Here is a 72089-nt window from a genome sequence, read left to right as displayed (position 1 = left end):
TTGCTTTAGTGTGTTGCAGTCTAGGAGGTAACAAGTCCGGGGCCGACAATGCCGAGGGCCCCCTGGCACTGGAAAGAAAGAAAAGAAGAAAAAAAAAAAACAGAAAAATTAAAATGGAAAAAATTGTGTAATTGGTCATCCAGGTGAAATCTTACACTATATTAAAATAATCACAGCTGGTTATCGAATTCATTCTAAGTCAACGAAATGTAAATCATTTAGTCAATTTCAGCTGTCATTCGATGCTAAGTACAGTACGGCTATTTTGTCACAAACGAAATCAAACTTAACATGTGGAGTTAAACATCACAGAAATGTTGTATGTAACTGAGCTCTAAAAGATTTACATTTATTGTTCGAAGTGATACATAGTAATTAGATGTCAATCGTAGCGGCTATCTCCAATCAGTCACTACTCCGAGAGTCTTCTAGAGTCAACGTTTAATACACTCCAAGACAAAAAAAAAAAAAAGAAGAAAACGAAGCACCGCGAAGGAATTATCCTAATGAGACGGAAGTCGGTAGAAATAATGTACATGTGTAGACAAACGAATGAATTCAGTTTCAGAGGAACTGGATGATTTATTCAAGACAAAGGCTTCACAAATTGAACAGGTCAGTAACGTGTTGGTCCACCTCTGGCCCTTACGCAAGAATTTATTCGGCCTAGCTTTACTGTATGGTTAAATGATGATGGCGTCCTCTTGGGTAAAATATTCCGGAGGTAAAATAGGTCCCCATTCGGACCTCCGGGAGGGGACTACTCAAGTGGACGTCGTTATCAGGAGAAAGAAAACAGTCATTCTACGGACCGGAGCGTGGAATGTCAGATCCCTTTATCGGGCAGGTAGGTTTGAAAATTTAAAAAGGGAAATGGATAGGTAAAAGTTAGATATAGTTGGAATCAGTGAAGTTTGGTGGCAGGAGGAACAAGACTTTTGGTCAGGTGAATACAGGATTATAAATACAAAATCAAATAGGGGTAATGCTGGAATAGGTTTAATAATGAATAAAAAAATAGGATTCCGGGTAAGCTACTACAAACAGCATAGTGAACGCATTATTGTGGCCAAGATAGACACGAAGCCCACGCCTACTACAGTAGTACAAGTTTATATGCCAACTAGCTCTGCAGATGATGAAGAAATTGATAAAATGTTTGATGAGGTAAAAGAAATTATTCAGGTAGTGAAGAGAGACAAAAATTTAGTAGTCATGGGTGACTGGAATTCGAGAGTAGGAAAAGGGAGAGAAGAAACATAGTAGGTGAATATGGATTGGGGGTAAGAAACGGAAGAGGAAGCCGTCTGGTAGAATTTTGCACAGAGCATAACTTAATCATAGCTAACACTTGGCTCAAGAATCTTGAAAGAAGATTGTATACATGGAAGAATCCTGGAGATTCTAGAAGGTATCAGATAGATTATATAATGGTAAGACAGAGATTTAGGAACCAGGTTTTAAACTGTAAGACATTTCTAGGGGCAGATGTGGACTCTGACCACAATCTATTGGTTAGGAACTGTAGATTAAAACTGAAGAAACTGCAAAAAGGTGGTAATTTAAGGAGACGGCACCTGGATAAACTGACTAAACCAGAGGTTGTACAGAGTTTCAGGGAGAGCATAAGGAAACAATTGTGACGAATGGGGGAAAGAAATACAGTAAAAGAAGAATGGGTATCTTGAGGGATGAAACAGTGAAGGCAGCAGAGGATCAAGTAGGTAAAAAGACGAGGGCTAGTAGAAATCCTTGGGTAACAGAAGAAATATTGAATTTAATTGATGAAAGGAGAAAATATAAAAATGCAGTAAATGAAGCAGGCAAAAAGGAATAAAAACGTCTCAAAAATGAGATCGACAGGAAGTGCAAAATGGCTAAACTGGGGTGGCTAGAGGACAAATGTAAGGCTGTAGAGGCTTGTCTCACTGGGGGTAAGATAGATACTGCCTACAGGAAAATTAAAGAGACCTTTGCAGAAAAGAGAACCACTTGTATGAATATCAAGAGCTCAGATGGAAACCCAGTTCTAAGCATAGAAGGAACAGCAGAAAGGTGGAAGGAGTATGTAGAGGATCTATACAAGGGCGATGTACTTGAGGACAAGATTATGGAAATGGACGAGCATGTAGATGAAGATGAAATGGGAGATACGATACTGCGTGAAGAGTTTACAAAGCACTGAAAGACCTGAGTCGAAACAAGGCCCTGGGAGTAGACAACATTCCATTAGAACTACTGACGGCCTTGGGAGAGCCAGTCCTGACGAAACTCTACCATCTGCTGAGCAAGATGTATGAGACAGGCGAAATACCCTCTGACTTCAAGATGAATATAATAATTCCAATCCCAAAGAAAGCAGGTGTTGACAGATGTCAAAATTACCGAAGTATTAGTTTAATAAGTCACAGCTGCAAAATACAAGCGCGAATTCTTTATAGACGAATGGAAAAACTGGTAGAAGCCGACCTCGGGGAAGATCAGATTGGATTCCGTAGAAATATTGGAACACATGAGGCAATACTGACTCTACGACTTATCTTAGAAGGTAGATTAAGGTAAAGCAAACCTACGTTTCAAGCATTTGTAGACTTAGAGAAATCTTTCGACAATGTTGACTGGAATACTCTCTTTCAGATTCTAAAGGTGGCAGGGGTAAAATACAGTGAGCGAACGGCCACTTACAATTTGTACAGAAACCAGATGGCAGTTATAAGAGTCGAGGGGCACGAAAGGGAAGCAGTGGTTGGGAAGGGAGTGAGACAGGGTTGTAGCCTCTCCCCGATGTTATTCAATCTGTATATTGAGCAAGCAGTAAAGGAAACAAAAGAAAAATTCGGAGTAGGTATTAAAATCCATGGAGAAGAAATAAAAACTTTGAGGTTCGCCGATGACATTGTAATTCTGTCAGAGATAGCAAACGACCTGGAAGAGCAACTGAACGGAATGGACAGTGTCTTGAAAGGGGGATATAAGATAAACATCAACAAAAGCAAAACGAGGATAATGGAATGTAGTCGAATTAAGTCGGGTGATGCTGAGGGAATTAGATTAGGAGATGAGACGCTTAAAGTAGTAAAGTAGTTTTGCTATTTGGGGAGCAAATAACTCCAGATGGTCGAAGTAGAGAGGATATAAAATGTAGACTGGCAATGGCAAGGAAAGCGTTTCTGAAGAAGAGAAATTTGTTAACATCGGGTATAGATTTAAGTGTCTGGTAGTCGTTTGTGAAAGTATTTGTATGGAATGTAGCCATGTATGGAAGTGAAACATGGACGATAAACACTTTGGACAAGAAGAGAATAGAAGCTTTCGAGATGTGGTGCTGCAGAAGAATGCGGAAGATTAGATGGGTAGATTACATAACTAATGAGGAGGTATTGAATAGAATTTGGGAGAAGAGGAGTTCGTGCACAACTTGACAAGAAGAAGGGACCGGTTGGTAGGACTTGTTCTGAGACATCGAGGGACCACAAATTTAGCATTGGAGGGCTGCCGTGAAGGGTAAAAATCGTAGAGGGAGACCAAGAGATGAATACACTAAGCAGATTCAGAAGGATGTAGGTTGCAGTAAGTACTGGGAGAGGCTTGCACAGGATAGAGTAGCATGGAGAGCTGCATCAAACCAGTCTCAGGACTGAAGACAACAACAACAACACCAGCTTTGATTAATAGAGCTGTTTGATATCTTCCTGGGAAATATAGTGCCGAATCCTGTCCAACTGCCGCGTGAAATCGTCAAGATCCCGAGCTGGTTGGAGGCCCTTCCCATAATGCTCCGAACATTCTCAACTGGGGAGGGATGCGGTGACCTCACCGGCCGAGGTAGAATTTGACAAGCACAACGACGAGCAGGAGAAACTCTCGCCTCGTGGGGTTGATCGTTATCTTGCTGAAAAGTAAGCCCAGGCTGGCTTGGCACGAAGGGCAATAAAACGGGGCGTAGATTATTGTCGATGTAGCACTGTGCTGTAAGGGCGTCGCAGATGACAACCAAAAGATTCTTGATACGGAACGAAACGCTACCGCAGACCGCCACCACTCCTGGTGGTCGGGCCGTATGGCGGCATGCACTCAGGTTGCTATCCGACTACTGTTCAGGTTACTTCCAAACGCAACTTAGGCCTAGAATCTCACTGACTGGAGTATAACCGTCTCCAGCGATGAGTCCCGTTTGGAACTGAGCCCCGATGACCAGCGAAGACGTACCTGGAAACGCCGCAGCCAGTGGTGGGAGGTCAACCTGATTGTCGCTCGCCATAATGTCCAAGAACCGGGAACGATGGTCTGGGATGCCATTTCTTTTCGTAGCGGGACTCCTTCCGTTGTCATTCACGGCACACTTACAGCACAGCGGTATGTCGGCGATACTCTACGTCCCGTTTTATTGCCCTTCATGGCAAGCCATCTTGGGCTTTCATATCAGCAACATACATTATAACGCTCGCCCACTCACAACATGAGTTTCTGCCGCTTGCCTTTGCGCATCACCTCTACCCATTTCCGCATTATTCGGACAAGTTCTTCCTGGTGTGTGGGTTTCTTTTTCCTTTTTTTTTCTTAGTGTGTATTCGTTCTGCCAGATCAGGGGGTAAGTGGCGAATGAGGTCATGTACAAATTATGAGTTGTGTCGTGTGAAGTAACACTCGTCGGCACAGTGGTGGGTTCTAAGACGTACTCCTTGAAGAGGCTGAGTTGATACTGTAACACATACAAAACATTAGCTCACTTTGTTACGTCTCGGACAAGACGAAGTACTTAACGTTGAGACAATACATCGCACAGAAATGTCATGAGTATCGCTTTGCCGGCCGCGGTGGCCGAGCGGTTCTAGGCACTTCAGTCCGGAACCGCGCGACTGCAACGGTCGCAGGTTAAAATCCAGATTCGGGCATGGATGTGTGTGATGTTCTTAGGTTAGTTAGGTTTAAGTAGTTCTCAGTTCTAGGGGACTGATGACCTCAGATTTTAAGTCCCATAGCGCTTAGAGCCATTTGAACCATTTAAACTAAGATATCGCTTTATACAGTACAAGATAACAGTCTGTTCTCTCGTAGTAAAAGTTTCTTACAAAATCTGCTGCATAGAGTGTCTAACACAACTCTCGCACTGTTGACCGTAGAGGAACGATACTCTCGTCTTGGGGGACGATTGCGGAATTTGGCGAGCGGCGGGGCTCAGGCGTAAGTAAGTGTACCGTGTGGCACTACTGAGGGCGTGCCTGCGCCACCGTCTCCCATTGGTCGTCGCTTCTGAGAGCGTTTATTGCTCTCTCGTGGTGAAGTCGCGAGGTACCAACCTTGCCACGATACTTTATTCTTCGGAGGACACCACAGTAACCACTGTTACAAATAAGGTATCGTCGAAGGGAAACACGGAAGTGAAGAGTTGGGAGTGTAGTGACAGCCCCATAGTACAGAACGTCATTTGATCGCCAAAGTTGACAGCAAATATTAATGACTCGAATTCGAGTTACTTCTATCGATTCAATTCTAGGGAGACGACATGCCAATAAAACGTAGGCGCACTGTGCTGATACTGAGTATGTGAACTGCACTGGCACAACGATGAAATCTTGCCCACTTCATTTAATTATACGTCCACTGGAGGTTCGAGTCCTCTCTCGGGCATGGGTGTGTGTGTTGTTCTTAGCATAAGTTAAAGTAGTGTGTAAGATTAGGGACCGATGACCTCAGCAGTTTGGTCCCTTAGAAATTCACATACATTTGAACATTTTTTTAATTATACGTAAGTACACAACAACAATTTTAAATTGCATCTGATAAGACACCTGTAATTTAAAGGGCTAATTCGTTTCCTGACAAAAATAAGAGTTTATTGATTGAAATGCATCTATAGTCGCCAGAAATTCTTACCAAAAATGTGTTATTTCTTATGATATGGGCGTGTAAAATGTTTGTCTCATAATATCACGGTGACATGGTCGATCTATCGAAAAATGTCTGTACGAGTGAATACAGAGTACATTTGTTACTGAAATTTTGCAAGAGAATGTGTAATTTGCTTAAGATGCCTTAAATAAATTCTCTGTACTTTTCCGAACAAGAAAAACTATTCTTCAAGAAATTGTACCGAACAAAGCCCCAAACTTAGAGGAATTCAAAAGTGTCTGCTCACATGACGACGCCCGCATGTCACGCAGGCAGCTGTTGACACAGAATTTTTTTTCTTATTTGTTTCTTTATCATGACTTTTTGTTCTACGGTGTTTTAGTGACACAACATTATTAAACTAAACTAAAATTAAATCTCCCGGAAAAGGCCGCAAAGGTCCAACGGTACCGACCGGCCGCCGTGTCATCCTCGGCCCACAAGCGTCACTGGGTGCGGATATGGCAGGGCACGTGGCCAGCACACCGCTACTTCTCAATCAAGTAGCTCCTCAGTTTGCCTCACAAGGGCTGAGTGCACCTCGCTTGCCAACAGCGCTCTGCAGACCGGATGGTCACCCATCCAAGTGCTACCCCAGCCCGACAGCGCTTAAATTCCGTGTTACCACTGCGGCACAGTACAAACCGAATCCATTTTTAGTTACACTACGCCATCGGCACTTACAGCGACATAACTTGTCCGTGACAGATTGTTGTCAAAAAAAAAAAAAAAAAAAAAAAAAGAAAGGAATCCACAGGAAAGAAACATTCCTCGCCTGTAATCCTCCCTTCCCGTGCTTTACAAAACAGAAAGTGCTCGTGCATTTAATTTTCATAACAGTAGCGTACAAAAACGAGAAGCTGGAAAGACTTGCGATATCAGTAATGTCATCAAGTTGAAGGGCGAATTTTGGGCTATAATGAAGGCGTAGTAGCAATAGATTTTTCACGTTGAGGCGTTACTTTCGTTTTGCCTCAGGTTACAGTAGGAAGCGATTATGTTTTCTGTATCGAGATATAAGTTTTTTCTTTGATTGCTAGCAGCTTCAATACTTCGCTAGGCGAAAGGAATATTTGACGCATTTGTTTATTTCTTTTTATCATTTCACAAAGAGGTCACACGCCGTTTATGTGTATACTCCTTATTCCATCCTGTATGAGTGTGCATGGGGATGAATTCGCCGATTAAACCAGAATAAATTCTATTTCTTTCTTACACTTTCGCGATGTTGGAAAGTGAATCCAGTACATAACCAGTATCGTGCATCTGCCTGATAATTGTGCGTTTCTGCTTGCACGATTTCTTGCTGATACGCTTTAAAAGTGATTTTGCATGCCTTAATATGAATTTTTGATACAAAAGTAAGTGTATTTTGTAGCATTTTTACTGTAGTTGGTGTTCGACCACATGGACAGTCACAGGCATAGAACAATAGATACCGTACCCCCCCTTGCCATGCTAAATCTGAAGTTAACTGTGTTCATTGCATAGTGCTTTCACTTGACACAGACAGCGGGGTATAAGTTATTGTAAATTCTACAAAATTTTTAGTAACATTTTGCCCAGAATCTTTTCTTCGGTTGAGGATTTCTACCTTCAGCAGTGGCTTACCTTAAATTTCTAGTAGTGTGATTCATGCATGATGATACGTTAGTTTTAAGGAATGAATGACGATTATCCCGCTACAGATGGTGTGGCCCACTTATGTATATTTTTGTGTTATGAGACCATGATGAAATTATTCGAGTAGTGTTTTCCTTTTGTAATTGTTCTACTCGTGAGAGGTTTAACGCTCATTCAGACATAAGTTTTGTAACTGAAGAGAAATTCTAATGTGTCGTGTTCTAAAATATTTTCATTAGAGTAGAAAATAAATGTATTAAATGAGAGTCAGCATTTCAATTAAGAAATGTTCCCCCAGTCTCCTGATAAATGAAGTGGATAAGATATATCTTATTCAGTTCAACTAAACCTGGCAAGCCTTTCAGTTCGATCTTCCAAATGTAATGAAAGACAGAAATAATCTGCAATTTGAATTTAGATGGGCTACCAGCTGCTAGAGTGACAGCTTTGAGTTCACCACCACATCACGTGTTATCTTAGAGAAACTCTCACCAGTTTCCGTTGCTCACATTTCTAAAGTAATTAATTTGTTTACCAAGTTAATAAAATAAGGGTCACAATATAGGCACCATTTCTGATGGGCCAGCCAGGACGCAAATTCGAGTATAATTCTCTAAGGTAATGCGTTTAGATGGTCACACAGGTTCAATAGTAACAATATAAACTAAAAATGTATAAAGAACCAGTATACAGCCAACGAGTAGTCCCATAGCAACGTCAGTGGCTATTGCATCAATTGGGCGAGCCACGGAATCATCTGCGAGTGATATCGAATTCAGACTCTCGCCAGACCTACTTCCACGAATGATTTCACACAGTTTGACGACTGCGGGAAGAAGTAATTCCTCACCGGATAATGGGTGGTGATTTGTATTTTGCTATTAAGTAAAATACCTCTAGGGATGCTCTTAGGTCTTTCTGAGGAACTGATGCTGTTTTTTTTTAATAACCACACGTTTCCTTTTAGTCCTTATTCATGTCGCTTAAAAAACTCGATGGGTTTGTTTACGTTGCCTGGATGTTCGGTCCGCAGGTGTCTCTTTAAGCTTCATGGGCTGCAAAATATCGTTGGCTAAAACCTCCCGACAAAGAACAAATTATGGTCGTTCCTCACTATTCAAAAGAGTGCTGGTAAAGCCTAATGTCATATAATCAACTCGATATTTACGCACTGTCGTTTTGCGTTTAGAATTAACGTTGCTGGTAGGAACAGATGCAGACGCGAAAGAAGAATGTATTTTGACTGAATTCGAATATTTTTCCTTGTTAGAACTGCACACTTTCGAAAGAGGAGAGACACTCGTTGAATCACTTCCATAAAGTCTCATGTTGCCATTGCGAATCAGCCACTTGCCCACGGTAAAGCCGGAACTTCTGTGGCTTTATTTTAAAACCGGTTGAGTATTCTCATTCAACACGCATTAGAATTCAGCTTCTAGCTAACTCACCATCTTCGAACTGACTCCGGAAGCCGGGCTGAAATGGAGTAGGCAGTCAAAATGGCTGCGATTAACCGTCTATTCTTGTAGTCACCGCTGCCACATTGCCAAACAGCTTATTTTCATTAGTGGTTGTTGAATGTTTGGTAACCAGCTGATCCTATGGGTGATCTGTGACGGAGTCTGTGGGGTGGAATACTACTCGCTACTTTTCTAAGTATTCCTGCTGACTGGATCTACTGGTCATTTCTTGTGAAATAAGACAGCAAATCAACGGCAGGAGAGCTTCCTAAGTTAGTTCACAGAAATGAGGAACTGACGCTTTTCTACCGGAAGATTTTTTCTTACGTAATATGGAAATTAATTATTTCAATGAGAGCCGATGCCCACTCTATTACTTTCTGCGCCCCCCCCCCCTCCACCTCCCCCATCTCTCCCTAAGACGGAGCGCAACCTGGCACCCCGCTTTGAGGACGACTGCTCTAACGGACATGGGTACTCTCCTCAGACTTGTACAACTCTTCGATCAGCGCGACTGAGTGCAGTGGATGGTCGACCTGGGCACGTGCTCGCTCTTTCGTCACGTGGGTGTGTGTCGATGTCATTTGAAGCCTCCGGCAGTTTCTATCTTAATAGCCCTTGTAGTATGCGATTTTCGTTCAGCCACAAACTTTGAGAACAGAGTAAGGTCCGATTCCACCCTTCTGCTTTGATCAATAACGTCGTATTACACATAAAGACGATAGTTTGCCTTTGTTACTAAGACAAGCACAGATAACAATAACAAATCGATTACATGCTACAAAATGGGAACCATAGGATATACCACTATAATCGAAAATAAACATAATAAACATGCGAAATATGTTAATCAGCTAATAACGCGAAATTAACGGGACAGCCACGGGAATGAGGAGGTTTTGGGCGGGAACATTCTTTAAAAAAAAGCAAACAAGACATCGAAAAATAGGACGCACGAAATCGTCCGGAATAAACGGAACGAAAATATATGGAAAATACGAAACTGATATCGAATAATTCACTTGAATTATACAGCTCAAAGGAGGGCTGTTAAACGAGTTAATCCCTTCGACAAAACAACAAAGAAGTCGAAAATTTACATACAGGAATTCATATAGAAGAAACCACACATAAAAATATTATAATGGAACGTGTGTAGCTCAAACGAAGCCAGCGATACCGGAATCCTCAAACCAATCCATGAGAAGCAATTCGTAATTTTCGTTACAGTTATATAACTGAAACGCATGTATTGATACCAACAATGTAGATCTGAAAATGATAATAATGGATAACGTGATTTAAAACCATCAGCGAAAGTTAATTTCCCTACCAGGAACAAAATACAAAATTAGATGAAATAAAAAATATATATATTTGAAAGTATTTACCAACTACAAACCTATCTAGGTTCGCCACCAAATGTACTACAAACTGATACACATGAACATTCTAACAGACAAATGCATACATAAGCATGTTGAAAGACGCACAAACACACACACACAAACAAGCAACCTCCCTCTCACACATACTCTCTCTCTCACTCTCTCTCTCTCTCTCTCTCTCTCTCTCCCTCTCGCTCTCTCTCTCTCTCTCTCTCTCTCTCTCTCTCTCTCTCTCTCTCACACACACACACACACACACACACACACACACACACATACACACACGCCACGAACAACTACATCTCACAAACACCCTTCATGTAATGTCGACACACACACACCAACCCAGAAATTTAGATGCACAACAACATACACAAATGAAAACAAAATTTTACGCAAACACAAACTGTCGCAAATTAAAAGAAGACATAAACGACAAAAACAAAGAATATCAACACATACAAACCAAAGAAACGCCATCCCCCAGGATGAAAATATGTACGTAAAAAAACAGAAAAAAGAGATCTCCTGTGAAACACAATCCAAAGCCATCCTTCTCCTCGTCCCCCAGCGCAAACCCCATGAAATCCTGGCTAACCTGCCTTGGCCTATACATTTTACTAACCGATCTTATACAAGCCTGAAAAGGACTGGAATTGTCAGGCACGCTTCTCCTCCAACATATAGGTCAGGTTGTAGAGTAGAAATGCTCTTTTTCTCCCTACTAACGACGAATTGGATACTCCCTCAATATCTCTCTATGGTATTTCTACAAGACCCCGATTCACAGTCTTTGAATTCCAAGGCGCGGTTTACGGGGTGATGATCATAACCACGACACCTCAAGATTTGTAGAAGGACAAGCAATCGGATATACTGTAATAGTAGTGCCCTGCTCTAATTATTCTTTAATTAATTTACATAAACCTGGTTTGTACGTCGACTACCAACGAGAAAAATCACATCTGAACACCCAACCCCCGAAACAACAGCGTCCCATACCGAAATTTTGACAGGCCACTCCTCCTTCCATGTTTTCTCTTACCAAACGGACTTTTAAAAATTTAGACACAAACGGTCGGACCCTCTAGAGATCCCCTATATTGTAACCCTGAACGAACTTCCATAGAAAAAGAAGAGAAGTCAAGGACACATCTTCAACTTACACCTATTTCATGAACAAACAACCACATTGGATATTTGTACGACCGACAATAAGTCAGTAGCACAATGTCATGCAAGCCTAACATAGATTTCTCTAATTAGGAACCTCGGCGAATGGATCTCCAGATGTTATCGCACGTCATATCCACGTGTCACGGTCCTTGCTCCGAGTCGCATAGTCTCTGGACAGCTTCATTAATTCACCACAATGGCGACACCTGACGTGTTCGGCGAGGAGGCCAGCAGACTGAAATCTAATATGATAGCAGAGGTCATCGCCCCTGGAAACGTCTAAGGATCGGCAGCTTATTCCTATAGGGGGTTATTCACCTACAAAAGAACGACGAATACGCAGCATTCAATCTTAATAACTAATAGTGTCGAAACAGGCAATAGCAGCTCGAAAACAAAACACAAAAAAGGAAGAATTATGCAAATTAAAAATACTCACTGAAATGAAGACAAGATTGTACAAAATGAAACTGTTTTTAAACAAATAAACGTAGAAAGACAGCTCCAACGAAAAAAATGCATACAGACAAACGAGAAACACAAACAATCCTATTTCAAATAGGAGATGTGCTCAGAAAAACTGACAATACAAAACCGACGAAACCATAAATATGTGGAAGAAAAAATGAAAAATTAAGGAACTCTTAAAAACTCGAAGGAAGTCCCAAAACAAACCGGATATGAGACAGCGAAAGAATCGAACGCAATTCAAAAGGAGAAAATATATGAAAGCAAACGACAAACAATCTACAATATGAAGAGCGAACGTATTGAAAAGGAAAGCTTACAAGTGAAAAAAGAAAAATAAATAGGTAACATGTTTCCACGAAAGACTACACAGTATTTCTACAAACAAAATCACAGACAGAAACATCCACTACAGCAGAGCGTCCCCACTTACTTCAGAATGCAAACTTGAAATTGAACGGGCATAGACGACTTCACACATTTTAACACATTTACGTCACGATTCAAAGCTAACAAGTGGAATCGCATCTTACGGTAGACTCAAGGGAATACAACGACAGCAAACACAGAGCTGCGAAAGAGTGACTTTCTATAAACAACGAAAAAAAAATTCGTACACATCGAATCAAAAGGAAAGTGCGAACTTATACAGCTGACACAAAGAAAGCGATACCGAACACACTTCGATGAAGCAACGACAAAATCGAATAATAATGCTCACAATTTTTATCGAAATAAAACAAAGGAATGAAAAAAAAACAAAGAAGTTCAATCGCTATGTACGCTAAACCTATAGACGTGGAAGGAAAACAAAGATAACAGGTACCTCAGCCGCGCGGAGCGGCCGCGCGGTTTGAGGCGTCATGTCACGGACTGCCGGAGGTTCGAGTCCTCCCTCAGACATGGGTGAGTGTGTTGTTCTTAGCATAGGTTAGTTTCAATTAGTTTAAGCAGTGTGTAAGTCTAGGGACCGATGACCTAAGCAGTTTGGTCCGTTAGGAATTAACACACATTTGAACATTTTGAACAGGTACCTCACTCCACCCACAACCCCCAAAAAAGTGAAAAGGACAATTATGCAACCACCGAGTGAGGTGGCGCAGTGATAGCACACTGGATTGACATTCAGCAGGACGACGGTTCAATCCCGCGTCCGGCCATCCTGATTTAGGTTTTACGTGATTTCCCTAAATCGCTCCATGCAAACGCCGGGAAGATTCCTTTCAAAGGGCACGGTCCCCGTCCTTCCCTAATCCGATGAGACCGATGACCTCACTGGCTGGTCTCTTCCCTCAAACAACCCGAACCCCAATTACGCAACCGAATTTATCTGGAACAAGCGGAGAAAAAAAATCACACAAATGAAATCGATTTTTCGCGTTTCCTAAACAGCTCAAACGAGAAAAGAAATACCATACACACCCCAGTAACGCGGAACATACCACCACAGCTTTCGCTGGAATTAAATAGTCAAATAAATAGATCGACATGACGCCACCCTCCTTTCACTCCCCCCATCCCTTCTAAAATGCGACAAATTGCAGTGACAAATACCAATAACTTAACTAAAAAATACTAAAATCATAAAATTGTAATCGAAATCTTCGCTTGACCTCATAGCTCAAACGAATACAGCGATACCAACCTTCCCTTCCCTCGACCCCCACCCCCTCCACAAACACACATACGCTTACCAAAGACACAGAAAACATAAAAAAGCTACAAAATACAGAAAGAAATTGCCATCGCGGAATTTGCTACAAGTATCTACCCCAAACGAAGACAACGATATCAGAAGTACTCACCGCAAACCAGTCACAGAAGCGAAAAACTACCCACACAGATTCGTTCGGAATAAACGGAAAAAAGGGCAATAAACAACCAGTTGGAATCGAAAATTTCGCTTGTCCCACATAGCTTAAACGAGGTTAGGGATATCAGACGTAGCTCCACAATGTAACGAAGAAATTGAGCACGCTACTTCTTAGAAAACAAAGCAAACGAAAACATGGGGAAATGATAATAGTAACGCACTCTAATTCTAAATATATCATTCGAAGACAACGATAACAGGTACTCTCACACTCCTGAGAAAAAGGAGAAAAACACATAAAAGAATATCTCTAAAGTAAACCAAAAAATATCGAACAATTACAATCGGACTCTTCTCCTGACTTATACAGTTTAAACGAAAACATTGATACCATAGACGTCCCCAGAAAACGACGCATTAATCAAAAAAAGAACACGAATAAACTCTTCCATAGCAAACATAAAGAAAATACATATAGAAAGTAAAATCGTAATACAAACGGAAATTGACAAGTCATTAACCGTAATGAAAAAAATACTAATCAATAAAAACGAAAGACAGTTCCACTAAACTAAATCATTACTACAAAACAACAACCCAAAAGAAAGCAATCGCTACAAGAGTGATCTTTCAGTAACAACAACACGACATGTACTAGAACAATTGATATCATATACGCAGCGCCTCGACAAAGTCACTTTTTTCCTGAAAAACCTCACCAGATTACAAAAACAGTCAAATAATTGTATGAAACAACAACATTATATTTACAAGCACTACATATATACGCTACTTATAGCTCTACCCACAATTTAAAATATACTCTCAAACTGATATTAGATTTAATATCGTAGTTTACAAACAACATACATTACACGGGAAACTAGTACAAGCAAAGATAACATTTAATAGCAGATCACACGCATCCTTCACAACGTAAACTGATGATTTCATACAGGACGACATTGGTCGACGAGGACGGATGGAATAGGGCCTTGTTCTTGACTTCAAGATTTACCAGTTTCATTCTTCTTCATCACGAACCGACACAGAGAAACGTACATAAAAAAAAAATCTGGTTGACTCCTTTGCGAAATCAAATAATCCTGAACATAGCTGTAATGTCGAATATCTCCATGTGTATTAACTACACATGTTTGTGAGACGTTATGCAATTGTTTTGAGAATTTTGTTTTGATTGTCACAGATTAGCGGAACTAGCGTCTGTGGTGATGGCTTACCTTCGGACTGCCGTAGTCGCTGCGTGCTCTGACTGCGTCTCTCGCTTTTCCAGGGATTTTACTGGCTGGGACGGACGCATCAGTATTGTTCGCTAGCCGCCTGGCCTCAGACTGTTGCTCAGAAACGGTGTGGGCCTCTGCCGGGACCCCCACTATTGTTGGGAACTGCGTCACGTCTCGATATGGTTCGTACCGTAAGCTCAGGGGGATATGCGGAAATAAATCACAGCGCAATTAATGAAACTATCCAGGAAGAATAAGAGGAGAGTAATTATCCTGGAACGACCAGGGCAATGTCACCCTCAATTACGTGCCCTGGAAAGAAAGAAAATAGGAAAATATAGAGGAAAATTGGAAAGGGGAGTAAAAGTGGAAAAATTAGTAAAATCGGCGAAGAGGATTCTTTCACTATTCTGAAATAATCAACTATTGTTTTGCTAATCATTTTGAAGTAAATACATGCGGATCATTTAGCTCCTTTGACCAGCTCAAAGACCAGACTGCATTAGGACTCGAACGTTAGTTAATGGAATCTATAGAGAGAAAGGGAGTAACTGTTCCGGTGAAGACAGTGATGGGGCATCCGTCATGAGTGGCGTATGCACTAGTGTGCCAAAAACAGTCAAGTCACAGTTTAGAGTTAGTCCTTCATGCACTTTAGAGGCCAACACCGAAACCTGCAGATGTCAGACATTCAGATCGATACCATACGTTTTATGTCGATAAAGTATCAACCAAAACACTGATTTAATTAGTGCTGTGTGCTGTCGTCCAGTAGCACATGCGTAAACGGTAATTAAAAGTGGAGCACAGGAAAAGCGTATTTGTAAGTGACTGTACTGTACATCTCTCGTCGGTGACAGTAAGACCGTTCAAAACCCACTGATGACAATTTTTTTTAATTGTTTACGAGTGAAACTGTTATGTGAAGATTTTCATGACATGTAAAAGGACCTTTCCGAGTTTTTAGATACGTTCTCTTGGCAATCTGCTTTCGCTTCTTTATTTATGTACTTATTACAGATCTTATTATTTTGTTTATTATTAATTACCACTTTTGATGTGACTTTCGCACTTGGATCCAACTGAATCTTTATTTTTCTGTTCTAATTGTATATTCTGTGAAACTACAACTCCACTCTATAGATTTCCTACTTTTAAAGAAACAAACTGAAAGGAGACTGCCAAGAGAACATTGCCTTAAACTCCAAACACTCATAAACGCGTCGTCCCATATCGTACTTTTACGCATAGTACAATAAAAAAGATCCATCTTCATCGGGGTTCATATGTGAATCCAACGCTCTAGCAACTTCCCCACGAAAGTAATGTGTACCTACTACTCACAGGTATGCTTTTCATGTACTCCGTAATTCTGCTGTTACTTTTAATTAATGTTTACAACCGTTCTGCTGGACAACAGTACATAGTACGAACTAAATCGGAGTTTTGGTTTATACTGTATCGACATACGTCGTGTCTGACATCTGGAGGTTTGAGTATAAGAGGCTGATTGAGAAACAGCCGTGTACTTCCAAACAGCTGAGAGCTTCTACAAACCGTTTGGCCACATACAGTGTACAAATTTAAAAACTAGTTCCGTGGGTACTTCCAAGGTAACACCAGAAGCATCAAGCCCAATGCGTTGGGCTGATACGTAAGAAACAATCTATACAGTCAAAATCATTGACGTTTTCAAGTTTCTAACGGACATTCTTAGATATTATAAATATGAATGTATGTATGTGTGTATCTTCCGCATCTCCTCTAACACTACTAGACCGATTTCAATCAAACTTTGTACACGTATTCCTTACTGCCGGGGGAAAGGGTAAGAACCACCCACCTATCATTATTCAGGAGGCATGACGTCATAAACAATGAGATGCGTAAAAAACTGCCGCATCATGGATGAAATTTTAATACATTTATTCTTTACTATTAAGATACTCGTACAGTCGAGTCAACTGAAGGAAATTCCTAACACCTAGCAGCGCTTTTGGCAAGTTTCAAATGCGAAGCGCAAACAATTGTAGGTGAAAAGAGTAGCCGTCTATAGAACTATGAAGAGCCAATGCCACAGATATGTTTGTAAAATCACGCTGTAGACACGAGAAGCATCTGCACGCAGCGAACAGATTGTTTCATGATATCAAAGGTGTTTTCGCGAACAAATGGAAATGAAATCTGTTCGATATTACACTACAAACACAGTCTGTTTTTGTTTCGGTACTAATACAAAACTGTCAAAATGAGTACCCTGCCAATGGTGGATTTGTTAGGTAGTAATTCATAAGAGTAAAAAATGAAACGAATGTAATGCTGCAGTATGACTTAAAAACGTATTACTTCCCTTTAAGATTCAATGTAAACGACTAAAAAAAGAATTAATGTACCTCCTAAGGCTCTGCATTCCCAGACTACGGGCGTTACCACCTCGTAGGAACGTCCCTGTCAGAAATAAAGGGACGATGATTGGGGTTTAACGTTTCGTCGTCTAAGAGGACATTATGGACGTACCGCAAATTCGGATACGTGAATGATAGGTGAGGAAATCGCGCCGTTTCATCTTCACCGGAACCATCCCGGCATTTGCCTCGAGAGGTTTAGGGGAACCCACATCATTCTTTCCTCCCCGATTCTGCGCAGAACCTCCTCATTCCCTACCTCATCAATCCACCTAATTTCGAACATGCGTCTGTAGCACTACATTTCAAATGCTTCGATTCTCTTCTGTTCCGGTTTTCCCACAGTCAGTGTTTCACTACAATACAACGCTGTGCTCCAAACGTACATTCTCATAAACTTTTTCACCAAATTAAAGCCTATGTTTGATACTAGTACATTTCACTTAGCCAGTAATGCCCTTTTCACCAGTTCTGTTTTGCTTTTGATGTCCTCCTTGCTCCGTCTGTCACTCGTTACTTCGCTGCAGAATTCCTCAACTTCATCCACTTTGTGACCTTCAGTCGTGATATTAAGTTTCTCGCTGTTCTCGTTTCTGGCACTTCTCATTACAGTCATTTTTATTTAATTTGAATCCATATTGACCCACCACGTTCGCCGAGAGCGCTAAATGCGCTGCTTTCTGGACTCGGGTAGGCGGGCCGGTCCTGGGATTAACGGCGGGTTAACGACGTCGGCCAGTGTGCCGGCCGGCCTGGATGTGGATTTAGGTGGTTTTCCACATCCCCCTAGGTGAATACCGGGGTGGTCCCTACGTCCTGCCTCAGTTACAAGGCTTGCAGACATCTGAACGCATTGTCACTTTTCCATGGATTACACTAGTCACAGACAGTTGGGGTACTCTCATTCCACACCGGGGGGTATGGGGTGATGACATGAAGGGCATCAAGCCATCCCTTAAACTAACCTTGAGTAACTGCGGGAAAAAGCACAAGCGATAGATAGACTCTCAATCCTTATTCTGTACTCGTTAGACAGTTCATTCCATTCAACAGCTCATATAATTCTTCTTCATTTTAGGGAAAATAGCAATATCAGCGCATCTTTATACTGATATCCTTTCACCTTGAATTTTAATTTCACTCCTGAACTTTCCTTTTATTTCCATAATTGCTTCTTCGAAATATCGAATGAACAGAACGGGCGAAGGACTACACCGCTATTGTAGCCATTTCATAAAATATTTAAAAAATTCCTACGTTCTACAACTACAATGGTTATCCCGTTTGGAAATACTATCAGTAGGAGAAAGATGGCCGGCCGCTGTTGCTGAGCGGTTCTAGGCGATTCAGTCCCGAACGGCGCTGCTGCTACGGTCGCAGTTTCGACTCCTGCCTCGGGCACGGATGTGTGGGATGTCCATAAGTGAGTTAGGTTTAAGTAGTTCTAAGTCTAGGGGACTGACGACATCAGATGTCCCATAGTGGTTAGAGCTATTTTAACCATTTGGAGAAAGATGGCGCAAATGGTTGCAGATTTGTTTCGCTGGCTAGAGAGAGAGAGACAGACGGACAGAAAATCTGATACAACTTAACGCAGAACTCAAAACAGTGGGCCGTGTAGCGCACAAGCACGCATTTGCAATGATGATGGAAGCTGAAGAAATAAATTAAAAATTGTGCTATGGCCGTGACATGAACCCGGGTCTCCTTGTGCCAGCCATTACAACACCACGGCGTTATAGTTAATACAGTTACATGGACTACCCTAGTCTAGTGCCCTCCCTTACACGAAGCTCAGTTCACATGTTCAGCTTATTTTCCCCTTCTTAGATTTTTACTATTACCGAGGCTCTCCAGAATTGGAATAGCACCCTAGAATTGGACGTAATGGGTAAAAAAGAATCTATCCGAATGGGACGGATATCGGTAGATGTGATTTACACTTTCAGAGAAACAAATGATTACAATTTTAGCAAGGTCGGATGAGTTATTCAGGAGAAGGGGTTTCACAGTTGGAGCAAGCCAACAACGTGTGATCAAATAGTTCAGATGGCTCCAAGCACTATGGGACTTAACGTCTGAGGTCATTAGTCCCCTAGGCTTAGAACTATTTAAACCTAACTAAGCTAAGGAGATCACAAACAACCATGGCCGAGGCAGGATACGAACCTGCGACCGCAGCAGCAGCGCGGTTCCGGACTGAAAACGTGTGATGAAACTCAGTTTCGTATCAAAGCAGTTATACAGCTTGGCATTGATTGAATAATTGCTGGATGTCCTTTACGTGCGAAATTCTGTCCAATTGACGTGTTAAATCGGGAAAATCAAGAGGTGGTTGGTGGGCCCCGCCCGTAATCCTGCGAACGTTATCAATTAGGGAGACATCTGGAGAACTTGCCGGCCTGTAATCTCATTGGCTGGAGGAGAAGTGTCTTCAGTGACGAGTCCCGCTTCTGAGCCCTGATGAACAGCGAGGCGCCTCGGACTGCGGTTGGACACCACCCTGACTGTCGCCAGCCATACGCCCAGACAGCAGGGAGTGGTGGTGTGGGATACCATTTCACCTCACTGCAGGACCCCTTTGACTGTAATCTGCGGCACATTTACAGCACAGTGGCACGTCAACGTAATTCTACGCCCTGTTTTGTTGCCCTTCATGGCAACCCATACTAGTCTCACAGGAAGATAACGGCCGCCCACAAACGGCAAGAGTTCCTACTGCTTGTGTTAGTGCGTGCCAAGCCCCACCTTGGTCAGCAAGGTTGCCGGAACTCTTCACAAGTGAGAACATTTGGAGCATTATGGGTAGGACCATCTAACAACCTCGGGACTTTAATGATCTAACGCGCCCAGTCGGACGGATTTTGGCACGATATCCCTCAGGAAGAAGTCCAACAACTTTATCAATTTATACCAAGCTGAATAACTGCTTGCATAAGAGCCAGAGATGCACTAACGCGTCACTGACTCACACAATTTCTGAAGCTCTTTCTGTTGAATAAATCATCCAGTTTCTGTGACATTGCAATGATTTGTTTGTCTGTATATGCACATGACATCTATCTATATCCGTCCTACTCGGACAATTCTATCATAGAGCGTCGTTCTTACTTGTTATCATTTTTTGTCATAGTGTGTACAATGCTACATATGTTTCACTTTTTACGAGATTATTTAAATTATTTTAGTTTCTGACATAAGCTTTTTATCCTGATTGTAAATTGTCTCAATAATGAGACACCGATTCCCATAATAAATCAATTGGTTTGTGCGTAAATAAAATGTACCTTGTGTACCGTGTAGTACATGTTATGCTCAGCAGACGGGGACAATTAACTGTTCGATGTGCAAATAAATTAGGAAAAATGTTAGGATCATGTCTCACTTCACCAGAATATTGAAAACACACTACTGGCCATTAAAATTGCTACACCAAGAAGAAATGCAGATGATAAACGGACAAATATATTATACTAGAACTGACATGTGATTACATTTTCACGCAATTTGGGTGCATAGATCCTGAGAAATCAGTACCCAGAACATCCACCTCTGGCCGTAATAACGGCCTTGATAAGCCTGGGCATTGAGTCAAACACAGCTTGGATGGCGTGTACAGGTACAACTGCCCGTGCAGCTTCAACACAATAGCACAGTTCATCAAGAGTAGTAACTGGCGTACTGTGACGAGCCAGTTGCTTGACCACCATTGACCAGACGTTTTCAATTGATGAGAGATCTGGAGAATGTGCTGGGCAGGGCAGCAGTCGAACATTTTCTGTATACAGAAAGGCCCGTACATGACCTGCAACATGCGGTCGTGCATTATCCTGCTGAAATGTAGGGTTTCGCAGGGATCGAATAAAGGGTAGAGCCACGGGTCGTAACACATCTGAAGTGTAAGGTCCACTGTTCAAAGTGACCGAGATGTGTAACCAATTGGCGCCCCATACCACCACGCCGGGTGATACGCCAATATCCAATGTGCGTTCACCGCGATGTCGCCAAATACGGATGCGACCATCATGATGCTGTAAACAGAACCTGGATTCATCCGAAAAAATGACGTTTTGCCATACGTGCACCCTGGTTCGTCGTTGAGTACACCATCGCAGGCGCTCCTGTCTGTGATGCAGCGTCAAGGGTAACCGCAGCCATGGTCTCTGAGCTGATAGTCGATGCTGCTGCAAATGTCGTCGAACTATTCGTGCAGATGGTTGTTGTCTTGCAAACGTCCCCATCTGTTGACTCAGGGTTCGAGAAGTGGCTGCACGATCCGTTACAGCCATGCGGATAAGATGCCTGTCATCTTCTCTGATAGTGATACGAGGCCGTTGGGATCCAGCACTGCGTTCCGTGTTACCCTCCTGAACCCACCGATTCCATATTCTGCTAACAGTCATTGGATCTCGACCAACGCGAGCAGCAATGTAACGATATGACAAACCGCAATCGCGATAGGCTACAATCCGACCTTTATCAAAGTCGGAAACGTGATGGTACGCATTTCTCCTCCTTACACGAGGTATCACAACAACGTTTCACCAGGCAACGCCGGTCAGCTGGTGTTTGTGTATGAGAAATCGGTTGGAAACATTCCTCATGTCAGCACGTTGCAGGTGTCGCCACCGCCGCCAACCTTGTGTGAATGCTCTGAAAAACTAAGCATTTGCATATCACAGCATCTTCTTTCTGTCGGTTAAATTTCGCGTCTGTAGCACGTCATCTTCAAAAAAAACGGCTCTGAGCACTACGGAACTTAACATCTATGGTCATCAGTCCCCTAGAACTTAGAACTACTTAAACCTAACTAACCTAAGGACAGCACACAACACCCAGTCACCACGAGACATAGAAAATCCCTGACCCCGCCGGGAATCGAACCCGGGAACCCGGGCGCGGGAAGCGAGAACGCTACCGCACTACCACGAGCTGCGGACTACGTCATCTTCGTGGTGCATCAATTTTAATGGCCAGTAGCGTATTATAGCCGGGGCTGTTGAAGCGGCTAGTAGCGAGTCTTCTGGGGCGGAGTTTGTATTTTAAAGTGGCAGCTATTTTGGAGTTCTTATCCTCTGTGATCAACGAGAATACTCCTCTGGTACGGTAAGCTTACAGAGCATTCGAAAGTGAGTTCCCTTGTGCGCCAGTTGAATTCTGCTTAGGTACTTTGTTGTTTCTCTCGGCTTGTCTTGTGAATTAGTGAGCACCGACGTGTTCTAAGAGGCCTCAGAGCAGTGCTTCGAGCCTTCAGTTAGCTGGAGGGTGGAGGTGGTGTTTTATAGAAGTTACTTGACAGAGGGTATTTTCATGCCAGTATATTTCGTTTCTTTGCCGTGCACATTTGAGTGTGGTGCTCTGTGAGATCTTTACCACGTTGAGTTTGAACTGAGTCTCTGTTTTGTTGTGTTATGGCAATTATCAACGGCAACAGTTAATGCTCGGTTGAAGGGGGTGTTTTGAACAGTGGTGGACACATTCCAGTCCAGCGCCCGTTAACGGAATCATTACTCGAAAGGAGTCAGATAGTTAAAGACTTTTTAATGATTGACTTCTGAGTGGTGAGTTGCGTTATCTCGCTCGCCGCATGCCGGCAAAATTGCTTGGATTAAGGCCGCGAACGCCGGGGGGAACTTCGCCTAACGCCAACAAAGCTTCAGAGGAAGGGCTAAAATAGCTCAAGCTACATCCATTTAAACCTGCTTACGCTATTCAAGCCTTAATACATTTCTACAATTTTTACCCCTCCACTAACGCCCTAGACCATCAAACTGACAACTGCTTGATGCCGCCTCACGATATATCCTGTCAATAATACTCTTATTTTACACAAATTGTACAACAAATCTGTTTTTACCCGAGTTAGATTCAATACCTCCGCAATATTTACTCTATCTACCAATCTAATCATCACCATTCTTCTGCAGCACCACTTTCCAAAAGCCACTGTTTTCTTCTCACCTGAACTCTCTAAAGTTCAAATTTCATTTCCGCACAGGGCTTCACTCCAGAAAAATATCTTGAGAAAGATTTTCTAACGTTTACAGTTAAATTTGATGTCAAACAAATGGCTCTCCTCTAGAAATGCTTTCCTTTCTATTGTAAGTTCTCTACTTCAACTATCATCAATTACTTTGTTGTTCCAGTAGCACAACTCATCTACTAATTATAGTGTCTCATTTCCTAATCTAATTCTGACACCACTGACTACTTTAATTCAACTATATTACGTAGCCCTGTAGCCATTGTTATAATTTTGTTGATGTTCATCTCGTAATACTGTTTCAGTGCACTAATAACTCCGTTTAACTGCTCTTCTTAGAGTTTTCGGTCACTAAGCGAATTACAGTGTCATCGGCAAACCTCAAATTGTTTGTCTCTTCTTGCCAAATTTTAATTCCATTTCAAAATTCTTTCTTGGTTTCCTTTATTACTTGCTCAGTGTACAGAACAAATTACATCGAGGATAGATTTTAGCGCTATCTCAGTCCATTCTCAACTTCCAATTCTTACTACCATCTGAGATCAGTCGTAGGGTCTCGTGTGTTCTTACGTTTCTCGGGAATTAAAACTGATCTTCCCCGATACCGGCTTCTAACAGTTTTTTTATTCTTCTCTAAAAATTTCTGTCAGTATTTTTAGCCATGACTTATTAAACACATAGTTTATTAATATTCAAGCCCAAGCCCTGTCTTCTTTCCAATTTGAATTATAACATTATTCTTTAATCCTTAAGGTATTTCGCCTGCTCAAGTCTTGCATACCACGTGGAATAATTTTGTCATGGCTATCTGTCCCAAGTATCTTAATAATTGTCTCAGGTACTCCAAGCTCTTCTGACTTAAGTGTTCCAGTGCTCTGCCTAATTATTCTCTGAGAAGTGAGCATCATATCTTCCCATTTTATCTTCTTCTGCTTTCTGTCCCTTTCCTTGAATATTGCCTTGAATTTCATTACACTGGTATAGCCCTTCAATAATTAAATTGTCCCTTCTGTTCGTAACTGTCTTGCCGCCTTTCCTCTCGATATTCTGCAGGAGCTTCTCTTTTCTCCAAGTCTTTTTAGTTTTCCTATGGACGGTATCTGTTTTTCAACCTGTCATGCATGCTTTTATAGCCTTCCATTTGTTCTCCTGATATTTCTGTGTAGCCATTTTGCACTGTCTATCAATATCATTCTTTTACGCGTCTGTATTGCTTTTCGCCTTCTTCATACTTTTATGTTAAACCCTCGGTAGCTTGATTCCATATCTCGTGCGTTATCCAAGGATTTCTATTGGGCTTTGTGTTTTTGCCTTTTTGATCCTCTGATGCCTTTACTATTTCATCTCTCAAAGCTATCCATTCTTCTTTAATGTCTCCTTTTCATGTGGGCCAGACAATCGCCACCTAAGGCAATGTTTGAAGCTTTCAACAACTTGTGGTTCCGCCATTTTATTCAGATCCCATCTTTTCCAACTTCCCTCGCAAGGTCCACGATCCACGTTGGTGTATTTGATCACATCGGTGTTCAATAAGCCCAGCCGCCGAGACAGCCGAGAACGCTAAAGCACACGCTTCCGGAACACGGGAGGCGACACTATCCCGGACTGAATCTGCGTCGACGATTAAGGACGAGGCCTCGGTAGCCGACCGGCCTGGATGTGGTTTCCAGGCAGTTTTCCTCATCGAACTAGGTTATTACCGGGCTGGTATCCATGCCCTGCCTCATATGCACACAACGTAAACATTTACAAAACGCTGTCACACTTAAACATGGGAGATACAGCAGACTTAGACAGGTGGGGATCCACAGATTCCTTGGTGGGAGGAGTGGTAGCGTGTGGTATACCATCCGGTCACCAGATGCCACAAACACTGGACGACTTTCCTGTCACTTATGATGAAGCCAAAACAACACCCAGCCCCAGAGCGGAGAAAATCTCCAACCCGGCCGGGAATCAAACCCGGATACGCTGCACGGCAGTTAGACACGCTGACCACTCAGGTAAGGAGACGGACAGTGCATTAATGCGGAACTGACTTACGCTGGAGAACAAATTAGTTCCATTTGTGGCCACCAGGTGAAGATGTCGCGAGGTACGCAGTATGGCGGTATGACGTTCAGCCCGTCATTTGACAGGCCGAAACGTGAGTGAAGAGTACGACTATCGAGAAGAGAGACCTTGCGCTGTTAGTGAAACTGTTTTATGTGAACGGCAGCAATTACGGTGCTGCATTGAGAGTATTGTCGACTGTAACTTCTGAGGATAGGCTCGATGTCATTAAATGGTTTAATGAAGATGATGATGAAGCTTGAAAACGTGGGTGGTCTTGATGTGGCACCTGGAAGAGAAAGGTGCCCTATCGTGGTATAAGTTAGTGACAACATTGCTCTGGCTCTAACTGACCATGCAGCATGTGCCCTGGATAGTGGTAATATTCAAGCAGTGTCATGAGAATTGTCCATTCCACGGTCAACAGTACGGAAATTTTTACGGTCTGTTTTACTGTGGTACGCGTACAAGACAGTGTAGCTACTGAAACCTCATGATCCACAGCAACGTTGTGAATTTGCTCTTCGGTTTCTGGCACGGATCGAAATTTACGGCATGTGACCGGGCAATATTCTAAGGAGCTACGAGGAATATTTTACACTGCAGGGCGCCAAATTTGGAGTACCGTTAAACCGCGAGTTGTGCACAAAAACCCATTGCACTCGCCATATGTGACTGTGGAGTGTGGATTCACAAGAACCTTACTCTCAGTCGGTTCTTCCTTGAAGAAAACACACCCAGGGGGCCCAACAGGTGTACTATGAAGTCTGCACTTATCGATACCTCCTTGTAGAGCATGTGATTCCTGCTTTGGGAGAGCGCTACTCTGTGGAAACTACTGTTTTCAAGCAAGATGGGACAGCGCATCATGCCGCTCGCCAACTGGAGGATTTTCAGAATGCTACTTTCCAGCCGGCCGCTGTGACCGAGTAGTTCTAAGCGCTTCAATCCGGAACCTCGCTGCTGCTACGGCCGCAGGTTCCAATCCTACCTCGGGCATGGATGTGTGAGATGTCCTTAGGTTAGTTAGGTTGAAGTAGTTCTAAGTCTAGGGGACTGATGACCTCAGATGTTAAGTCCCATAAAGTTTAGAGGCATTTGAAGCTACTTTCCACGACCGTGATATCTCCAGAGCTTTTCCAGATACATGGCCTACAAGATCATCTGATTTGAAGCCATGTCACTTTTGGCTCTGGGAATATCTAAAAGATCACGTTTGCTAGACTCATGTTCGATCCCTACGTAATGAGAAGGCCAATATACAGGAACGCATTGCTCAGGCTCCACTAGAACTGCTTCGAACCCAGGTTTCGGCCTTTAATGCCATTTTCAAGTAATTGAGTTTATGTCATTAACATATATTACAGGACATCAAGCACAAAATTGGCCATAAATTAAGAAAAATATTGGCTCCCCACGAAATATCAGATGTAGAATCAGCATCTACATCCTCACCTACATGGTTACTCTGCAATTCACACTTATGTGCCTGGCAGGGGGTTCGTCGAACCATTTTCATACTACTTCTCTACCATTTCACTCTCGAATGGCGCGTGGGATAGAGGAACACCTAGATATTTCTCTTATTTTATTATAATGATCATTTCTCCCTACGTAGGTGGGTGTCAACAAAGTATTTTCGCATTCGGAAGAGAAAGTTGGCAATTGAAAATTCGTAATAGATCTCGCCGCAAAGAAAACCGCCTTTGTTTCAGTGACTGCCACCCCAACTCGCGTATCATATCAGTGAAACTCTCACACCTAATGTGCGATAACATAAAACGAGCTGCCCCTCTATGCAATTTTTCGATGTCCTCCGTCAATCCTACCTGGTAAGGATCTCACACCGCGCAGCAATATTCCAGCAGAGGACGGACAAGTGTAATGTAGGCTGTCTCTTTAGTGGATTTGTCGCATCTTCTAAGTCTTCTACCAACAAAGCGCAGTCTTTGTTTCTCAATCCTCAAAATATTATTTATGTGGTTTTTCCAATGTAAGTTGCTCGTAATTGTAATTCCTAGGTATATAGTGAAATTGACAGCCCTTACATTTGTGCGATTTATCGTATACCCAAACTTTATCGGATTTCTTTTAGCATCCATATGGATGTTCTCGCTCTTTTCTTTGTTCAGTGCCAGTTGCCACTTTCCGCACTATACAGAAATTCTCTCTAGATCATTTTGTAATTGGAATTGATCATCTGATGATTTTACTAGAAGGTAAATTACAGCGTCATCTGCAAACAATCTAAGGGGGCTGCTCAGATTATCACCTAGATCATTCATGTAAATCAGGAACAGCAGGGGGCCTATGACACTACCTTGCGGAACGCCAGATATCACTTCTGTTCCACTCGATGATTTACCGTCCATCCCTACGACCTGTGACCTCTCTGAGAGGAAATCACAAATCCAGTCACACAACTGAGACGATACTCCATATGCAAGCAATTTGATTAATGGTCGCTTGTGAGGAATGGTATCAAAAGCCTTCTGGAAATCTAGGAATATGGAATCGATCTGAAATCCCTTGTCTATAGCACTCATTACTTCATGGGAATAAAGAGCTAGCTGTGTTGCACAAGAACGATATTTCCTGAATCCGTGTTTGTTATGTATCAATAAGTCATTTTCTTCAAGGTGATTCATAATGTTCGAGTACAGTATATGCTCCAAAATCCTACAGCAAATTGAGGTCAGTGATATGGGTCTGTAATTCAATGAATTACTCCTATTTCCTTTCTTGAATATTGGTGTGACCTGTGCTACTTTCCAATCTTTAAGAACAGATCTTTCGTCAAGTGAGCGGTTGTATATGGTTGCTAAGAAAGGCGCTATTGCGCCTGCATACTCTGAAAGGAACGTGATTGGTATACCATCTGGACCTGAAGACTTGCCTTTCTTAAGTGATTAAGTGATTTGAGTTCTTTCGCAACACCTAAGATATCTACTTTTATGTCACTCATGCTAACAGCTGTTCTTGTAAAAGGATCAGTAAATAATAGTGGGAGCACATCATGTGTAAATTAAATCTGTTTTTACTAAATATGATGTACTCCCACTATTATTTACTGTTTTTTTCCAAGATGATGATATTACACGTGGCATCTCATGGGGAGCCAATATTGTTTTAATTTATGGCAAATTTTGAACTTGATGTCCTGCAATACATGTTAACGACATAAGCTCAGTGACTTGAAAATGGCATTAAAGGCCGAAACCTGGGTCATAATTAAATAAGCATCAAACAGTCAAATGGCTGTTTGTTTATTTAAAAAATATTGTACGATTTTTGCTCAACAACATCAAAAAATTGTTAATCACATAGTTATACGGCTGCAGCATCTCGTCGACGATTCCGATGTTCACATTAAAGAAACTGTGTAAGCAGTGGTTTCCGCGAGGGGTTGCCGCGCGGTCTAGGGCGTGTTGTCACGGTCCGAGCGGCTCTTCCCGTCGGAGGTTCGAGTCCTCCCTCGGGCATGGATCTGTGTGTCGTCCTTAGCGTAAGTTAGTTTAAGTTAGGTTAAATAGTGTGTAAGCTTAGGGACCGATGACCTCAGCAGTCTGGTCCCGTAAGCCCTTACTACAAATTTCCAAACAGTGGTTAATAATAAAATCAACATTATGTATTTTTCACTTGATTCATGTTTTTTGCCGGCGTCAAGTTCCTAATCCATTACATATATAGACATTTCTATACTTTTTTTGCATTCACAGTGCTATATTTGCACCTGGTGGCCAAAACTTGAAATAATTTCTTTTCCAGCGTGTATCGCATTGGCATATATACGAAGTTTCGCTGCCATACAGTAATTACAGCACACTCTGAACATCTGTGAGCAGCTTCTCTTTAATTATAAGCACCTGGTACCTTCCATGCCATCCTAAAACGCAAAACAATTTCTCATGAAGTGAAACTAAAGGCAGTAGCAGCCATGGACCGGAAAGAAGAGAGGGAGGGAAATCAAGTGACATGAGTGTATGAGGAACGAAAAGAAAAAGAAGTTCGACTGAGGGAAAATGTGGTAATTTGCATTACTGTTTGTTAAAGAGAAACTGATCATTTCTGTATATTGTTTTAGGTAAAGGGTATGAGTCTGCAAAAGGAAAGTACTTCAGCATTTGGCGCCCATAGTGCAGGGTAGCTTGTTCAATAAGCAACAGTACACAGAGAAGTCGTTTGCGACTACTTCTGTTTGATTGATGGGCACAGCCAGCATTGCGACATGCTCAACGTGGAGTTTATCACTATTTACTGTCAATGACTTGTTTTAGAAGGTGTAATAATACTCATTACAGGAACTTACAAACATGTATTTAAGGCACAGAGTTATTGAATTTAGTGTCAGGAAAGCCAAACGGATCTACGGAGAAGAGTTTTGCGTCGAGCATCTTACTAACTGGAAGCAATAAATCTCTATGGGTAGAATCTGCGGAGAAACCTTGGACGTTCTATCCACAGAGAGATTTTTCGACAAATAATTGTTCGCTGAGCAGAATTTGTGAAGGCTGTGTTGGAACGTGTGCGACAATACTCATTCGTGCGCAGCCGCCGACCGTGCCCGTAAAATACAAACTTTCAAGATTACTGTGTGGAGGGTAATTCTGGAGCAGCAGTTAAACTCTGTCGTTAACACTGTATCCAAGCAGTGGGGGAGAAATGATTTTGAATCCAAATTTCGTTCCTTCCAGTGGATTATTTTATGTAGTTCTGAATTTCCGAACTCTTTGCAGCCTATATTGTTTAAAGAGTGATAAAAATCGATACCCGATACTCGTCTTATGTCCCGCATCCACTCCCTATCACGTTTGGGGCTGAATTGTACAAAGACAACTAATGATACCTTATCTGCTGCTGCTTCATTTGACTGGTGTTAATTCGAGTCGTGCTGCTTCAGCTGTTGGAGAGACTGTAACTCGTTTACGAGAGGCTATGGTTTCATCACGATGATGAAACTCTTCACTTCCACGTGGGTACCTTTGAAACAACTAGTCTCACTGTGAACTGGAAAGGGCTATCGTCATTATCAGACTTAAACGTGCCGGGTTTTCGTATGGGACTACAGGAAGTCGTTCATCTATGAGAACTAAAGAAGATTTATTTGTAAGATGCTCATTATGCAACAGAGAAATTTGAAAGTGAGGTGGAAAATTCAGTGCACTTCTGTAATGCTCGTATTGTCTCTTTGAACAGTTGCAATGGACTTCAGTTTTGTTAAAAATTAAGTTTGTTCTGTCATTTATTTCTGACCTTTACCACTAGGTATCTAGTCACTCTGTTTAGGATCCAATGTTTTAATGCGAATGATCTGTGCAGTCACTAATCAACAATAAATCGAGTAATTCATGGAATATTCCGCCGGTACTTGGTGGAACATAGAAATATTAGAACTGAAACACACAGTACTTATGTTCTATAATAATGTCTGTAGTCCGTTGTGAACCAGCCTTGAGCTCTCTATAATATCGTCAGACAACTTAAGACTTAACACATGTCCACAGTGAGAGTTTATAGCTGTGCAAAGGATTTTCAAACATGCAATGTGGTCAGAAACGGTATGAAATATTTGTAAGTGTGTTGCACGGTAGACTGTGCTGTGAAATACTTATTCAGAAAAAAATTTCTATAGATTGCACCGTGTCTGAATTAATTAGCACTGGAGGTAGCCGGTCAGGTCGTTGTGCTAGCAAGTTCACATGGTCCGCCAGATACAGGTAGTGTCAGTTGTTCTCATAGCGTAGGCGATAGCGCACGAGACTGCTCGGCCTTTGAATGGAGGTTGGATCCTCACTATCGTCCCATGTCCAACCTTTTTTGTATCGCTCTCTTGATTCGTTTTAGGAAACGAAACGAAGAACACGCTTAGCGACGCCTTCTCTGGCGGGCCGCTTGCATTAGCGCCCACAACGGCCTGACTTGCAAAATTCGATGCTAATTAAGTCGAAAAGGGCGAAACTTGTCGAGTTTTTATCTCAAAAACTATTTCTCAACACAACTTTGCAAGCAACATCCTTACAAGCTTTTCAGACTTCTCCTGGCGATCCTGATACGACTTTTTATGACTGTGGAGAGTGTTTCACAATTCATGTTACACGCCTGTAGAGGTTGTAGAGTTGCGTAGGAACCCATGTTCGCAAACGTCATCCAACATCGTTACAGAGAGTCAAAGTTACAAGTGCCGGCGCGTGTAAATGTATGCATTAACAAGACGATTCCGTAATGAACTTGCAAACTTTCAAGGAAGTCTAGTAAACATGGGATCTAAAATTTATACTTTAAGAGCCATGAGCACTTGTTTACATCCGCTAGTGTAAAAAGCATCTTTTGTACTGTACAAGTGCTCATAGCTCTTAAGCTATACATTTTAGAGTCCATGTTTACTAGACATTTTTTTCTTGTTTTGGTCCACTCTACCACCACTGGAAGTTGCCTACCGTACAATCTTAGCAAATACTGTACCGGTATATGTATTCCACAGTCAGAGGTATAAGATCTGTTTCCGCTTGTAACTGTCACTTGTTCTTTTCCGTCACAGCCGCCGTTACCTTAAATTGTTATCCTTCAAAATTTGTAACATCATCAAGGAATCACCCTGTATATACATACATTTACAGGCGCCGGCACCTGTAACTAGGAAGCTCTGTAGCGTCGATAGATGATGTTTGCGGACATGGGTCCCTATGTAAAACTTGATCTACTAGGTCCCTTCCACAATCTTTAGAAGTCTATAACATGAATTTTGAAAATGTTCCAACGTGTGTGATATCCTAAGGGACCAAACTGCTGAGGTCATCGGTCCCTAGACTTGCACACTACTCTAACTTACGCTAAGGACAACACTCACAGCCATGCTCGAGGAAGGATTCGAACCTCAGGCGGGAGGGACCGCACAGTTCGTGACATATCGCCTCCAACCGCGGCATGAATTGTGAAACACACTGTAGACCTATAAGAGAAACAGAAGCATAATAAAATATAAAAAGAAGCCATGAACTAATAAAAACGTTATATTGCGTTAGGCTCCGATGTTAAAATACACTGAAGTGCCAAAGAAATTGGTATAGACATGCGTATTCAAATACGGAGATATGGATATGTGAACAAGCAGAATACGGCGCTGCGGTCGGCAACGCTTATAGAAGACAAGTGTCTGGTGCAAATCGGTTACTGGTACTAAAATGGAAAATTATCAAGATTTAAGCGAGTTTAAACGTGGTGTTATAGTCGGCGCACGAGCGGTGGGGCACAGCATCTCCGAAGCAGCTGGGGATTTTCCCGTAAGTCATTTCACGAGAGTACCGTGAATATCAGGAATCCGGTACAACATCAAATCTCCGACATAGCTACGGCCGGCCAATGATCCTGCAAGAACAGGACCAACGAAGATTGAGGAGAATAGTTCAACGTAACAGAAATGCAACCCTTTCCCGCAAATTGCTGCAGATTTCAATGCTTGGCCATCAATGCGTGTCAACATGCGAACTGTTGAACGAAAAGTCACAGATATGGGCATTCGGAGCCGAAGACCCACTCGCGTACCCTTGATGTGTGCACGACACAAAGCTTTACGCCTCGCCTGGCTCCGTCAGCACTGACATAGGACTGTTGATGACTGGAAATGTGTTTTTGGTCGGACGAGTCTCGTTTCAAATTGTATCGAGCGGATGGCCGTGAGTGGGTATGGAGACTGTGGTGTCACCGCCAGACACCACACTTGCTAGGTGGTAGCCTTTAAATCGGCCGCGGTCCATTAGTATACGTCGGACCCGCGTGTCGCCACTGTCAGTAATTGCAGACCGAGCGCCACCACACGGCAGGTCTAGAGAGACGTCCTGGCACTCGCCCCAGTTGTACAGCCGACGTTGCTAGGAAAGGTTCACTGAGAATTACGCTATTTGCCGAGACGATAGTTAGCATAGCCTTCAGCTAAGTCAATTGCTACGACCTACCAAGGCGCCATCACCAATTTATATTGAAATGATAATACTGTATCAACAAGACCAATGTTCCCCAATTGTGGATTAAAGTTAAGTATTCCAGCAGCTACGTACTTTTCTTTATAGCATTCATTACGTATCCTGTTTCAGACCTCACGCCATCCTGCGTGAGCTTATAGCGTGCATTTCGGCTTCCTCAAACACGCGGTGTTGGCACTTCCGCCGACACTTCAGAGACAACCACATGAATCCATGGACCCTGTATATCAGTGGGGGACTGTTCAAGCTGGTAAGGCTCTGTAATGGTTTGGGGGGTGTGCAGTTGGAGTGATATGGGACCCCTGATACCTCTAGATACGACTCTAACAGGGGACACGTACGTAAGCATCCTGTCTGATCATCTGCATCCATCCATGTGCATTGTGCTTTCCGACGGACTTGGGCAAATCCTACAGTACAGTGCGACATCCCGCACGTCCGGAACTGCTACAGTTTGGCTCCAAGTACACTCTTCTGAGTTTAAACACTTCCTCTCAACCATATTTGAGATGCCTTATACCGTGCTGTTCAGAAAAGATTTCCACCCCCTCAGTACTCTTACAGATTAGAGTTATTTTTTTATATTATTCACACTTGATCATTAAAGATTAAGTCCGGATTCAGTGGCTGGTGTTTATCGACAGCCTGAACTTCAGGTAATATTAGTTGCCTGCCATAATTTGCCCGACGGTGAATATTACATTTAATATCATAAGAATGACATTCAGTTAGAACATTTTCAGCAAAGGTAGACTCATTGGCACATTAAGTGCAGAAAATCCCAAATTGCATTTCGTTCTAAAAGTGGAATCTTGTATTTACTGTTGAACAGTGTGGGAAACAGTATTCAAAGTTTATGAAGCTGGTATACAATTCCCGGATTTTAGTTTTCTGACAAGTTTAGTGTCATATCTACATATAGCACGCTATGAATGTGATTTTGTGTCTTCTGAGGAAGCTAGGGAAGTGCTGTTATTCACCACGTCTTCTTTCTATGAAGTACGTTGTCACATAGGGTAGGGCTATAACCATTATTGTATGTAATTTCTCTAATTACTTTTAATTCATTTTCGGAATATGATTTGATTTGTACTCATTGATGTACTGTTTTAAAATTTACAATCTTCGACTTTGGGTATTTCAGTATGCTTGTGTTGTCGTTATGTATAGTTCTGTTGTATAGTTGTAGAAGGTCACAAAGTCTGTTAAAACAACTTTCGTACAGCCATGAACTATCGCAGATGTTATGTGGACTATCTGTTTAGTCTTTTAAGTTTTCTGAAGATGGTGAACCATGTCATTTCACAGTGATTTATAAAATATGGCTGCGGATAATCAATACGTTGTATGTTGTTTCAGATTTCAATAAATGAAGTCAGGTTAAAAATCTGCTGATGTGTTTTGGCTTTAATTGTAATTGCTGATTCAGCTCTACACTGTCATTCGTCCACATATAATTATACAAACTCTTTGCTAAATGCGATGCAAAAGCCAGTTAATATTTTAAAGAAATTATGCACCTTGACTTTCGTACCTAGGTGATTTCAAATTGTCTCTCATTTTGTTTTCGTTGAGGCTGTGCGATTTCTTGTACTACAGAGCTTGTGTCTCATAACTACTGTTACTAGTTCACTGAAATAATATAAAGCAGTGCTTACAAACAGCACCAATTTACTGTATTTAATAACAAAATATTTATCACAGATTAACAGTATCATATCGATGGATGCACATATGATAGTCGAAAATTATTGAGACAGATGCGATACCTACAGTCACAGGAACTTACGTCTTGGTGGAATGTTAAATGTAATGTCTCTATATCAAACAGTGATTAACCCCATGTCAGAGGAGAGCAAGGGTCCATTTTCGCCCCTACCTCTACCTCATTACCACCCACATATGCTGCCCAATTGTTTCTTCAGTTATGTCCATCTTGCTCGCCCTAAAATCTTACTCAGCACCTGATGTTTATACAATATGTGGTGATTTCTTAATGCGATATTGGATCAGGTCATCTGGTATAGTGTAAGTCACATTCAACATTGTTAACACCAGCACCTGCCTGCCACCATGTCATAAGAACCAACATCTAATCTTCAAATATGGCATTATTTCTATCACTTCTTTCTGTTATCTTCTTCTCTAACTGTAGTATCTAGTTAGAAAACTATCTGATCAAAACTAAAAACTGATATTGCAGATGCTGACTGGATGCTCACTTCATTTTACACATTAAAAAAAAATGCAGTTACGACACTAGCACTCTCTCATCATGTATGAAATGCTTAACAGTTAATAAAAATGACTAGAAGTGATTCCTCTGCGGCCACAGTTGGGGAGTTTTCGAAGAGGGAACTTCTTTCAGCTCAACAAACGTTACCTGACAAGTTGTTGAGACTTCAAACAGTAACACTTTACTTAGTTTGTTTATTGTAGCTGTATTGCTTGATATCAAAATTATGTGGCGTCATATGAGATAGTAATACTATACTGAAGTGTTCAGAATACATTTTACACAATTCAAGAGTTACAATACCTAAACTAAATCATTATGAGTCATAAATGTCTTGTTTCCAGGCTGACTAGCAAAAATATGCCTAGACAGTTCACTATAACCTCAGTTTTTATCTGACATTACTCATACCACAACAGTTGAAAAGTCTACTGTTCATATCTTTCACACTGTCTCACCATAACGGATGATTTAAATTTTTTTGTTTGCAACTGATTTCGTTTTAGTTTTACACAGTATTTAGGCAACACCTAATGTCCTCCTTTCGTGCCTCAGTTTTTTTAAAGTCCAAACAGTGAACAGCATATGAGAAAGATCACCAGGAGAGTTGTCAAAACACTGTGTAAAGGCAATCTACTTCAGCTGGAAATGCAGAACGTTCCAAACCTGTATCTTTGACTGCAAACACGTGATCATCTTAGTCTCAGGTTGTTGATATGGGAGTGAGTTTCACAGTGGTATCATTATTCTTTTATTCCTTGCTTTTGCTATGAAAAACTATGGAATGATGTCAAAAACAGCGAATTTAGAAATGTATGTGTAGTTATGCGATCAGGTATGAGCCAGTGTAAATTGAAGTGCAGACTATTGTGTGCAATGATAGCAGCTATACAACTATCTAGTTTAATTTTCCTGTAGTTTTTTAAAAGTATCACTTATTAATGAGTATTTATCGCCTTCAATTAAGTATTATTCTTTTCAAGTAACTGTTGCATTTTCCTCCTTCTAGACAAGAGAGCCAACCCTATATACTGCTAGGATTGTCATGGGCACTGAGATGCACTGAGTCTTATGTTCTTACTATAAAGTTTATATTGCTGCACCACTGTTTTATTTTCTGAAAAGACTGAAAGAACATCACAGCATACTATTGGTGGAAAATTGCTTGTAAGGTTTATGATTACAAAAAACAAATAATGAAACAAGTTTTTGCTATCTAGTGAATATAATTTACTTAAAAATTCACACACACAGGAAAATGGAACAATAAACAATTTACTGGCTAAAGTAACCTATTTACTGTTCAGGAGAATACACTGACACACTCGTACCCTCTGGCTACTGGTGATACATAATATACATTTAGGAAAATCGTATGTACAGTCCTTATTTACAACAAATTTGTACAGATATATTTATATACACATTGATTATGAGTCTTACATCACAGACAACAGCAGAAGTTACGACAACAACACTGACTGTTTAGGATATTTAAATTGCTTCATCTTAACAAGTAGAACATCAAGTGAATAACAACACATTACATTAAGTGAACAAACGACATTACACAAGATATAGAGACGCTACAAGGTACGTTTCTGAGCAGTTCAACTCCAATTGTCTAAGCACAAATGTGCAACAAATTTCCTTTTTCCAAATTTAATGATCAGTATAACAATTCAACCATAAAAGTTATAATTTTGTTATTCCAAACCAGAGGAGATCTTGCCTTGCTCAGATTGAGCACCTCATAGCTGTGACAAATTTGGGGAAAAGTTCGAAATGTATTCCACTGTAACTTGGGGGAAAAGTTCGAAATGTATTCCACTGTAACATGCAATTCCACTGTAACATGCTTATAACTATGAAAACATTGAGTGAAAGGACGACACGGTGTGATTCAAAAACACTTTTGAGATCCACTCATCATATACAAATAGTACTGCTCACTGTTAGTTTTGTATACAAAGGTGAAAAAAGTGTCTGTCAAAAAATTTCCTGAAGCCCTGATATGACAGATGGTCCGCTTAGTGACAATGTGATGATGACTGGATGACTTTCGAGATGATGGTGACGGTGATGACGAGGTGATGACAGCGATACGGTGCTGTTCTGGTCCCTCAGCAGGATACAGGCCTGCTGTCAACCGGCGTCGCCTTGTCGAGGTGTACAGGCGCCTGCAGAACAGAAGAGAATGACGTGGTCAGACACACAGTAAAGTCTCAGAAACATCACAGTGGGCAAGGTGGAACATTTAGAGAGCAGTGAGCTGACAGAAACTAATGACACAGTTGCCGTTCCCTTGTCCAGTTATTTAGGTGGAAAATGCAATGGACTGCCATTTTCAACCAGTAGCATAAGTACGCTAGTTTATTTATTTTCCCTGCATACCAAAAATGAGGCCTTTCGAGGCAGTTACAAAGAGATAAATTAGTACTGTAGTTAACTCATTGGTCATTTTTTGTAACAAAAAACAGTCACAATTTGCTTTGCTAGTACTTAGCCACCTTCAGGCTCTTATGAAAGCATTTACATTAAATTTAATATAGCTAAAATGCACATTGTTTCAAACAGCAATGCTTTCATTCACATTGCTATTTAGTAACATGCAAGCAGTGTGTAATACCTGAAGACACACAACATGCAAGCTAACATGCTTAGCCACGAATTTCTTAGAAAGAAGAGTGGAGAAGTCATATCTGGGTTTGAGTCTGTACTTTTAAAATTCTGTCACATATTCAGCAACTACTTTTTAAAATATTACAAAAATTTCATTTCATTCATTGTTCTCAGATGTGATATTAAGCAAGAAACATATTTTCTTTTTAGTCATGCATGATAGTATACATAAAATATTTATGCAGATACCAAAAGGCGTTTGTTTGCTGCCAAAACGCATTGTACCAGTTTTACTCACATACAAAATGGGGTTACAATAAGGAAACACTGTCACAGGGTGCCAAGAAGAATCATTGTAAGATCGGTCTTCCTGCATGTATTAGAAACACTGCAACGTATGCATTAGAATTCTTCAAAAGTTGAAACTGGAGGCAAGAAGAAAAACATCAGAACTTGAAAGTAGTATGTCAGGGATTTTAGGAATTATTATGTGGATGAAGATCTGTGTAGCAATGCGTGATGGCTATCTAAACCTCTTGGAGCAGATATAAAGAGTTGGGGGTAAACGAGAAGTTGAACTCACACCTTTACTCGACGTCCATAGCAGTGAGGAAAGATGTAATGGTCATATGAAGAGAATGATGGTTATCTGGACAAGGATGATACTATGTGGTTGGAGTGTGGGAATGAAATTGACTAAAGAGACACCTACGATCATAGAGGATGTTAGCAGATTTCCTCACTCAAAGATAGGCCTATATCATAGAGTACGTCCGACAACAGCTAAGCATCAATCTGCAAGTATAGGGCGGTGATCCTTGCGTAGAAAGGTGTTTAATCATGATGTTGCAAAGTTCGGAACTTCGGTTTTGGTCCGTGTGAAGTTTTCGAGTTCGGTGCAGAGCCGCTCCGTAGTGAGGGAAATTTATGAATGGGTAAAAGTTTGGCGGATGTTTTGAATGGCTGGGTTGTTGTTACTCGCTGAGAAGCAGGCGCCGGGATGTCAGGCAGTGGAGGGAGGGCTTTCGGCAGGTAGGATAGACGTTGCTGACAGTGTGTTTGCCTACGTGACGAGCCCGCAAGGTCGCCGGCGGCCGGGCGCCTTGTTCCGTGTCGGCCGACGCAAACACCGGGCAACAACGGGCAGGTAGCTGCTTGCTTGCGCCTACCGACACGTAGCCACGCAATCTGCACCCGGGCCGAGCACGCGCGCCCTCGCTTCTGCCATACACAACACTGTAAAAACTAACTGGTGGAGACTGTCTCCTGGACAGAGTCGTGGTACAAACCACCACTAGACTATTCAGACGCTCGCTCATTTTCCTATATCAGTCTGGGCCATTTCCGAAATGGTTCTTTGGGAATGAAGGGATGTTGTCATATTACTGATATGATTATCGTCATTTGCGATTCAGCGGCTCATCTTAGAATACTGCTCAAGTGTGTAGGCTCCTACCAAATAGGATTAACAAAGAATGTTGAACGTACACAGAGAAGGCCATCACGAATGGTCACAGGTTTGTTAGACCAGAGATGTTGAAAGAACTGAATCGGCTGGCACTTGAAGAAAGCGTATACTACCCCGAAAAAGCCTACTAAGAAAGTTACAGGGACCGGCTCTGAAGAATGACTCTAGGAATATACCACAACCCGCTATATATCGCTCCCACGAGGACCATGAGGAGAAGAAGCGTATAATTATAGCACTCCATACGCTAATACAACGGGAGAAAGCCCTTATAACTGATACAATAGGACGTACCCTCTATCAAGCGCTTCAAGTGATTAGTAGATTAGAGAGATAGATGTAGACGTAGATAGCTGAGGATTAGTAGCTATGCGAAGTACTAAGCATTAAAATAAACTAGGGACAATGAAACCAAAAGGATCGCTATCGGAAATATGGAATGAAACGGTGGAAAAAGGTGTCCTCTAACTGCTAGATCAATGATGATCAAAATGAATGCAGAACTCATGTAGTATATATCTGATATAGAAACACTAGTAAAAGTCTCTAAGCACGTCCGACATTACCTGGATGACTCTATTCCAGGAAGTTCGATTGGAAGAGGAGGAGTAGAAGATGAACTTCATCGCCGGGGGCCTGCCAGGTCTCCAGACCTCACACCTTGAGAGTTTTACTGTGGTTTTACGTAGAAGACTGCGTCCCCCCCCAACCCCCCCCCCCCCCCACTCCATAGCCTGACGCTCTTGGAAGTCTGCGACATCGAATTGTTGAAGCTGTGAATACGATAACGACAGACCAGCTGCTTCGAGTGTCGCGGAAAATGATCCAACGTTATCATATTTATCGTGAAGATATGGTGCTCACACTATATATATATATATATATATATACAGGGTGAGTCACCTAACGTTACCGCTGGATATATTTCGTAAACCCCATCAAATACTGACGAACCGATTCCACAGACCGAACGTGAGGAGAGGGGCTAGTGTAATTGTTTAATACAAACCATACAAAAATGCACGGAAGTATGTTTTTTAACACAGACCTACGTTTTTTTTAAATGGAACCACGTTAGTTTCGTTAGCACATCTGAACATATAAACAAATACGTAATCAGTGCCGTTTGTTGCATTGTAAAATGTTAATCACATCCGGAGGTATCGTAACCTAAAGTTGACGCTTGAGTACCACTCCTCCGCTGTTCGATCGTGTGTATCGGAGAGCACTGCAACATACATCGCTTTTCTACAGAATGATCAGCCAATGTTGCTCGAAAATGTTCCACTGGAAACGCGTCGACGTATGTGGTATCAGCATGATGGTGCACCTGCACATTCCGCAATTAACACTAGGCTGACCCTTGACAGGATGATCGACGGGCGTTTCATAGGACGTGGAGGACGCATAAATTGGCCAGCCCGTTCTCCTGATCTTACACCTCTGGACTTCTTTCTGTGGGGTACGTTAAAGGGGAATGTGTACCGTGATGTGCCTACAACCCCAGAGGATATGAAACAACGTATTGCGGCAGCCTGCGGCGACATTACACCAGATGTACTGCGGCGTGTACGACATTCATTACGCCACAGGTTGCAATTGTGTGGAGCAAATGATGGCCACCACATTGAACATGTATTGGCCTGACATGTCGGGACACTCTCTATTCTACTCTGTAATTGAGAACGGAAACCACGTGTGTACGTGTACCTCACCCCTCATGGTAATGTACATGTGCGTCAGTGAAAAACACCAATAAAAAGGTGTTAGCATGTGGACGTAAAGTGCTGTTCCAGTCTCTTCTGTACCTAAGGTCCATCACCGTTCCCTTTGGATCCCTACGTAATTCGGTGCTCTCCGATACACACGATCGAACAGCGGAGGAGTGGTACTCAAGCGTCAACTTCAGGTTACAATATCTCCGGATGTAACAAACGGCACTGATTACTTATTTGTTTATATGTTCAGATGTGCTAAAAAAAACTAACGGGGTTCCATTTAAAAATACGTAGGTTTGTGTTAAAAAACATACTTCCGTGCATTTTTTTATGGTTTGTATTAACCAATTACACTAGCCCCTCTCCTCACGTTCAGTCTGTGGAATCGGTTCGTCAGTATTTGATGTGGTTTACGAAATATATCAAGCGGTAACGTTAGGTGACTCACCCTATATATATATATATATATATATATATATATATATATATATATATATATATATGTGTGTGTGTGTGTGTGTGTGTGTATTTTGCGATATTGTCCGTGTCGATGCTTTTAATCCAGTATTCCAATATTATGGAGGTACAAATACAATTCTATGTCAAATACAGTATCTGATCTGGGACGTTCGACTAGGAAGTCCATCAGTTCTGTTGTTTGGGAGCAAAATACCTGACATTGTCTAAGTTAGACTGGGCGTCGAATGCAGTCTACGAACAGCGAGGAAAACTTTCTTGATGAACACAAAAAAGTATTTTCATCTGATGCGAATACAGGTGCTACGCAGTTTTTCTGAAAGTAAATGTCTCGAGCGCATCCTTGTATGGAAGTCAAAAGATTAACAGTGCAGACCATAAGAAACCAGAAGAATTTTAAATGTGGTAACTTGACTAAAAAGGACGTTATCATTTAGGCAATGGATTTAACTGTGGCTGGTAAAAATTGTGCAGGCTGACCAAGGTTTGAACACAGTAAGATTCAAAACGATGTGGGATGCAGAGCTGATGCAAAGAGTTCAAACAGGTGTTCACACGACACTAATGTGGCGAGCTACATCAGACCACCTTCGGCCAGAAGGCTACAGTAAGTTGTTTGATTCCTTTTCAGATACGATCAAATTCGAGTGGCAGACGCTCAAGAGAGGCATTGTGCATCAGGGGTAGGTTTACTACTGAAATTTCGACAGAATACTTTTCATGATTAGTCGTACAACATATTACTTCCTCTCACATCTCGCGAAACGACCACAACGAGAAAATTCGAGAAATTACAGTATAGATGCTTGGCGTCTATCATTCTTCCCACGGGCCATTCGACAGTGGAACTTGGGAAGGGGCGGGGATAAGTTAGTGATACCAGAAGTACCCTCTGACATACGCCGTTAAGTGGCTTTCGGGGTAATGACGTATTCTTTGGATTTTGTTCTAGTTCTGTAACTGCATGCTTGAATAATTGCAGGCCTGTGCACGCAGTAATTGCGAAATTGTTTCGCCGGTGCGGCGTGGAGAATAGATGCGCCCCAGATGCAAGTAGAGAGCAGGCGAGGCGTTCCTTCGCGCTCCTTCCAGGCCCTCCTCATTACGCGGCAGTTAAAACGCCATCACCGGCTGCGGTTGCGACAGACGCACAGCACGCCTGCCGACGGTCACCGGTTTCCATCTGCAGCTGAACCCTGCGGTTCCCGGCATACACGTCGCGTGTCACTTTTACGACCCTACGAGACAGGCATACAGAGGTGAGGGCCGTACCACTGCTGATAGCTGAAGCAAACACGTGAGAAGGCTGCTACGAAACTTGCCTACATCGCGCAGTGAAATGAGGCATGGAAGGCAATGCGTGAACAGTAATATTGCTGAAATCTGCTGTGTATTTTTGATTCCAGCTGAGAACTGGTAACAGCTGCGAGAAAGTAGTAATAATACAGGAAAGCGTTATTAGGGTTCGCCAATCCGTCGAAGACTAAAGCTCTAATAACAGATTGAAGGAAGTCCTTTTTGAAGGTATACAGGATGGGCCATTGATAGTGACCGGGCGAAATATCTCACGAAATAAGCATCAAACGAAAAAACTACAAAGAACGAAACTCGTCTAGCTTGAAGGGGGAAACCAGATGGCGCTGTGGTTGTCCAGCTAGATGGCGCTGCCATAGGTCAAACGGATATCAACTGCGTTTTTTTAAAAGGAACCCCCATTTTTTATTACATATTCATGTAGTACGTAAAGAAATATGAATGTTTTAGTTGGACCACTTTTTTCGCTTTGTGAATTACATAGTCGTGTACTACACGAATATGTAGTAAAAATGGGGGTTCCTATTTCGAAAAAAAAAAACGCAGTTGATATCCGTTTGAGCTATGGATGCGCCATCTAGCGGGCCAACCATAGCGCCATCTGGTTTCCGCCTTCAAGCTAGACAAGTTTCGTTCTTTGTAGTTTCTTTGTTTGACGCTTATTTCGTGAGATATTTGTCCTGGTCACTATCAATGGACCACCCTGTATATACCAGCATAAAAATTCCTATTGACGATGGATAAATTTACCCGAAACGGTTTTAGGCACGTCAACAGTGTTTTTAGATATTTCTATAACCATTCGCCTTTTGTTCTGTTCTTCAGTTTTTATTTCCATTACCGGTTCCGAATCGTCTATCGATTCATCAGCAGATCTTAAATATTTATTGCACGTTCGCTGCGTTGTAGGTGTCCTGCGTGAGTGGAAAGATGTAAAAACAAAACATGTAAGCACTGAATGTGGCGAAAATTATTGACATTATGAGATCGATCTAATTACATTCCTTGCAGTTACTACCAACTACAACGATCTCATAATGTGAATAATTCTCGCCACATTCAGTACTTACGTGTTTCGTTTTTACATGTTGTCACTCACGCAGGGCCCCAAAACGATGCAAACACGCAACAAATATGTACCATCTGCTGATGAATCGCTAGACGACTGGGAACCTGTAGTGGACATTCAGAATTGAAGAACAGAAGGCGACTGGTTGCAGTAATTGCTGGAAGGCTTAGTCATCACAATCGCAGTGTTCCACATCCACAACGGATACAAGTTTCAGTGATCACTGTTCTCTCCGCCTCCGCAGGTGAATGATCAGTTCGGCGGAATGCCGCGTGATCGATTCCCGGCCGTGTCGAAGATTTTCTTCGCTCGGGGACTGAGTGCTGTGCCGTACTCATCATCATTTCATCAACATCGACAAGGAAGTCGCCTCATATAAAGAGACTTACACGTGACGACCGAACTCCCCGAAACGCAACTTTCGGCCAAAAGTACCATGGCACATTCAACATTCTGTGTCAGGACGAATGGAAAAAGCCTACATTGTTCCCTGCGGACAGGATGCAGTCAAGTCTAAATGTGTATAATTACTGTCTGAGGGTGGTTGTACAGTAGTACTAGTGTTGTACTACTAGTAGAATTAGTAGTTACAGTAATAGTCGACATGGAAGGCATAGGGGATGCAGTATTGATAGGTGAGTTTTGCCAGACTTGACATCAAATAAGGCAGAAGGATCAGGAAACATTCCTTCTGAATGCCTACAATCATCGCGGAAAGTGGCAACCAAATTAATATTCAAGATGGTGTGTAGAGGAGAAATAACATCAGACTCTCGCAAAAATTTTATCCACAGAATACCGAAGGTAGCGAAAGCAGGTGAGTGTGACAAGAATCGCACACGAGCTTTACAACTCACGTATCCAAGCTGGCTGGCAGGAATGATATCCAGAAGAACGCAAAAGAAAACTGACGACCTGTTAGCTGACGATCGCTAGTTTGGCTTTAGGAAACATAAAGGCAGCAGGGAAGCAGTTATCTCGCTGCACATGATAATGGAAGCAACTCTCTCCGTCCGAACACACCTGTAGCTCCCAACGGTACCGACCGACCGCCGTGTCGTCCTCTGCCGATAGGCAGATATGGAGGGATATCTGGTCAGAACACTGCTCTCCCGGCCGTTGTCAGTTTTCGGACCAGGGCCGCTATTTCTCAAACAAGGAAACATAAAGGCAGCAGGGAAGCAGTTATCTCGCTGAACATGATAATGGAAGCAACTCTCTCCGTCCGAACACACCTGTAACTCCCAACGGTACCGACCGACCGCCGTGTCGTCCTCTGTCGATAGGCAGACATGGAGGGATATCTGGTCAGAACACTGCTCTCCCGGCCGTTGTCAGTTTTCGGACCAGCGCCGCTATTTCTCAAACAAGTCGCTCCTGAACTGGCCTCACAAGGGCTGAATGTGAACACCCGCTTGCCAATAGCGCCCGAATGACACGGACGGTGGCCCATCCAAGTGCTGATAAAGCCCAACAGCGCTGAATTACAGTGATCTGACGGAAAGAGGTGTTGTGACTGCAGAGTGAAGAGTGGAGTTAAGATCAGCGTGAAAGGATATGAATGATAAGATTCGCTGATGACACCGATGTCTCCGATAAAGCAGAAGTAGAATGTGAGGAAGAAATACATGTGTAGGATTTCTGCTACCTGGGAAAGAAAAACAAGGAAGAAGACCTAGAAAAATAGATTAGCACAGGCAAAGTGGCCGTTCCAGGCTGAGATATATCTGCTAGTTGCAATAATGGTTCAAATGGCTCTGAGCACTATGGGACTTGACATCTGAGGTCATCAGTCCCCTAGAACATAGAACTACTTAAACCTAACTAACCTATGGACATCACACACATCTATGCCCGAGGCAGGATTCCAATGTGCGACCGTAGCGGTCCCGCCGTTCCGGAGTTTAGCACCTAGAACCGCTCGGCCACCAAGGCCGGCTGCTAGTTACAAACATCGGTCTTAATCAGAGGAAAAATTTCTGATAAAGTATGTTTGCAGCACAAAATTGTATGGTAGTGAAGCATGGACTGTCGGGAAACCGGAAAAGACGATAATCGAAGCGTTTGAGACGCGGTAGTGCAGGAGGATGTTGAAAAAGTGTGGAATTTAGAGGTTCTCCGCAGAATCGATGAGAGGCGATGTGGCGAAGAACACTGAAGAGGAGGATGGCAATACACATGCTAAGGACATGAGGGAATGATTTCCAAGGTCCAAGAGGAAGCTGTAGAGGGTAAAAACTGTAGACAGCAAATAATTGAGGGCGTAGGTTGCAAGTGCTACTCTGAGATGAAGAGTTCGGAACAGGTGTAAGTAGGCTGTTTAGGTTTTTATGTTGGTAACGTCACGTAGCGCTCTGTATGAAAACCACTGGCTGTGCTGTGTGCAGTCTGTGGCTGGTGGGCATTGTTGGAATATTCGCTATTGTAGTGTTGGGCTGTTGGATGTGAACAGCGCGTGGCGTTGCGCAGTTGGAGGTGAGCCGCCAGAAGTGGCGGATGTGGGAAGAGAGATGGCAGAGTTTTGAGAGCGGACAATCTGGACGTGTGTGCGTCAGAAAAAGGAAATTTGTAATGAGTTTTGAACACTATTAAGTGTTGGGTTGTTTGGGGAGGCAGACCAGATATTGAGGTCATCGGATTAGGGAAGGACGGGGAAGGAAGACGGCCGTGCCCTTTCAAAGGAACCATCCCGCTATTTGCCTGGAGCGATTTAGGGAAATCATGAACCGTCGTCCTCCCAAATGCGAGTCAAGTGTGCTAACCACTGCGCCACCCCGCTCGGTGAAGACTGTTAAGGTAAATACATTGTTTGTCCTCTGTCAAAATGTTTCATCTGCTAACTATGCCTATCAATAGTTAGTGGCTTCAGTAGTTAGAATCCTTTATTCATCTGGCAGTATTGGCGCTCGCTGTATTGCAGTAGTTCGAGTAACGAAGATTTTTGTGCGGTATGTGATTCATGAAAGGTATAGGTTATTGTTAGTCAGGGCCACTCTGTTGTAGGGATTATTGAAAGTCAGACTGCGTTGCGCTAAAAATACTGTGTGTCAGTTTAGTGTTGATCAGAATAAGTAAAGAGAGAAATGCCTGAGTACGTTCAGTTCTGCTCAGCTGTTTGATAATCGAATAACGTAAGGGGTTTACCAGCACGGTAATTCATTAATATTTGTAGGGGGACGTTTCACAAGAGAGAAATTCCTGGCGGGCAGCATCAAACCTGTCATACAGCTCACTACTCGAAGACGGTAGTAGTAGCAGTAATCTCGCTTTGTACCGTCACCCGCTTTCTGCACCCTCCCAGTCTGACGCGAGAACGTTTAGAATAGCTCGGCGGCGGCGGCAGCTGCTTGCAGAAGGGTGCGCCGTCCCGCAGCCAGCAGCAGGTGTTGGCGGGTGCTGCGCTATCGTGGGAACGGGCCCGTCCCTGCCAACACCAGCTGCGAGCAGGCCTCCACGGCCCTCGCCGTGGCCGCCAGATAAGTAAAAACCTGCGGGGTCTTACCGTAGCGTAGCGTGCCGAGCCCTGCGTGGGAAAACAGATTAGCCGCGAGCGGGCTCCACGACTCCGCCTCGTGGTACCCAGCCAGCAGTGCAGTCTGTACTCTAATTCAGGAGAAAGCCGGTTCAAAGCCCACGAGGCCGTTCTCGCCTCTAGTTATACTGTGCCCGCTCTACGTAATATCACGGGAATACAGAGCTAATTATGAGGCGGGATGAGAAGCGCTGCAAGATTGTGCACTGATGAAGCTGTTGGTTACAGTATTGCACACCACTGTCAAGTGCACGGCAGAAGATACTTAGCATGGTGCCATATACACTACTGGACATTAGAATTGCTACACCACGAGGATGACGTGCTACAGACGCGAAATTTAACCGACAGGAAGAAGACGCTGTGATATTCAAATGATTAGCTTTTCAGAGCATTCACACAAGGTTGGCGCCGGTGGCGACACCTGCAGCGTGCTGATATGAGGAAAGTTTCCAACCGATTTCTCATACACAAACAGCAGATAACCGGCGTTGCCTGGTGAAACGTTGCTGAGATGTCTCGTGTAGGGAGGAGAAATGCGTACCATCGCGTTTCCGACTTTGATAGAGGTCGGATTGTAGCGTATCGCGATTGCGGTTTATCGTATCGCGACATTGCTGCTCGCGTTGGTCGAGATCCAAAGACTGTTACCAGAATATGCAATCGGTGAGTTCAGGAGGGTAATACGAAACGCCGTGCTGGATCCCGGCGGCCTCGAATCACAAGCAGTCGAGATGACAGGCATCTTATCCGCATGGCTGTAACGGATCGTGCAGCCACGTCTCGATCCCTGAGTCAACAGATGGGGACGTTTGCAAGACAACCATCTGCACGAGCAGTTCGACGACGTTTGCAGCAGCATGGACTATCAGCTCGGAGACCATGGCTGCGGTTACCCTTGACGCTGCATCACAGACAGGAGCGCCTGCGATGGTGTACTCAACAACGAACCTGGATGCACGAATGGCAAAACGTCATTTTTTCGGATGAATCCAGGTTCTGTTTACAGCAACGTGATGGTCGCATCCATGTTTGGCGACATCGCGACGAACACACATTGGAAGCGTGTATTCGTCATCGCCATACTGGAATATCACCCGGCGTGATAGTATGGGGTGCCATTGGCTGCACGTCTCGGTCACCTCTTGTTCGCATTGATGGTACTTTGAACAGTGGACGCTACATGTCAGATGTGTTACAACCCTTCGCTCTACCCTTAATTCGATCCCTGCGAAACCGTACATTTCAGCAGGATGATGCACGACCGCATGTTGCAGGTCCTGTACGGGCCTTTATGTATACAGAAAATGTTTGACTGCTGCCCTGCCCAGCACATTCTCCAGATCTCTCACCAATTGAAAACGTCTGGTCAATGGTGGCCGAGCACCTTTCTCGTTACAATACGCCAGTCATCACTCTTGATGAACTGTGGTATCGTGTTGAAGCTGCATGGGCAGCTGTACCTTTACACGCCATCCAAGCTCTGTTTGACTGAATCCCTAGGCATATCAAGGACGTTATTACAGCCAGAGATGGTTGTTACTGGGTACTGATTTCTCAGGATCTGTGCACCCAAATTGCGTGAAAATGTAATCAGTTCTAGTATAATATATTTGTTCAATGAATACCCGTTTATCATCTACTTTCCTTCTTGGTGTAGCAATTTTAATGGCCAGTAGTGTACTTGTGTGTCATGCAGTTGCGCTCCCCTACGGAGTGCGCGAAGAGTGTTTGCTCTCTGTACATGCTGCAATTAGACTTTTAAACATCACTCTTTCCACAGGAGCGACTTGAAGGAATTTTCGGATTCTAAATTTTTTAAGTTGGCTCTCGCGGGGAAATCAGCCTCTAACTTAAAGAGTTTACCAATTCAGGTTTTTCAAGATTTCGGTGACGCTCTACGGCCTGTCAAAACTGTGATCATTCGTTCCGCTCTTCTTTGTGCATCTTCCGTATCTCCTTTCCGTCCCCTCTTGTTACGGGGCCCACACATTTTAGCAGTATTATAATGTCAGTTGGGACGTACAAGTGATTTGGTTGCAGTCTCTTTTGTAGACTGTTGATTGCTGAGTGTGAGCATCGTCAAGGGCGTGCATAGAATTTCTATATGCTGTACTGAAATGCAGCTGTCTTGAAAAGTGGACAAAAGCTCATTAACGCCTACAAAAAAGTGGAAGTATCCTATAATATCCGAAAACAAGAATGATGGTGGTGCAAATCTTGAGTTCTTCCGACCATACGAACTATTTACCCAATAACATTAACAAACGATAAGAAACGGGACGATCGCGTAAAATCTATAACATGGAATGCGAATGGAAGACATTTTGTTTGAAGTGTTCTGGGGACGTGCAGTGCATCTGTGAAGGAAATCTCATGCAGGACGCCAGTGGCCAATTTATAAATATTGTACCGACAGAGGTGGCGGTGTTGTCCGAAGCGGACTGGCTTTAACAGGAGGGCAGTTCAAATTGCAGACCAGCAATCCATATTTAGGTTTTACGCAGTTTGATTAAATCGTTTAAGACAAGTGGAGGTATCATTCTCACGACAAGGGCACGGCATATTTCCTTCCCCTCGTGCGGTTCCCATTCTCAGCTTGTGCTGCATTTCTAATGACCCCATCGTCGAAGGGACATTAAACAACAGTCTTCCTTCCTTTTTGCAGAAGTGGTGTAGGTATTTCAATGTGACTCTTACTCTGTACTCCAAGTTTTGAAGACCTGGGACCGAACAACGTAGCGCAGTAATCAACGAACGTTTCTCGCTTTCGGGAAGACCGAGGTTCAAATACCCGCTCAGCATTGCGGAGGCTTTTAGTGTTTTCCCTAAATCACTTACGGTAAATGACGCAAATTTCCTATGACAAGGACGTCGCCGATATCACCTCTCACTGCCCGCCAATATTACCAACTTTCCCGTCTCTAATGAGCACTTCCTTAACCAAGTGTTGGAGGGGTAACAATTTATCGTCCTTTCACAATAACGATCTTTAAGCATTTGAGGTCTGGTGCTGGAGACGCCCGTTACAGAAAATTCCCTTTGAATGTTCTGGTAGGAACGGCGTAAGGAACGATAGTACGAGAGAGAGCGCTACTAGCATTTAAAAAAAAATAAAAAATAAAAATAAAAATAAAATAATAAAGAAATCTACACGTTATGCGCGACTCATTCAATAATTACGCAGAAATGAAGAAGCTAGCTTCCAATATGGTGGGGAGCTTTGAACCAATCGATAGACTGAATGCAAAGAGGGCAATAACGACTGGAGGTACTCATGTCAAGCATATACATGGAAGTAGGAAAGTGTCGATGCGCGAAGTAAAGGCAGTCGCACAAAGTCTGATTTAGGTTCTGCAAGTGGCAGAGTGAAAAAGGTTTCGTTAACGTTTCAAGGTATGTGTAAGGTTTGTTCGAAGTGTGTCAGTCCACTCGTTCTCAAATACTGGATGAACGTATTCCGGATGTTGTGCGCACTGTACCGCTCATAACACAGTTTTAAACTTTAATGCTTGACTTATTGTGTTAAGTATTTTACGCAAGTGTGAACATCTTAACGAGTAAATTATGACTGCGTTTACAATTTTTAAATTCGGACAGTAACCATGTGAAATACTGAAAATCAAGCTTCTGTTGTCCTTGAGAGTCGTTGGGTAGGCAACCTGCAACTACGATCGTGCAGTATTTTAACCGTTTTGTAATATAGCTTGTAATGGTACTTGAATTACGTAACCATTACGGCACCTCACCTCAACCTCTCGATATCAGCAATATTCTACTGTGTTTCTGTAAAATAGTTAACATATTTCTGTGACAACATTCAGATTTGATTTCATTAATGTAGAGGTACTTTGATACATCGGTATGTTTGTATTGCAATGACATTTTTCTTATGTGTATTCTTTTTTTTGTCACTATGATCTTTGACGTACTTGTAACTCTGATTTTTGGGCGCGTAAGCGATTATTAGAGTCAAGTCTTGATCGTCATGTTGAAAAGACGCAAATTGTAGTCAATTTATGAAATGTGAACTTTAACACTGAGGAAGATATTTTCAAGTATGTTTTATATTGTGAAGTGATGTTGCAACAAAAGTAATAAAAAATAAGTGTAAGTTAAATTCGGAGTGCCGATTAGTTTTTTAAATCACCATTGTTCTAACTTGCAAAAGTTTAATCTTCAAGAATGGTTTATGAAACACATTTATAAAGCTTTTGAATATCGCAGAATATCACCTAGGCCTCTTTGCACCCGAGTTTGGAATCATCAACACCTAGATTTTCGACGATTGGGCCATGAGTTCACAACGAGACCAGCGTGGGAAACACGAAAAGATGAGTGCCTAGTTTATCCATTATTTCATGAAATGACTTTATTAACTGTGCTCTTGTGATACCTGGCCTACCGCGGTGGCCGTGCAGTTCTGGCGCTGCAGTCCGGAACCGCGGGACTGCTACGGTCGCAGGTTCGAATCCTGCGTCGGGCATAGATGTGTGTGATGTCCTTAGGTTAGTTAGGTTTAAGTAGTTCTAAGTTCTAGGGGACTTATGACCTAAGATGTTGAGTCCCATAGTGCTCAGAGCCATTTCAACCATTTGATACCTGCCACATATTATAACTTCGTTGTTGCCCGAGAATGCAATATTTAGCAGCGTGAGCAACACTACAATCATAATTAATTTTTGACCTTTGTTGTGGTAGGGTTGTTAGAAGCTAAACGCAGTTTGTCTTCCTCTCCCCTCTCTCACAGCTGGCGTTTCGGAGTAAACAAACACGCGCGCTAGGCGCGTCGCTGAGTGAACGAATCAGGGGCGGATGCGGGATGGACGCCCAGGACGGAAGGGCGGCGTCGCGACGCAGTCGGCCGCAGAGCCGGCGTCGCCCCATCCTGTGCTGCGGATGGCCTCTCTGTGTCCTGGCCTCTGCCCGCCTGCCTCGGCAGAGTCGCCGGCTTGCAGGAAAAGGCCCGCACACTGCACGGAGGGAGTCGGTCGCGGCTGCGGCTGCGGCAGCCCAGACCGTTGTCGTACTTCCTCAACTGCGGTCTCCCCATCCAGCCTTTCATTTCGCAGCACTGCAGACGCTCAGAAGAACAATGGCTGGCTGTCTACGATATGCCAGCGGTGATTTCTGCCTCTCCGTGCATAACGTGTACAAGCAACAGTTTTCTCGCCATGCTGTTCTATTCACCAATGAGCACCACACAGGCGAGATTACGCTTTTCCTACTTCTTTCGACTTTCCGGCACGGTAATTAGGTGTTGTGTACATATATATAGATACTCCGAAAGCCGCCGTACAGTGCGTGGCGGAGGGTGTCCTATACCACTATTTGCCATTTCCTTTTCTCGCAAATAGGGTGAGGGAAAAACGAACGCCTGCGTATGATCTCTAATTTCTCGTATCTTATCTTCGTGGCCCTTCTGCGCAATGTGCGTTCGCGGCAGTAGAATCGTTCGTCAGTCAGTTTCAAATGCTGGTTTTCGAAATTTTCTCAGTGACGTTTCTCTAAAAGAAATTCGCCTTCCCTCCAGGGTTTCCCATTTGACTTAACAAAGCAGCTTAAATCACTTGTTAGCGGCAAGGCATCCGGTCCAGATTGTATACCAGTCAGGTTCCTCTCAGAGTATGCTGATAAAATAGCTCCATATTTAGCAGTTATATACAACCACTCGCTCACAGAAAGATCCGTACCTAAAGACTGGAAAATTGCTCAAGTCACACCAAAACCCAAAAAGGGAAGTAGGAGTAATCCGCTTAATTACAGGCCTATAGCATTAACGTCGATTTGCAGTAGGGTTTTAGAACATATCCTGTATTCGAACATTATGGAGTACCTCGAAGAAAACGATTTATTGACATATAGTCAGCACGGATACAGAAAATATCGTTCTTGTGAAACACAACTAGCTCTTTATACTCATGAGGTAATAAGTGCTATCGCCAGGGGATGTCAAATTGATTCCATATTTTTAGATTTCCAGAAGGCTTTGGACACCGCTCCTCACAAGCGTCCTCTAACCAAACTGCGTGCCTATGGAGTATCACCTCAGTTGTGCGACTGGATTCGTGATTTCCTATCAGAAAGGTCACAGTTCGTAGTAATAGACGGAAAATCATAGAGTAAAGCAGATGTGATATCCGGCGTTCCCCAAGGAAGTGTTACAGGTCCTCTATCTTCCTGATCTATATTAACGACATAGGAGACAATCTCAGTAGCCGTCTTAGATTGTTTGCAGATGATGCTGTCATTTGCGATTTTGATAAGATATCTGTATGGTGCGAAAAGTGGAAATTGACTCTGAATAAAGAAATGTGTGAAGTTATTCACATGAGTACTAAAAGAAATCAGCTAAATTTCGATTACGCGATAACTCACACAAATCTCAGGGCTGTAATTTCAACTAAATACTTAGGGACTACAATTACAAATAACTTAAATTGGAACGATCACATAGATAATACTGTGGGTAGAGCAAACCAAAGACTGCAATTAATTGGCAGAACACTTATATGGTGCAACAGGCCTACCAAAGAGACTTCTTACACTACGCTTGTCAGCAAGGGTGCAGATGGATAGTTCGCCAGAGAGGAACGAAAGGATTTCTTCAGACAGTCGCTGCAGAATATATGAGAAGCTTGAGGTACTTGTGGCAATCATTTATTTGTTAGATGCTTGCTACTATTCTGGAACAGTTGTACAGAGATGAGATTCCTCCCTACAAGGCCATATCGTCCCTGAAATCCCCCCAAGGAGCTCCATACGTTTTCTACAGGTTCATACCGTGAATAGTATCACGTCTGTCACTATAATTTCGCTCCTAACGATGTTTCCTCATTGAAAACAAAACTCCGCCTTACTGTAATTAAGATTTCTTCAGCTGTGTGGCGAAGATGGTGCCTGAATGAAAGCGTAACATTTTGTTTATTGGCCAGACTTGCCCATCCTTATGAAGCCTAATGGTTCGATGTTTCTTAATCACTAAATTTTATTCTCTCAACTGTTAATACACCCTCTCACGTATGGAGTACAGAGCAGTGTTTCTACCTGAATCCTGATTTTTTTTCACGGCTCATTTATTTTTATTTCGTAAAACGGTTGTCAATCGTTATATGTTAACATCTATACCTTCGTTTGCGCAGGTATGAGCTCTTACATTCGATGACTCTGGGCATCTGAATCTGAATGAGAAACTGGACTGGAGATATCACACTGCGCAACCAATCTTCCCCTCTGCAGACATCGCGCGTCGTAGTGGAACAAGTTAAAGGTGTGGAGATTCACGACCTCACGTCGACCGCAGCGACTCTTCCCCACTCTGGCAAACCGGTTACACAGCTGAGTTACCCTAGATCCCAATACGGGATTCCAGTTCGTCACACTAAACATACGCCGAACATCTTCCTCGTATACTCACCGATAACGTCGAAAGGTAATGCACCGAATGTGCCAGTTCGTCACACTAAACATACGCCGAACATCTTCCGCGCATACTCACCGATAACGTCGGAAGGTAATGCACCGAATGTGTTGACATGGAATAATCCACTTAGCACCTACTGCAACATATTTTTGCGTGATTCTCATCTGAATTTGCTGTTGTGATAGAGCCTATTCACACTGAGCAAGAAATCATTACGTCTTCCGGAAGGAAGAACGTCATCCGAAGGCACATCTTCATACGTCGGAAAGTTTCATTACACTAGCGCAGCAGCAGGAAGCCAGCTTATGATATAGACGTCTGGTACAAGTGAACACATTCGTAGTGCACTATTCTCGAATGGAGGGATGTGATTATGTTTTTAGAACTTCAGTAGAAAAGTTTCTGACGAAAGTGGTCATGTCCGTGACAGCGTCGACACGTAACGCGGATATCTTAAGTGAAAGTCCGATTTCACACGAATTCATTAAGGAGAGGGTTTTGGAGACGTGAATTCATGGTAGCTGTGCAACTGAATTAGAGATTACGATCTGGATGTACCTATTCGTCTGTTTACTAAGTTTGGCTGTCACAAACTATATAGTGCATTCTTGCAGAGAGATCATACTTTGGAAACCTGTCTACTCTACAAAGAAACATACTAAATAGTAAGTAGCACAATGAAAGTGTAGCACCTCGTGGGAGTATAGAGCTTTATCTTACAGCCCATCCATAAAATTAGCAGGTCTGCGGGGTTTTGGCCGTTCAGAGACTTTATTCTCTAAGTGAAAGTATTGTAAACCTATAGAACCACTGCAAACGTTTCTTGTAGCGCTAGTAGGTAACTTCAATATTTCTGAATGATTTGAAGGTAGACAAACACATACGATGTATCCTGGCGAGATGCATCAATGGTTACTCTAGCACAATATCTTAGCAATGACAGTGTTTGGAAGCATTTCACCACATACGGTTAAGTGCATACGGGCGGAGAATGCAAGGGGCATTTAACGGGTGTTGTAGACTGAATGTCTTGCAAATACTACTTGTTACGAAAAGTTTAACTCTAGTCAGAAACGTGTCTCTTTCATCCGTGAAGGCATCGAAGCATCTATAACGCTGTTGAGGATTTCAGCTCAAAAGTTAAGCTTTAACGAGGCGTGGACGAAAACTTCGTTAGGAGCCGAGCACAGAATATGAATGCATTTGAATAACTAGGAGTTAAAAGCAGGTTTTACTATAGCAAACGTGTCGGCACTCCGTTAAAAGCACGGGACTCTTACCTTTGCACAGGTGAAAGGTGATTTGATTCTTACTCCCGATGCTTTCTCGATGTCTCAGTCAACGACTCATCCCCGCTGGACGAGAGATTCGTATACTATTAGTGGAAAAACGAACAGAACGTAACGAAACATACATTATTCATGTTGGATTAGGAATGAAACTGTTGTTGGTAACATGCGAGCTGCATTGTGACTTTATGAACGTATGTTTCTTCTATTACTCGTAGTTTGCCACAGTATTCCTCCTTTCGTTACCATATGTTCACATATTCAGCTCTTATTACTATACAAAACATTCAGTTTTATATTTTACACTTTGTTATCAATCTCCCGTTGCGAACTTTCTCACTCCTTACGTATCAGTCAGACTTTTCCTGTACTATTTACCAGATCTCTTCTTCATCTTTACTTCTTTCCATGTGGCACCGATGAAGTTTCAAGCGTTGCTTGCCTTTGCTAGGAAAAACAACTGCCTCCAGAAAACTGTAAAGCATCCACGTCAATCGTGACTGCGGTCACCTGCACAGTGGGAATTACCTCAATGTCTGTGAAACCCAGCTGCTCATCCCGATGAAGCCATAGGACGAAATTGTCGCGAGTTTCAAACTTCATCCCCAGCTGCTGCGAGAACTCTATTGAGAAATAGTTAGTGAAAAACTTTGTTACGTCTAAGACTTCTCATAAATGTCTTTCTTCAGCTCAAACCCCGCTTAACTGCAGAGTGGCCTATGGGAAACACATGTTTTTAGATTGGCTCATACGTCGTTCACATCTGGACTGTCCGATATTTCAGATGTCAACCTTCGGTTTTGTACAAATAAAGATTTTTTAAAAATTTTTTTATTCACTGATATATCTTCATACAACTTTCAATCTTAAAATCACCCGTTTCCTGTAGACCAGCCTGTATTTGTCCTTGGAACATTTTTACAATGCTGTTGGACACGTCAGATACACTACACAGTATATTTACCGGTGAAAGCAAAAGGAAACATAAGTTCGGGATGGCAGAGTCCTGCAGAGACTTTGGTAGATGGCCACAGTCAATTCATGGGGTACCGTCCCAGCATTTGCCTGAAGCTCATACGAAACAACGTTACACCTAATCACGATGGCCGGCAGAGACAGAAATCTTTTCAACTCAGGCAACCAATACCCCTAAGGAGCAACACACTGATCTGTTGTAAGATCCCCACACACCTGCTCAATCGTATCCCAGTACTCCGTCATCAAATGGGTGAAACCTACAAAGGAATGAAGCACACTTGCTCGTTCGTAGGTCGCATTACATACCGCTTACATACCTCTCATTTGTCACAATGTAACTGCCTAGCCGCTAACCACCACTTACGGCGATCTAATCGATCGCCACTTGAATGAGTCGTCAACGTCAAATTGCGATGTGGGATGCTTCGGTAGAAAGGCTGTTCGGAATGTCTGGGAACGCACACGAGCTGCCGTGCTTGCGTGGCACCTTTTAAGGCGAGGAATTCTGCAGCGTGTATCTAAGAGCAAAGTGGCCTACATAGGCAGCGACAAGGGCTTAGCAGTTGCTGCAGTGCCGCCGTAGAGACGCCCTTCTAGGGCACCGAGCTGTCTGCGCGTGGCTCACCGTATGTTTTGTGAGCACACAAAAGGCGTTGTCAGTACGGCCAACGTGAGACACAGGGAGTTCAGCACCATATGCTACAACCGACCGGCGCGTCGGTGCCAGTCAAAACTGCAAAGCTCCGTTTCCTTCCAACAGCTTGACGGTACCAATAGAGAGCTCAGTGAAACAGTGTCTTATTTCGAGTGCAGCGTGGATGTCGCATTTTTAGTCTGCTTCCAGAGGCAACGATCGCACACTTTTTTGTGAGAAAGTTGCTTCAAGTGAAGGCGGAGTACCACGCCGTCAATCTCCGATATAAAGTGGGCCAGTGATTGCTGCTGTAAACTACAGAAACGATATTATATTCGGTGTGTTTTAAAGTTAAATGAAGCGAGTTAGGCATACGCTAGTGCTCGTGATAATAAGCCTCGAGAAACACGATCGGTCACGTTCTTGCGTTTGGAGGCAATGCTCCACCGTTATCAAGCATCGTAATACAAGTGAAATGTTGATACGTGACATGCTAAGACTCTTTTTCTAACTATTTGTAGTTTTTGATTTTGTTGTGGCTCACCTTGCCGAATGTCCCTGATAAATTAAGAAAAATGTGTGAAGGTCGACACTCAAAATCAAAAACTGTTTCTTGGAACGGCAGAGAATGAGACAATGCGACAATACCAAATACATTAAGATTATTATATGATGTCGTGATGATGGGCTGCGATCGAAAGGCGTGAGCAAATATATTATTCCCTTGAAGAACAAGTGATCTGTTGGTTTTAGTGACCTAATGAAGGAGTTATACAAGAGGTGTACATAATGTACATAACTGTCGCAGGCCGCCTGCACGACTTCACTTCCTAACTCTAGTTAAAAAGAAGTCCCCTCCTATAACTCCCGATAACATTAACAATCTTTGATATTTATCCAATTGTTACATTTTCTCTGTCTTTTCCCCGTTGTATACATTTTATCAAGCAAAATATAAAACAAATCAGTGATGATACGCGTCGGATTAACATTTGCAAGCACGGCGATGTTGGCGACGCACACTTCATATAAATGTTGTCATGGTGAAATCGATCATTCTAGCGTATTGTAATTATTGGGAAGGAAGCGTGCGAAATGTGCTCAGAGGTCTTGCAAAAACACGGGCATTAAACCCAAAAATGGTCCAATCTATTTTCTTACATTTTGCTGTGTCACAGGCCCTGAGAGCGAAAATGAGCAGTTATTACTGCGTGGGATTCCAGGAGACACGAGACCGCGAAGTCAACGTGTCACGCTTCGCTGTGCCTTACGTCGATTCAAATTCGAATACTGTGGTAGTGCACAGAGAGTGTCGACATACACAGCACGTATAAGATTCGTCTATAGTACGGGAAACGCGTTGCTGGTGAGGTATCGGTCGCTTCATTACGCTTACGTTACTGTTACTGCAGCTGGGACTTCAATCGTACCACTGACTCGCTGAGTACACGAAAAACACTGAGTTGATTGAGATTTTGCTGCGATACGCATATGTGATGCCAGGTGAGGGCTAAGTGCGTGAGGCGCGAACAAGTACAGAGTGACACCCACACACACCCACACACACACACACACACGCACCAGCCTCCAGCTGTGGCCGAAGTGACATTTAGGTTTAAAACACACGCCGCGCTGAGCAGCACCATACGGCAAACTTCTGCCTGCAGGCGTCTTGTACAATACTGACACAGCCAGTCGCCGAATGCTCAGAAAAATTAGTGCACTTACATAGAAACTAGAGGCTGCAGCTACACACTAAACTACGGTTCGAAAACGCACCTAGCACGTACTAGCTTTAACTAAGCTCAAGGTAATTACAATCATCTCTAATGTTGCCTACAAATGAGTTTAATTTTCGAGTAATTATGAAAAGACAGACATTGTAAAGCGAAGGAAGAACAGAGAGACGTAGTAAGTAAGCTTTTCCACTCTAGGGATTTGGCGACATGAGCTTCACGGGGAAAGGAAACCAATAACAGACTGTCATGATACTTAATTAGCACGATGCACGAATGACTAACAGTATCTACGATGCTGGCAGGCACTCGATAGGCTATAACATCACGGGCATACTCTGAATTAAAGCAAGAAAGCTCAACGCAGGGCAAAGAGGCGTAAGTCTGATGAGAAACGCACAACATGCGGTAGAAAAACTCCTCAGTGCACACGGACAAACTTCACCACTAAATGCCTCACGCCAAAGGATGTTACGAGCGTCTACATGCAAAGGCAAGGAATGACAAATGTCATATGGCATGTTTACATGCGAACTACACCACATAACAAGCAGAAGACGGCGGCACGGTTACGTGGCGACCCTGGGTGTTTTAAAGTCAGAAGTTAACTCGCTCCGTACGCTACCATCGGGTGGTGGAAGGATAAATGTTTCCGGGTTCCATCCGTGTCGAGGAGGCAAAAGGCACGTCCCAAACCGTCACTTGTCAGTTGACAGGGACGAGGTCAGTCGTCGATGGTATACGCTGAGGAAAGGAATCATCATGGCAAGCGGACATATAAACCATCCACGCGGAGAAACTGTTGACGTTGGGAGAAAGGTAGAGTAAAACAAGCAGCATGTTCGCATATGTGGCATTATGGAAACAGTTTCAGTCTAGGCGCTAAGCACTTTTGCAGCCCCAACAAGTTATTTTAAAAATCATGAAGTTGCCTTCTACTTTGGGTCAGGGATTTTCTCTGCCTCGTGATGACTGGGTGTTGTGTGATGTCCTTACGTTAGTTAGGTTTAGGTAGCTCTAAGTTCAAGGGGACTGATGACCATAGATGTTAAGTCCCATAGTGCTTTGAACCATTGTTTTGCCTTCTACTTTACCGAAAAACATCACAACCAAACAAGTTTTCTTCCGGCAAAGCAAGCAGTTTCGCTCAAGTTTTCTATCCACACAATGATGTGCACAACAAATTGTCAAGTGTCCGGAGTCAGCACAGGAGCCGTCCGCAGATGACTGTTCACATGAAAAGCCGGACAGGATAAAAGTAAAACGCGGCTGTGGCAAAACTGAGTGACGTACAAGTTACGTGGCAGAGATCTATATTTACGAGCTTAATTTCAGGGCTGCCAGGTATAGATTAAAAGCGCCGATTTACAGTGTGGCTGATGAATACAGTGTTTACTGAATGGCCATGCATGTTCACGTAACTTGCGCGGTAGAATATAGTCACAGACACGGTTTTTGGGAACTTGGAGATTTTTAAACAGACCTTGAACGCATGGCCTTTTTACCTTAGATATCATTGTAGTACAGTCCGCACATTGTAACCGGTCGGAACAATAAAATTATATAATGAGGTTTACGTACTGAAGCGGAAGTATAAACTGTAGAAATGTTTTACAGAATTACATAGTTATGAGACGCGAAGCACAACATAGCGCATTCCTGCGGTGGAACAGACACAAAAAACAAACACGTGACTTCGGTGTTCTGACGCGTTGCCTCAGCTGTCAATACATGCCGTCGCGGGAAGCAGAGGGTTAAACGCACAGTTTTCCTGCCACTACTTTAAGACAGAAATATGCAGTGAAACTACCGGGCAATTACAGGGTACCATGTGATGGAAAGAGTCACGTATTGCACTCCCTCGCGTATATTCATAGTTTGTGTTCAACTATGAATCAATCTGTGACGACAAGCTTTAATCGTTTACATATTCGTTCGCTTCGGTAACTCGCAACCAAGTTGTCACCTGCCGTCCCAATCTACGACTGTGTCTACACGCTATAGAGCAGTCTGTGACCACAACCAAGATCTCTGTGGGGAGCGGGGATCCCATTACCGGTCTCTAACCCAAGAAATGCGTGGAAATCAGCCTGTAAGAAACGCGAGACCCAGCTTTATCACTGTTAAGTGTTGGTGAGAAGAGGTGTCAAGAATTAGTTTACTTTTGGAGTTACCACGTACGAACAGTATACTGCAAGCAAGTCCGTATCGAGGATTGTTGCGGTTGAGCGGTGTCACGAAGTAAGTCGCAACGAGAGAACAACGAATTATTACTATACAGATTGCTGGCAATAAGTACGACAGCAGTGCCAAGAAAGCCATTGAGTAATTAAGGGTCACTATGAAATACACGTGATAATAAGGATGAATCTGTTGCCGCTGCAGAAAAAAGGCAGCTCTGAAAGGGTAAGAAGTTGATGGGAACAGCTGATAAGAAGTACTGTCAGGAGTTCTCTCACAGACGCTTTCAGTACACAAGACAGCAACAGTGACTGATGCAGCAGGGCAGTTACCGGGTGTCACGAAGTAGGACGAAACGGCAAAGTGCTGTGAGGCAGGTTAGCGACGACACGCTACGCATGCATATACAGGTGTGAGGTGCGGGGCTAGCGGCGGTGTGGCGCGGGGGTGGAGTCTGGTACTGACCGTGGCGGCGTGCAGCAGGTCCTGGGCGGCGCAGGTGGCGTTGACGGCGACGCCGACGTTGGCGTTGGGCGCGATGACGCCGAGCGGCTGCCTGGCCGGCGCCGGGGGCAGCGCGCCGCCCCTCTGCTGCGGCTGCCTGGCGCCGTCCACCGCCGCCGCCGCCGCCGCCACCGGGTGCGTCTCCAGCGCGTACTGCAGGTCGCAGATGTAGTCGATGACGTGCTGGATCACCTCCAGCTTGGACAGCCGCCGGTTCTTCGGCATGAACGGCACCAGCTCCTTCAGCTTCGACAGGTACATCTGGATCTCCTCGTTCTCGACGTCGCGCCGCTGCCGGTGCACGCGCCCGTTCGCCACGGTGTTGAGCGGGCCAGCCGTGCCGCTACTCGCGCCCGCCGGCGTAGCCGCCGTCGCCGTGGTTACCGACTTCATCGTACTACTATGCTTGCACTGTTGCTGCTACTATTACTACTGTCTACTCTCTCCCGTTCTCTCCAACAAACTGCGGCCCCCACCGCTCACCGCGGGTGCTTTTAAGCGCTCGGCTGCCCCCACCACCGCGGCCCGTGCCCCCGCCCTCCGGCGGTCGCCCGCGGCCAATCGCAGAGCGCGCTGGGAGTGGCGTCGGGCGCCACCGGCCAGTAGCGGCGCCCGGGCCCCTACTGCCGTGGACGCACCTGCGCGCGCCGGCAGGAATGTAGTTCCATCTGTGGAGAGAACCAAAAATCAGGGTGTCGTTCGCTTCCTCGTCGCAGGGTCCCGCTACGGCGCACCTGTGCCCCTGTGCTGCCCTGCGCCACCTGGAAGTGACACCTGCAGCATCGCACCTAGTGACGTAGCCGGGGCTCAATGAAAGTCCCTCATTCCGGGTGTCGAACACCGGAGTCTTAGTTCAAATTGCGTATAGTGGACAATTTAGGTTAACTTTAAGCGCGAACATCTTAGGTAAGGTTTTACCATGTCTGTTATTGATATCGAATGAACACGACACCATCTTTGTTTGCAAAATATTCAAAAAATGGTGCAAATGGCTCTGAGCACTATGGGACTTAACTTCTGAGGTCATCAGTCGCCTAGAACCGTACCGGTCGCGCGGTTCCAGACTGCAGCGCCTAGAACCGCTCGACCACCCCGGCCTGCAAAGTATTACCGTTTATATGTGATATGTTACGATAGAGAAGGAGCGCGTAACTACTGGAGACGATGCCACAAGTTACCCCAAAATCGTAGCACAACACATACGTATGTCATACTAGCACACGTAAGTCCACTTGATGGGAGGTTTAAACCTTCGAAACGCGTTGTGCATATAAATAAACAGTGACTGGTGACAGTAAATTTGTTGTTCATTCGATATCAGTTCGGGTTACATATGAAGGGCTTATTTCAATAGTGGTGCAAGTCCATTACCTCCACTTTTCTGTCTATAATGCTCCTGACATTAATGGTCCAAACAAACAGAAAGAAAGCTTCATCTCTAGCAAGAAGCCGTATGCTTGAATATTTCTGGTATCTCAACTGCAGATTTTTCAGCGCTCATTTAACTTTAGGATTCTGTATCTCAGAATGAACAAAAATGGACTTGTACCACTATTGAAATAAGCCCTTCATATGTAAGCTAGTTACATATGACGGGGCATGGTTCACTTCGTACTACGCCATGTACCACTTCAAGCATTTGCTGCGTGTAAATCTTGATGAGGAGGCTGATTGTTGCTATGTTGAGACAGGGACCCTACGAACAAACTGTGTTCTGTGATCGTTGATAACAGGACTGACGAGTACACATTTGTATAACGACACATTACAGAGACCAGACCTTATGAATCGATCTCAACGACTGTGAGGACAGAGTATTTAGAGCACTAGATTAACCTTGCCTCTGCAACGAGAGAACAAGCAGAATCGAGCACTGGCGACGAATGACGCTACAGACAGCGATAGCCACACATACGACAGCAGTAGTGCTAGTACGACGGCTAGGACGACGGCGGCAGGGAAGAAGACGGAAGAACGTAGAATAAGGACTAAGTGCGAAGTAATCTACAAACATTGGCGAGATATTACACTAGCGTCGCTAGCTACTAACGCAGCAGAATCCTATATCCGTAGGAATGAAACAATACTGACCGCTAACACACAGCATATTCATACATACAGGGTATTCCAATTGAATGATTGACTTTCAGGGATATGACAGGGACGATCATTCGAAGCAAAACGTCAGTTAAAGAAGGGCTGAAAATGCGTACCTTATGAGCTATGGACACTTGTTCATCTTCGCTACTTGGAAACGCATATCGTCTGCTGAACAAGTGCTCATAGCTTGTCAGGTATGTGTTTTGGAGCCCTTCTTTAACTCACTTCTTTGCTTAGAATGGTCGTTCCTGTCATATCCTTGAATATCGACCATTCCTCCTGAGACGCCCTGTATACACATGGCAGAGGTCTGAACAACATAGACCAACATAGACCTTTGTGGTATAACTACTAGAGCCTCAATATATAATACCTCAAAAGTCATACCTCAGACGCACAGCCGAAGGCCATCCTAGAAAATGGCCTCACGGGCAGTGAGGTCTCCCAATCAGGGTAGAACAAAATATAGGCTTGTTCACAAGTTGTCGAAGGAAAAAGAACGGTGGCAGTGTACCTGTCAGTATGAATATTGTTTACATTTTAGGTGGCAAGCATTGGTACGGTTGTATTATGTGTTGGACATTTCAGGATGGCGTACAACTTGCGTACCGCTCTGGGATTCCGAAGAAGCCAGTATGGAAATGCTACCAGTAGTAGTGAACAAGCCGAGGATATTCAACATAGACCAGACATGATCGGATATAGTAACCAGAGTGTCATGAAAACTAGTGTACTGTACACAGCAGTATCAGATCGTAAGACATATGCTGAAATCAATGAAAGCACGCGCTATATGAAAAACGAAACTTAATCTATATATATATCTATATATCTATATATATCTAGTATTGCTGAGGTCGTCGCCCTCGCATGGCGAGTACTAGTAGACGGGGCGGTGGCTGGTTCAAATGGTTCAAATGGCTCTGAGCACTATGGGACTCAACTGCTGTGGTCATAAGTCCCCTAGAACTTAGAACTACTTAAACCTAACTAACCTAAGGACATCACACAGATCCATGCCCGAGGTAGGACTCGAACCTGCGGCCGTAGCGGTCGTGCGGTTCCAGACTGTAGCGCCTTTAACCGCTCGACCACTCCGGCCGGCCGGGGCGGTGGCTGCCCAGGAGTGAGAGCCTCTTTATGACGTAATATTACCGCCTCGGTGGTGGCGTTCTATGATACTGCAGATCCTATTTTCTTGCTTTTCAACATATATTTGCAGCATCGTTCCCAGAGTGGATCGGGGTCCTTTGGTTTGGAGCCGAGTGGAGGGTCTCAACCAGATGCTTCGTCGACTCTGTGACGGTCTTGGCTGCAGATTTCTAGACTTGCGCTGTTGGGTGGGGGATTGTAGGACGCCCCTAGATAGGTCAAGGGTGCACTACGCAAAGAAAGCGGCTACTCGGGCAGCAGAGTACTTGTGGCGTGCACATGGAGGCTAGGCAGTAGTGCGAGGTGTCCTGATGAACACTCACCAGTCGACGTGCAGGCAGGGAAACCAGGACGCGCTCAGTGTAAAGACACTTCACCTATATTAGCAGTAAATTTTCACAGTGTTCGGAATAAAGTTCCTGAATTTACTGCCCTCCAGGAGCGTGTGGCGTCCAAATTATTCTCGGGACTGAAACCTGGCTGAACCCTCAGATAGGAAGTTCTGAAATATTTAGTGCGGGTTGGAAAGTGTATCGGAAAGACAGATTAGACACCGTAGGAGGTGGTGTCTTCATTGCAGTTGACAAAAATATTGTGCCTACTGAGGTCAAAGTAGAGTGTGATTGTGAAGTTATCTGGACACGTTTAACAGGGCTAGGAGAAATAAAGTTAATTGTTGGGTGTTATTACTGGCCACCAGGTTCAACAGTGACAGTTCTAGAATCATTCAAAGGGATTCTACATTCTGTATCGCAGAAGTATCCGGATCATGCTATATTAGTCGGAGGCGACTTCAACCTACCTAGTAGAGACTGGGATGTTTATGGATTCATTACAGGTGGTACAGACAAGCCGTCGTGTAAACTACTTTTGAACACATTATCCGAAAACTGTCTTGAGCAGCTAAATCGACAGCCAACGCGTAATGGAAATATTTTAGATCTGGTAGCCACGAACAGACCAGACCTCATCGACGGTGTCGGTGTTGAGACAGGGATTAGTGATCATGATGTTGTCATTACGACTATGGTTACGAAAGTTAAAAAGTCGGTCAAGAAGGCTAGGAGAGTATTCTTACTAGAAAGAGCAGATAAGCAGTTGTTAGCATCCCACTTAGTAAATGAATCGATTTCATTTACTTCCTGTACGATGGACGTGGAAGAATTATGGGCAAATTTTAAACACACTGCAAATCACGCATTGGACAAGTATGTGCCGAAAAAGTGGGTTACGGACGGAAAAGACCCACCGTGGTTTAACAGCGCAATTCGGAGAATGCTCAGGAAGAAAAGGCAGTTGCACTCGCGGTACAAGAAAGATCGGGAGAATGAGGACAGGCAAAAGTTAGTAGAGATTCGTGCTGCTGTAAAAAGAGCGATGCGCGAAGCATTCACCACTACCACCGTCATACCTTAGCAAAATATCTTGCTGGAAACCCAAGGAAATTCTGGTCTTACGTAAAATCGGTAAGCGGGTCGAAGGCTTCCATCCAGTCACTCACTGATCAGTCTGGCCTGGCAACGGAAGATAGCAAAACGAAAGCTGAAATTTTAAATTTAGCATTTGAGAAATCTTTCACGCAGGAGGAGCGTACAAACATACTGCCGTTTGAGTCTCGTACAGATTCCCGTATGGAGGACATAGTGATAGACATCCCTGGGGTTGTGAAGCAGCTGAATGGGTTGGAAATAAATAAATCTCCAGGTCCTGATGGGATTCCAGTTAGGTTTACAAAGCAGTACTCTACTGCATTGGCTCCTTACTTAGCTTGCATTTATCGCGAATCTCTTGCCCAACGTGAAGACCTGAGCGACTGGAAAAAAGCGCAGGTGACGCCTGTATATAAGAAGGGTAGAAGGACGGATCCTCAAAATTACTCGAAGACTTCTTAAGTAATAGAACCCAGTACGTTGTCCTCGATGGTGAGTACTCATCGGAGGTGAGGGTATCACCTGGAGTGCCCCAGGGAAGTGTGGTATGTCCGCTGTTGTTTTCTATCTACATAAATGATCTTTTGGATAGGGTGGATAGCAATGTGCTGCTGTTTGCTGATGATGCTGTGGTGTACGGGAAGGTGTCGTCGTTGAGTGACTGTAGGAGGATACAAGATGACTTGAGACAAATTTGTGATTGGTGTAAAGAATGGCACCTAACTCTAAACATAGATAAATGTAAATTAATGCAGATGGATAGGAAAAAGAATGTTTGAATACTCCATTAGTAGTGTAGCGCTTGACACAGTCACGTCGATTAAATATTTTGGCTTAATATTGCAGAGCGATTGAAGTGGGACAAGCATGTAATGGGAGTTGTGGAGAAGGCGGTTAGTTGTCTTCGGTTCCTTGGTAGAATTTTGGGAAGATGTGGTTCATCTGTAAAGGAGACCGCTTATAAAACACTAATACGACCTATTCTTGAGTACTGCTCGAGCGTTTGGGATCCCTATCAGGTCGGATTGAGGGAGGACATAGAAGCAATTCTACCTCAGGGAGTCACACCTAGTGATACGTGGCTGGCGACCACGGGGCCCCGAGCTGAGTCCTGGCATTGCTTCCACTTACTTATGCCAGGCTCCTCACTCTTATCTTTCCTATCTGGCCACCCTCGGCCAGCTCTTGTTCTTTTCCGACCCTGACGCTATTAGGTTTCGAGGGCTAGGGGTCTTTCATTTTCCAACCTATACTTCTCATGCAGCGTCTGACCCGGAGCGGGCGGCTGCAAAAGGCGTCTGTATCCCATGTTAGGGGTGGCCTCCAGAACTGCGGAAGGCAACGGAATGCCACCGCAGATTATCTTCCCTGCATAATGCAGTCTCCATTTTATGCACAAAAAATGGCTTCCTCTCATGTTAAATCAGTGTCCGGAGGTAAAATAGTCCCCCATTCGGATCTCCGGGGGGGGGGGGGGGGGACAACTTGAAAGGAGGCAAAAAATCAAAACGAGAGTTGGTACCTGGAATGTCAGAACTCTGCTACAAGCAGGAAAACTAGAAAACCTTAAAAGAGAGATGGAAAAGAATCATATGGACCTCGTAGGAGTTGCTGAAGTAAGATGGAATGGACATGGAGAGTTGCAGTCAGATGAATATGTATTCTACTACTCAGGAGGAGAAGTAAAAGGAATTAATGGGGTAGGAATGATTATGACAAAGGAATTGGCTAAATGTGTGGAATATGTAGACTATGCAAATGACCGGGTTATTGGTGTAAGGCTGAAAGGAGCACAAAAAGATTTACTGATTGTCCAGGTGTATATGCCAACTTCAGAACATGATGACCAAATTGTAAAGGAAACGTACAATGTAATAGAGACAATAATGGACGAAAATAAAAAATGCTGCAAAATACACTCCTGGAAATGGAAAAAAGAACACATTGACACCGGTGTGTCAGACCCACCATACTTGCTCCGGACACTGCGAGAGGGCTGTACAAGCAATGATCACACGCACGGCACAGCGGACACACCAGGAACCGCGGTGTTGGCCGTCGAATGGCGCTAGCTGCGCAGCATTCGTGCACCGCCGCCGTCAGTGTCAGCCAGTTTGCCGTGGCATACGGAGCTCCATCGCAGTCTTTGACACTGGTAGCATGCCGCGACAGCGTGCACGTGAACCGTATGTGCAGTTGAGGGACTATGAGCGAGGGCGTATAGTGGGCATGCGGGAGGCCGGGTGGACGTACCGCCGAATTGCTCAACACGTGGGGCGTGAGGTCTCCACAGTACATCGATGTTGTCGCCAGTGGTCGGCGGAAGGTGCACGTGCCCGTCGACCTGGGACCGGACCGCAGCGACGCACGGATGCACGCCAAGACCGTAGGATCCCACGCAGTGCCGTAGGGGACCGCACCGCCACTTCCCAGCAAATTAGGGACACTGTTGCTCCTGGGGTATCGGCGAGGACCATTCGCAACCGTCTCCATGAAGCTGGGCTACGGTCCCGCACACCGTTAGGCCGTCTTCCGCTCACGCCCCAACATCGTGCAGCCCGCCTCCAGTGGCGTCGCGACAGGCGTGAATGGAGGGACGAATGGAGACGTGTCGTCTTCAGCCATGAGAGTCGCTTCTGCCTTGGTGCCAATGATGGTCGTATGCGTGTTTGGCGCCGTGCAGGTGAGCGCCACAATCAGGACTGCATACGACTGAGGCACACAGGGCCAACACCCGGCATCATGGTGTGCGGAGCGATCTCCTACACTGGCCGTACACCACTGGTGATCGTCGATGGGACACTGAATAGTGCACGGTACATCCAAACCGTCATCGAACCCATCGTTCTACCATTCCTAGACCGGCAAGGGGACTTGCTGTTCCAACAGGACAATGCACGTCCGCATGTATCCCGTGCCACCCAACGTGCTCTAGAAGGTGTAAGTCAACTACCCTGGCCAGCAAGATCTCCGGATCTGTCCCCCATTGAGCATGTTTGGGACTGGATGAAGCGTCGTCTCACGCGGTCTGCACGTCCAGCACGAACGCTGGTCCAACTGAGGCGCCAGGTGGAAAAGGCATGGCAAGCCGTTCCACAGGACTACATCCAGCATCTCTACGATCGTCTCCATGGGAGAATAGCAGCCTGCATTGCTGCGAAAGGTGGATATACACTGTACTAGTGCCGACATTGTGCATGCTCTGTTGCCTGTGTCTATGTGCCTGTGGTTCTGTCAGTGTGATCATGTGATGTATCTGACCCCAGGAATGTGTCAATAAAGTTTCCCCTTCCTGGGACAATAAATTCACGGTGTTCTTATTTCAATTTCCAGGAGTGTAGTAATGGGAGACTGGAACGCCATTGTGGGAGAAGGGAAAGAGGGAAACATAGTAGGCAGTCATGGTCTTGGAAAGAGAAATGACAGAGGTGAATGGTTAATTGACTTCTGCAGGGAAAGGCAGCTGATAGTGGCAAACACATGGTTCAAGAACCATAAGAGGAGGCTCTACACTTGGAAATCACCAGGGGATAAATATAGAAACCAAATCGATTTTATACTGGTAGAAGAAAGATACAGGAATGGAATCGAGAAGGTGCACACATTACCAGGTGCAGATATTAATAGTGACCACAACTTACTTATGGCAGAAATAGAAATAAGAATGAAAAAACTGAAAAAGGCGACAATGGTGAAGAAATGGGATCTAGAGAAGATAAGGTCCAACAAAGAACAAATTACAGAAATGCTGTCTCGGGACTTTCTAAACACATTACGAGACAAAGAAGCACCTGATATTGCCAATGAGTACTGGAATATGCTGAAAGAAGGAATCATTAAAGCAGGACAGCAAAATATAGGATATGTAAAAGGGAAAAGGTCAAAAAAACCATGGGTCACACAAGAAATGATTTCCAAGATGGAGGAGAGAAGAAAATTGAAAAACAAGAACACTGAAGATGCAAGAAAGATATACCGAAGGTTAAATAACGAACTGCGAAGAGAAACAGAGCAGGCTAGGAAAAAATGGCTAAAAGAGGAATGTGATGAAATTGGAGAACTGGACAGGAAAGGAAGATACGACTTACTATACAACAGAGTAAAGACTATGACATGGGAACAAAACAGAGCAGGAAGTGCTACTATGGAAATTTTGAGTAAAGACGAAGAGGTAATGTACAAAGATCGTGACGATGTCCTCCAGAGATGGGAAGAATATATAAAAGAGCTATATGACACAAATAGCAAACCAGAAACTCTGGAACTTGAACCACACAACAGTGTAAGTGATGAAGAGAAAGGACCGACCATCATAACGGAAGAAGTAAAGTCTGCCATTGATGCAATGAAAAATGGCAAAGCAGTAGGTACAGATACAATACCGGGAGAAATACTAAAATGCTTGAACCACAATGGAATAAGAGAAATATTGAGGTTATGTAATAAAATATATGACAGTGGTGAATGGCCTGAGGACTTTTTGACAACAGTAATGATTCCATTGCCGAAAAAACAAGGAACTAAGAAATGCAGCGAGCACAGGACAATCAGCTTCATTTCACATGCAGCCAAAGTGATGTTAAGAATAATTAATAAAAGACTTGAAAAAGTAATAGAGGAGAATCTCGGCGAGGAGCAGTTTGGCTTTAGACGGAATACGGGCACCAGAGATGCAATAGGGCTCCTACGAATCTTGGGAGAAAGGTTTATTGAAAAAGGAAGAGACCTATATATGTGCTTCAT

At 43.5% G+C, this 72089-nt stretch overlaps 1 protein-coding gene across 1 annotated transcript; it reads right to left on the bottom strand.

Annotated features, from left to right (window-relative positions):
• Nucleotides 1–36925: 36925 nt before the first annotated feature.
• Nucleotides 36926–63122, bottom strand: LOC126473565 (protein extra-macrochaetae-like). The gene is made up of 2 exons (XM_050100700.1): nucleotides 62626–63122; nucleotides 36926–37899 (listed from the first exon to the last, which is right to left on the bottom strand). The coding sequence occupies exons 1-2, from the start codon at nucleotides 63055–63057 to the stop codon at nucleotides 37843–37845; spliced, it is 489 nt and encodes a 162-aa protein (XP_049956657.1). The 5' UTR covers nucleotides 63058–63122; the 3' UTR covers nucleotides 36926–37842.
• Nucleotides 63123–72089: the final 8967 nt, after the last annotated feature.

This window comes from Schistocerca serialis, chromosome 4, assembly GCF_023864345.2.
Source record: "Schistocerca serialis cubense isolate TAMUIC-IGC-003099 chromosome 4, iqSchSeri2.2, whole genome shotgun sequence".
Lineage (NCBI taxonomy): Eukaryota > Metazoa > Arthropoda > Insecta > Orthoptera > Acrididae > Schistocerca > Schistocerca serialis.
The sequence above is the reverse complement of the archived record's forward strand: the minus strand, read 5'-3'. Positions and strand labels throughout refer to the sequence as shown.

Excerpts from the sequence above, each read along its gene's own strand:
- LOC126473565 (XM_050100700.1), bottom strand. The coding sequence starts at position 63,057 with ATGAAGTCGGTAACCACGGCGACGGCGGCTACGCCGGCGGGCGCGAGT. Across the intron at positions 37,900-62,625 it reads ACCTGCTGCACGCCGCCACG|GCGCCTGTACACCTCGACAA; the intron begins GTCAGTACCAGA and ends TCTGTTCTGCAG.